A 60,948-nucleotide genomic window follows, 5' to 3' on the forward strand; every position below is an offset into this window, starting at 1 on the left:
GTCATTTAAACGCTTCATTTCCAATTTGGATTTGGACTGTAAAGTCTACGTGACCAACGCTTCCTGCGTCTACAGAGCACTCGTTTCTAGAGAAATCATGAAATTCAAGCTCAATTCTGCGTATCCCGATATCAGTAATTGCCTATATATTCTGAGCAGGCTATCAAATGCAATGTTGCCGGTGAAGTTGCGTTTATATTCGTGGAAGTACCGTTGATTTCTGTGAAACCCAGTTTGTTCCGAGAAAGCAACGCTTCGGAATGTCGATCTCCGTTGAACCAAATTTAATTCTGGAAATTAAGAGACAAAAATTACGTCCAAATAACTCGTACGGATGGTTTTCAGCACAGAAAAGAGCCAATGCGATATCAGTACATGATCTATCTCGGCGGAGCTGTGGAAAATTTCAGAGGATTCATGATATTAACTTGTTGGCCATTCGTACCAAATGATTAGTACAAAATTACTTATAAAAGAATAGACTTTCTGATATCATGTCCTCTGAATTAGGATCATTTTAGAATAATTAGATGTAAGGAAAATTCCAGTAGCGAATTCCACAGAAAATTAGTCTTAGCCCGTCATTTTGATAACGACGATCCCCTGCCTTCTGACGCCCAACACGAAGTAGAGAAAATCGCCGAAATATTGGACGAGCCACTCGATAATGTACTGTCGTTTTTTCAGCAAGCAGCCAAGATTAATTCAGACAAAGAATATAGGAAAGACACACAAGACTTTAGAGAATATATTAATCTTGTGACATTTGCTTGAATATAATTAAAAGTCATTTAAAAATTACATTGCATTACATGGCCAACTGAAAATCTCGCAATAAAATTGATTGGTAAGCAACTATCGAATCAATTACAATTTGTTGTTCCCCATTGGTTAGCAACAAAAGTTTTGTTCTTCTTTATCGCGTCTTTATTATTCTAAATAGTTTAGATAAGATATCATGCTTTAAGATTCGCAGATAAGACCAAGAACATAGGAAAGATACTCCAATCTTTAGGGAATATCTTAAACAAGTCGGCCCAGGCCGTAATATTAGTTCCACATCAGTGTATTCGAGTGGGCAAACCCCTACACCCTTAGTAGACACAGGTAGGCAAACTAATACAAAAACTGTTGAGGCCACGTGATTTCTTATCGTTTGATATATAAATTGCCGTCCTAAGTTAACGAATGGATGTCGCCACCATCAGGAGACCCGGGTGGGCAAACTAATAAAAAAGCTGTTGAGCCCATGTGATTTCCTATTGTTTGATATATAATTTACCATACTATGTCAAAGGGTGGGCACAACCCACCCTCAGGATACGCGGGTGGGCAAACCAATACAAAGCTGTTGAGGGTATGTGATTACCTATCGTTAGATATATAAAATACCATCCTAAGTTGAAGGATTAAAACTTGGGCGCCACCCTTCCTCAGGATACGCGACCGAATTAGACTTCAAATTGTACTCTGATGGTAAGGCACAATGTCTAAATAAAAATAAAAAAATTCAAGTGAGAAACATTCAATGCAAGAACGGCACCCAGACTCTAGATTGTGGTAATAACATAAAATTCCTACTTTTAAATGAAAACACTTTTTGAGTCGGAAGCTTCTCTAAATTCCAAACTCAACCAAAATTTTATAACTCTGGAAAAGGGGTTTTTATAAAATGTTTTAAAAATATTTTGTATTTCATAGGACTCGGAAATTTTCCGTTCATTTCTTTTATATCCATTATTATATCAAGAATGTATTTATTTATTCTCAGAGAGAATGAATATGTCAAGACTAACGAAGGACACGTTGAGGCCCTAACCCCGTCACGCTAAGGGGGGGGGGGAAGGAGGCGGTCTTATTTTTTGCGTCCTCGAGTATAAGTAAATACATTCTTGATTATATTATATCCAAATTATACGAATAAAAACTTATTTGTTGCATATTAAATGGTATAATAATAATAATAGACGTGAATAATATCCATAACGAATCATTCAATCGAATTTTTATGGTTAATTGATATTTTGGCGGTTGATTTATCCGTTTCCCCGAGCTCCAGTATTTGAAGAATTTATTATTAAAAAGTTTTCTTCAACACCATAGAAATCAAACGCACAAATCTTTCTGGAGAGAAGTAGGCAGGATCGAACCTTTCTTTAATGTTTATTGTTTATCAATGGCTTTGCGGTCTCTACATAAATATTTTATATACTTTTGTTATTTATATTCAAAACATTAATTAATGTCCAAGCAGTACACAGCTATCACGTGATAAGAAACGCATTCTGTTTACAGCTTACTAAGTTAATTATAGATCAGGGATCATTAGTTATTTCATTTCGGCACGTGTCTGACATTGTGTAATCTCATATAATAAGATGCTGTATATTCCGTTATAGTTACAATATGATAAATAGCGCTTGTACTAACGAATGAACATCTGGCTATTTTTTCGAGTGCTCGATTCATTAAAGCTTCTTCGGTTGGACCGCTTCAGTCAAACTCATTTCGCTGAGTAGTATATATTTATTGAACGTACGTTGATAAAGTTCACTAAAATAGGGGTAATTGTTTTAGTGAAACGCTAACTATTGAATTAAGGTAAAAGCCATTTCTTTTCTAAATAAAATAAGCGTTGACAACCCTTATAGGTCGGGATCACTTTTCTTTAAATGGCATTTTGTTGAGACCATAACCTTCTGCTTGGTTAGTACCCATGCCGGATTCGATCCCAGTTGGGGGCAGTGGCGGCGATCGAGTGGGGGCTCTGGGACTCGAGCCATCATAGGAAAAAAAAGTTCGTGGGCAGAGCCCACACAGAAATAAAATTGAAGATAAATAACAATCAGGGATCTATCTATTTGGTCCGAGTTTCGCGTTTTAATTTTATCCCCGAAGACCTATTGGTCAGAGTACTTTGTAAGACTTATCATTATTTTAAACCTTTTAGGGTTAAGATTTTTTGCTCACTTTTTACTATGGACGTTTCTATACCTTTTCGCGTATTTTCACGGGAAAAATTACCACCTCATTGCCTTTATTTTGGCCCTAATTTAATCTTTTTACAAAAGTTATTGATATTGAAGATGCAAGTAACATTAAGATAAAATAAGCGCAGCCTCGGCGTGCATTCTGTTTTACCCAATTATCTTAAGTTATGCTAGATAGCCTAAATAACTTCGTAATGTATGTAGCAAAAAAGACTAGCCATGTATACAGAGTTTTCTGAAGACATCGACTTAATTGTTATCAATTAATTCATTGACGGATGAGATATGGCTTTAAAAGTCGCTTGATGACTTAGGCCTAAGGTGGTGCCTTAGGTATTAGTCTAGCTGATTATTATTATTATATGATAAATAACACTTTTAAAAACATATATAATAATAATAAAGATATAGAGATTTACATTTTCTGGCTTAATTTTGAAGTATATGCATTTTTGGATAAAATATAGTGGCCCTGGCCCCCACAGGAATTTATTCCAATCGCCACCGCTGGCCTGGGGCACTGGCTGAAAACAAACTTCCTCCATAAGTGAAAATGATTTTTCTCTGAGTACGTCCAAAAGAACAGAGTTGTTGAGGTATTAGTTATTGTAGGGACGCCAGTGGTTCTCTGTGGTAGGGTTGGCCATAAACACGAGCTTTAATTTCAACTTAGCGCTGTCAAAATGCCCTCAAGTAGTCGTGTTTCTGGCTTATTTATTTGCCATTGTGAATTGTTAAGGTTAGCAGTGTATTAAAATTCGTCTGTAATAGTGCTATACTTGCTCACTACGTGTGTTTATTATTAAAAAATCTAGACAGACTAGATTATGAACTATGGAAAGTAAGACATAGTATTGCAGAAGTGAAATGCACTATACTAGAGCATTTGAAAAACACTTTCAGTTACGGTAACCAGTTGTTTACACTAATTTTATTTTTTCAGGAAATGAATAAATTAATGGAAGAATATGGTATGGATTGTATTCCACAACCGAATTGGTGGGGCAGTGCTGAAAAAGCACTTTCGTTAAATAACGAAGAGGAATTACAAAAACTGTACTCCGAAGTTTGCGGCATAATGGCTGAGCTGGAGGGCAACTTAAATATGCAAATGAGGGGAATCTGCCAGCTGTACGAGGATTACAAAAACCAAGACGAGCCATTTAAACGCTTCATTTCGAATTTTGATTTCGACTGTAACTACGTGACCAACGCTTCCTGCGTCTACAGAGCACTCGTTTCTAGAGAAATCCTGAAATTCAAGCTCAATTCTGCGTATCCCGATATCAGTAATTGCCTATATATTCTGAGCGCGGCATATTGTGATGAAGACTCCAAAGAAAACCAGAATCCGTTCCTTTATTGCTACGCCTTATTGCCACATTGCTTACCCGCTATCAAATGCAATGTTGCCGGTGAAGTTGCGTTTATATTCGTGGAAGTACCGTTGTTTACTGTTGAACCCATTTTGTTCAGAGAAACCAAGGTTTTCGAATGTAAAACTCCGTTTAACAGTGTTTCGTTCTGGAAATTAAAAGACGAAAATTACGTCCAAATAACTCGTCCGGATGGTTTTCAGCACAGAAAAGAGCCAATGCGATATCAGTACATGATCTATCTCGGCGGAGCGGTGGAAAATTTCAGAGGATTCATGAAATTGACTTGTTTTCCTTTCATACCAATTGATAAGTATAAAATTACTAATCAAAGAATAGACTTCCTAATATCTTGTACTCTGGATAAGGATCATTTTAAAATAATTAGACGTAAGGAAGATTCCAATAGCCAATTCCACAGGAAATTAGTCTTAGCCAGTCATTTTGTTAACGGCGATCCCCTTCCTCCTGTCGTCCAACTCGAAGTGGAGAAAATAGCCGAAATATTAGATGAGCCACTCGATAATGTACTGTCGTTTTTTCAGCAAGCAGCCAAGATTAATTTAGACAAAGAATATAGGAAAGACACGCAAGACTTTAGGGAATATCTTATAAAAATGCGACGTGCGATTGTTGATAAAAAATAATATTTTAAAAAGCCAAGAAATTATGTTTTGTTGTTCCCAATCTGTTAGCAAAAAATCGAAGAAATTATGTTTTATTGTTCCCAATCTGTTAGCAAGAAACGAATGTTTTGTTGTCCCCCATTTGTTAGCAAAGTTTTGTTGTTCTTTATCAAAATCCTGGTTTGAACATTTCGCCATTTGAGTCGGTGATAGGAAAGCTAAGAATTTATTATTGTCATGATCGCGCCCAATCTACCCTACAATTTCTGTGGCTTTAATCAATAGTTCCCACCTTGCTTATTATTTATTGAAATATTTTATAACTACGAAAATGTCTATGCAAACTTTATTACATTAACGAAGATACTTTTGAAAAGATATTTTTAGTTCAAATTTTAATTTGCATAGTGTAGCCGGAAAATGTTTGTAGGACAACTCTTTTTTATTTCTTATTTTTAATATAGTTCTATAACACTAATTCAGTCGCTTTCTTATCAACGTTTAAAGGTTTTTATTTGCCGTACGGAGGTACACTCTTTTGTAACAGATCGGCTCCTGTGGCAGCAATACATTATACTAAATATTACAGCCCATAAAGGACTTAATTATTACAAACGGATTAGGGAATAATATAAAATTCAAAACATAATAAATTTTAAAGTAAAACAAAGTTGAAACTGAAAAAAACGATTAAAAAATAAGCGAATCAATTAATTAATTACAATTATTTACACGGTTAATACTGACTGATAAATGTTAAATGGAACGACACAACAAGGTATTAAGTCGGGGTAAGTTAGGACTCTACGAATTACAGATTAATAATCAACTGTGGATACTACAAGTTGTTTTTCCTCAACCCTTGCTTCAACATATTCAATATGAGCAGAATAGAGGAAACCATAGCCTAAGGATTTGGGTACATTTGATCGAGTTCCAAACGATCGAGAGAGGGTCCTTTTGATCGAAGTGCATTTGATCGACAATCAAAAATCGTTTCCTATATGATTGAAATGTAAAATATCAAAGTTCAAAAGATCGACAAATCAATGCAATGCGTTTTTTTTTTCTTAAACCTAAACTTGTTAGTTGCTCAGAAAACCTATATAATTGGCGCCTAATGGCGCGCCATCACCGAACCCCATTCTCTATAATCTCCATGGGTGCATCTAAAAACAACACCTAATGACATCGTAACTAGTGAAATCGTACCTACTGACATCGAAACCATTAAATTTAAACCCAAACAAGTATATTTTTACAGAACCTAACTTGCAACCTTTGAATTTTACTCAAACATTTCATTCAAAAATGATGTTGATAAGAAAGGTCTACTACGTATGCTTTCACTTTTGCGTTATGAAATAAATTTGCATTGTATGTTAATTAAATGGGGGAATTATTTTATGTGAGATTGGTTTGCAAGGTATTAAAGTTTTGAGGCATTACAATTAAGATAAATAATTTAAAATGCGTTAAGCTTAGCTCTTTCCTTATTTAAAAATGAATTTAAAAATAAACGATATATTATTTCATAATATTAAACGACTCATTCTTTAGAGACAAATCTTATAAAAATGTAATCTAGAATAATTTTAAAGCTAACCCCTACGAGTGTTTGACAAAGGTTTCTGCCACCAGCAGACGAGATATCGCCTATCTTCCACTGCACTAACGTCGCTGTTTCTCTCACCGACGGGGAGGGGGAGGGGGGTCAAAATAATGTTAAAGGGAATTTGGTGTATACAGGGTGTTTCAAAGGGTTATGCAAAAATTTGAAAGAGTTGTAGCCCTGGCTAGTTGAGAAGTGTGTCTGTTTTTTTCCCATTTTCGTACGATGATTTAAAAGAGCGCCAGAGAGCTTCAAAGTGTGTGTGTGTGTCGTTATGCGCTTGTTGCAGCCTACTTCCAGGGGCTAGTAGGCCAATTTTTGAAGCTCTCTGGCACTCTTTTAACTCATCGTAGGTAAATGGGGAAAAACAGGCATACTTCTCAACTCACCCCCTACAACTCCTTAACATTTTTTAATAACCCTGTATACTGTCTATGAACTAACAGTTTATTAAAACTTGCACTTTTAATTAGTCGATACCTCAGCTACATAGTAAGTAAAAGAAATATTAAGTTTAAAATGGTTATTTAATTTATTTATTTATTATTTATTGGAATAAATAAATTATGAAAAAAATTATTAAGTTAAAATGAAACAAAAAATTGTTAAGGATCGGAAGTAAAATTGATCCACATATCAGTTTCTTAAACAATAAGTTCGGCAAATTTCGTATTAGATAACTACTAAACAAAATATTTCAGTCTTTTTTTCTACGCTCATACCTCAACAGTGGACCAGTTTCTTGACTGTCGTTCAGAATTAGCTTTAGCTTTTAAGGAGTTGCGTAATAGTGTAAGTAACGTATTGGAATGGCTTTGAACTATTTCGGTTAATGATGGTCTGTGGCGGGATGATTGCGTTATCAAAGTTTCTGGAAGAGGAAATTTGTCAAGCACTTTCCACTTTCCTCGTTGAAAAAATTACTGTTAAGCTAAGGTGATGGCGATAATTAAGAGCAAAAACACCTCAAAGTCTATGTTCCAATTCAATAATTTATCGGAGAGAGCCAGCGAAGCTCCCTTTGAGGATTTAAATTGGCGTTTGTTAGTCACCGCATCATGCAAAAACGGCTATCCCGTAAATTCTGAGTGTCTTTGTGGGCATCAAAATCACCATTGACCAAGCCTTAAGCGATAATAAAAAATTCGAAAATATGTATGTTAATCGGAAAACGAGATTTTGAAAAACTCGGGTTATGCGCCGAAAATTAGAAATTGCGTTTTGTTTGCATTGTGCATTTTATTATTAAACTTTTAATCTATTTTAATTGTTTAAAATTTGGTGTTCAACTAAAGATAAACAGGTCTAGATTATGTAAAATATATTTTGTCAAAATCTTTTGGAGAAATAGGCAAAATTTAAAAACAAAAACTTAGCTCAGCCTATGGCCGGAGGCTATGTGGAAAAAGTCTGAGGACAACGACGCTGCTCCATGGCGAACCATTAACCCGCACGCGTTATAATTCAATTCCATGAAAATATGTTTTAACGTAGAATATGCTAGTCTCAGTATTCAATTAAATATCGCTCCGATTAGTCATTCATCATAGTTATAATTTTGCCAAAGGAAACGTGATTTATTCTTTTAAGAGCGTTTCGATTTCCAATAATCTTTGACTGATCCGTCCAAAAGGCCGGCTACGAAGATTTTTCGGGTACCGTTACTTGGCAATTACAAAGAATATTAACAGCTCTAGTTCTCAGTCCTTGGTCAGGTAATAATTTTATGATCATTGGCATATGAGATTATTATTGAATAAAACGACGGTAGAATAGGAAGTCTTATATATATATAACTAAGCGTAAGCCAAAGATGGTGGAGTATAATGGCAGAATCTGCAGTAATGGGATTATATATCAAGTCGTTAATTTGTATTAGTCAGTCCTAACTGATTCAGCTCAGATTACAAGTTGTGTGTTGCAAATCGGGAGTCTATAATGCATATGCTGGTAGAATATCATCAGACCGAATATGACGAGATTTTAGCATCTGGAGCTAAAATGGGAGCATATCACTGGAATCACTGCTGCTCGTGATTGGGGAACGCTCAGACCAGATACCGTCTTTCTAGAAGGACGAGAAAGAAAGTGGGTGGGGCTGCTTTTCAACTTTCAACGTCCATTCATTTCTGCCCACATTTTTCGCGCATTCCGGTACAATGTAAACAAACCGTTGCATCATTTTAGTTAGCGTATTTTCGTATACTTTCACAAAGGCTTAGCAGTAAAGAGCGTATCAGTTTTCCTTTACACATCCCATGTACAAAAAGTGAATGGTAAAAGTGGATATTAAATGGATTAAATTTAAAATCTAATTTTCAATTAAGAACAGTTATTTCACCCTAAGACCATTTACACCTGGACTACAATGCCAACGTTATAACTCCGATTTCAGAGGGTCCGCTACAAAACACCACCAAGTGGAGAAAATCCGCGAAAGTAATCCACAAACATCCCCCTTCTTTGGAAGGCGAACGGTTCGCGCTCTCTTCCGCTGTTTTTCAACTTCAAGGACTCGGGGCTCCTCTTCATTCCTAGCAGGTGGACGAGTATCTAACACCATGATAAAAATGATTAAAAACATTTCCTTAAAAAAAATTAAAATTCATAACCTCAAGTCGTTATTAATGTTTTTTGTGCTTTTTTATGTAAGCAATTTTGGCGGGAAGTCACTAAAAGTGAATGGTAAAAGTGGATATCAAATGGATTAAATTTAAAATCTAATTTTCAATTAAGAACAGTTATTTCACCTGAGCTATTAAATACAAATAGTGTGATAAGTAACACATAAATACCTTGAACTCTTCACTTGTTCAGTGATTTACAATATCCGGACAATCTTTTGTTGGACCTTGGCCACCATCAAAGTGCAGTGGACAAACAAAAGTTGATAGGCTAATGCTATTAACAGTGAAAACATCAAGTCTTCAACATTTTGCCACCAATCCCCGCATTTTGTTAAGTTTGTTTTCGGAATGGTATGAAGCGTATACCTTTATTTTTTATACTTCTAGGATCATTTTTGCATTTTACAAATGCGCAGATCTTAATTTTCCTCATTTAAAATATTAAAAACTAGCACGAACCATAATAAACGTTTAGTTACACCAGATACCATCAATGTTACAGCTTACGAGAAAGATACTACCAAAGCGGCCATTTTATTTGTTTACATTTTACCGGATTAGTTTCCTTCTGTCATCTGCATTTTTTTTTATAAATTTTTTGGACATTCTAGGTGTAAAAATGTTACATGGGGTCCGCCATTAAAATTCTCGTCCTTCTAGATAGACAATCTCTACTTAGACCATGGTATTGTACTTTACAATCTAAGTTCAGAAGGGATAATCTTTGAACAAGTATATTTTTGAGATTTGTAAAATGTACCTATCCTTTGGTTGCTGAGCTCCGTAAGTAGCCATATTGACACAAACAATGTGGAATTCTATGGCAATAAAAATCTATAAGCCTGGTGATTTCCTCTTACCAAAGACTGGATATATACAAACAGGAATATATTCATTTCAACCATGATTATCGAATTGCATTGGCTAGTGCTCTCAGACGCTACGATGGAAGGATCTTCATTATTAAGACGTTAGTTGCTTAACGCCAATCGAAAATCTACTTGAAACTTAGCTATTTTCGTTGCTTGGTGAGAAATGTATTTTGCAAACTTTAAATAAGCATCTTTTCGATTAAACAAAAATAAGTAGAAATATCAACAGCCAATACCTTAAGGATTATCAACTGATTTTTTAGTAGCACAGGTATTTTTCAAGGAATTACTAGTAACTTTCTTAGCCAATTAAAATTTGTAATTAGCTATTAACAATTTAAATGATTTGGCAGCCATTTTCCAAGATGGTGGACTTTCCCTACCCTGCTACATCACGTAAAAGAGTGCCTTCAAGTCTAAAGTCATTGAAAATTTCTTAATTGTTATAATGCTGGTCCCCGTTAATCTACAGGTTTCTCCAATTTTTCAAAATTGGTCTTTGCTTCCGGGGCTGATTATAGACATCCGTTTTGATATACGATAAAACACCACAAATTGTCAGGTATCAGGTAAGCTCCGTTTGGAGTCACAAAATCTGTATCCGATAAATAGAAACAGAGTTACAAGCATTTGTGTTATTGTTTCGGGTCAAAACATAAAATGCCTGTACTATAAATATCTTAAAATTACTTGATGTTTTTTTTGGTACCATTAAGTCAAAATACTGTGGATTGAAACGGGTCGCCTTTTCCATATTATCACATTTATTTTAACTCGAAGAATCCGACCTGCATTAAGATATAAGATGAAATGAAATCAAAGTGTGTAAAATATTTATTTATATTATAGCAAATATCACAAAACAATCAATTGTATGGACACTTTCATTTTAAAATTTGGCGCACATTAATATTTTTTGGCGACTTTAATCTTTTTTAGATGGAATTTAATTTTGGTGTCATTTTCTGGCATCTTATCCATAACTTCGGTAGTCGGTATTTCGTATTAGCATACGTTGACGTCTTTAGGTGACAGTGTCGAAATTTCCTCGCGTTGTACATTGCAACAATAAAGTACGTATTTAGTTTCATAAATTATAGCTTAAAACCTTCCTTCGATAAATATAATAAATATGATTTCGCGTTGCAGGTTTTAAAAAAATTATATATGTATTTTAAATGCTAACAAGTTGGCAAGCCAAAATATACCTCTCCTCGCAAGAATTGTCCCTAGCGGTATTAATTTCTCGAGATGACCCTTAAAGATAGATCTCCGCAATTCAGAGTTATTTACTAAAAACGTAATCCAGGTTCTATCCCGCCCGGTATAAAATTTTAATTATAATTAAAATAATTGAGACGAAACAACCGAGTATATTTTATTCATAATATTATAAATTAAGTAGTTACAACAATGAGTTAGACGTACTAAAACAATGCACAATTGAATTTAACCCTATTTACGGTACACGTTTATCAGTTAAATATAATACGAAGCCAATTTTAATGAAAGAAATATCTACAGAGGGTATTTGTATTTTTCGCGCTTATGAAATACTTGCCGCATCTTTAATTTTCTCTCATTTTATTTCAAATTAAACATCTTAATCAGTCGAGAAAACGTTTAAAATAATTTACGAAGTAATGACGACCCAGTTAAAAACCAGACCAACATAAGTGTAAGCTCACGATGTATACAACTCGATAAAAATATATATATATATTATAACGCAGTAAAGCAATAAATTAGTTCAAATATTTAGAAATCAAGCAATAGAAAATATAATATCAAGAAGCGCAACACCTTACCAATCACAAATACGATTTTTCACGTTATTATAATGAAACCGGATAAGCTTTTGGGCATGACTTACGCTCTTAAAGGTTCCTCTAAGGCTGGACGATTTTGCGGGTAAAAGGAAATAAACTTAAAAAATAGTAGATACAAATATAAGACAGAAAAAACCAACAATACCAAAGATTAGACAAACAAGATTAAATCAACATAATTTCATTCGTAAAAAAACCAGATTAGGCCTTCATAAATTCATTCATAAAAAATTCAAGACTTTATTATCTATTATGCTTACGATGAGTGTCTTATTTTCAGTGAAGCTAAGCAGCTATCGGTGGTTCTGTGATAGAGCGCTCGACTGCCAAGCCGAATGGCCTGGGTTCGAAACCTGGGTGGCGCATTTGTTTTTAATCAATAGAGAAAGCGCTAAATTAGAATTTCTTCGATGCAATAATTTCAATTTCAATTCTATTTCAATTAAACCAAAATTTCGTACTCTATTAAATACGCTTCCGATAAAGCTGAAGGTCTAATTTTCAACGAAGCGTAACAAGTGTCGGTGGTTCTGTGGTAGAACGTCCGCTTGTCAAGCAGGAGGTCTCGAGTTCAAATCCCGCTCGATACGATCGCAAATTGACGCTCAGACGAATATCGTGAACAATTGGTGGAAACCCTGCTATTGGATGTTGAGAGGTTGCCATAACACTCAGCACTCGATCCGTCCCAAAAGTCAAGAATAAGAAGTTGGAGAAAAAACGCGCATACAAAACACAAACACAACCGTCATAACACAAACTCAACATTCCCACCCAACACATAAACATTAGAAAAAAGTTTCCAATCCAAACTGCCGCGACGGTGAGCTTTAACGCATAGCAACTACCAAACCCAACCCAACCCGCGAATTTATCCATTAACGCTCACCGTCACACGGTGGTTTTGCCAACCTTTCGACTTCGTTCCCTAATTCCAAGCAATTGCGAACGCGGATTTCGAGATAATGATTACACTTTGCTACACAAATGCGTACGCGTTCGCAGGACACACACACACACACTGACAGACACACACACACTGACAGACACACAGACACGGTGATTGTAAAACCCCTCCTAAGTTACATAGTACCCTCGGAGAGGTAAAAATCAGACACGAGCGTATAAGTTGTACTGAAATATTCCAAGTGTATTAAAATTTAAAATTAGCCTCATGTTATGAATAATTTATCAAATTATCCAATAAAAGAATGCTTATATTATTTAAAAACTTTCCTCCTTTTGTAATCTTCCAAACGTTTTGGGAATTACTTTTCGAAACATCCTATGTTTTAACCAGTTTTCTGGTTGTAGTTATATGAAACAAGTAATCCGGTTATGTTATTAATTTAAGTTAAAAGGAACCACCTATGGACTGCATTGCAAAGGATGATAATCTTATTTGTCTAAGACCTAACTGAAGACAAAAAAACGCGATTTCACTTTACAATCCATCAAAAAACCTTTCGGGGATTTTAGGTTATTTTAAGCACGTTTTCTCTATTAATATACAGGGTGCTAACTAAAAAACGATACAGAGCCAATTACTCAAAATGGGTTTAATATAATAATTTAAAATTTGCAGGTTACATAGAGGGTGAAGGGGGACAAATGAATATGGAAATTTCAATGACCTTGAACTAGTTCTTCAAGGTCATTCAAATTTTATCTCGAGAACCGTTATCTCGATTCCAATTAGAAATGTGTTCTACGTTTAATTTTAAGTCTTAACAGCTTGCGCCCGATCTAATTTGACCAATGGGAAGCCGAAAAATGGCTTTAGTCCCATTCGACCGAAGGCGGTTTTTGAGGTGTCCCATTCGACCGAATTCCGCCGAAACGTGCGGTTTTTATGTGTCCCATTCGACCGAACGCTGCAATCAAAAACTACTACAAAGACCGCGAGAATCCTTTGAAATCTCAAAATGAAGTAGCACTCTCCCTACTAGATGCAGTAGCTATGAATTTAGCAATGCCATTTTAATATCTTTGTACTATGCATTTATTTGAAAATAAAAGGGAATGAGCATGAATTATATTTTTATCTTCACCTAGTCAAGAAAAGTAACTGAACCAAAAGTGAAATAGTAAACTTAACCAACTCTAACCTAACCTAACCTAACCTAAGGGTCATTCCATGACAAAACGACCTAGTTTTTTTTTAATTTTAACACCCGACCCCTTTCGATTTCGCCAAAATTTTGTATACAAGGTTTTTTGGGCCTAGGAAAACGATTTTGACAGTTTCATAACGATCGGTTCAGCCGTTTACGAGATACAGCATACGCGTTTTTTCAAAAGTTCGCCTTGACCCCCTAAATGTTTTCTAGTATATCTTATGACATAATTATCGCAAAATCACATGTAATACCTCATTTTAAAGACAATGCGCACCCTAATATGAATATTTAATCAGAGTTGTCATTTGACGTAAATGTCATTAAAATCTGGGCCTTTAAATAATTTGACCTTTGACCTTGCCCAGACACCTCAGTCGTAGGTCAACGATTTTAGCATTTTTAAAATTCCCACTATCGAATACATAATAATCACTCAAAATCTCAAAGTAATATTTGTAGTTTTCGAGATATTAATTTTTGAAATTTACCCCACCACACACAAAATGAAATACCAAAACCATTTATTTTTACCTCTCCGAGGGGACAAAGTCCCCTAGGAGGGGTTATACAACGACCGTGTCTGTCTGTGGGTCTGTGGGTGGGTCTGTGGGTGGGTCTGTGGGTGTGTCTGTCTGTCAGGACTGCGAACGCGTTCGCATTTTCGGTGCAAAGTGTAATCACTGCGTACGCAGTTTCTCAAAGGGTTGGCAAAACCACCGTGTAACGGTGAGCGTTAACGGATGCATTTGCGGTTTGGTTTGGATGGTGTTTTTTCGCTCACCGTCGTGACGGTTTGGTGTATTACGGTTTTTGTAATGTTTATGCGTAGGTTGTGAGTGTTGAATTTGTTGTGTTTGTGTTCTGATGGATGTGCATGTTGAGTCTGTTGTGTTTATATGGGCGTTTTCTCTCCAACTTCTTCTTAATGACTTTGGGACGGACCGAGTGCCGAGTGTAATGCTACCTCTCAACGTCCAATGGCAGGGTTTCCACCAGTTGTACACGGTATTCGTCTTAGTATCAATTTGCGATCGCATCGGGCGGGATTTGAAACCGAGACCTCCTGATTGACAGGCGGACGTTCTACCACAGAACCACCGACACCTGTTACGCCTTATTGAAAATTAGACCTTCAGCTTTATCGGAAGCGTATTTAATAGAGTACGAAATTTTGGTTTAATTGAAATAGAATTGAAATTGAAATTATTGCATCGAAGAAATTCTAATTTAGCGTTTCTCTATTGATTAAAAACAAATGCGCCACCCAGGTTTCGAACCCAGACCATTCGGCTTGGCAGTCGAGCGCTCTACCACAGAACCACCGATAGCTCCTTAGATACACTGAAATTAAGACAAGCATCGTAAGCATAATAGGTAATAAAGTCTTTTTTTATTAATGAATTTATGAAGGCCTAATCTGGTATTTTTTAAAGGTTAAATCTTGTTTTAGCGCAGTCAGCCGAGATTAGAGGGTTAAAGGGTAGACCCTGTGGGTGGTCCACCTTGTTAGTTTTTTTGTTATTTATTTACGGGTATTTTTAACGACCTATATATAGTTCTGTTAATTCAAAGGAGATAATTTAACGTTAATTGCCTTAAAAGCTGGCGGTTAGTCAAGTGGCTCTCTGTGCTTTGTTGATGGTAAGGTTTTTGCTTCTTGTAAATACATTTGGTGTGGATATTTGGATATCTACGATTTCTAACGCAGTCAATGATTTCTTGGGTGTGCGAGTCATTATATGATATTGGAAATTGGACGGCATTGGTCTTTTTCATGTGGTATGCGTCACAACGTCAACAGGAAGTGAACGAGTCGTCCACTACCAGATATCTACGGTATCTTCATCAAGGGCGAGTGTTGAAATAAAATGAGCGTTAAAGATGCGGCAAGTATTTCGTAAGCGAGTAATTCCAAAAAGCCTCTGTAGATATTTCATTAAAATTTGCTTCGTATTATATTTAACTGATAAACTTGTTCTGTAAAAGGGTTTAATTCAATTGTGCATTGTTATAGTACGTCTAACTTACTGTTGTAACTACTTAACTTATGATATTCTGAATAAATTAAAATTGGTCGTTTCGTCTCAATTATTTTAATTATAATTAAAATTTTATACCGGGCGGGATAGAAATGGGTTAATATTTTTAACAAATAACTCTAAATTGCGGAGATATATCTTTAAGGGTTATCTCGAGAAATTAATACCACTAGGGACAATTCTTCCGAGGAGAGGTATATTTTGGCTTGCCAACTTGTTATAGTTTACACACCAATTAATTTTTTATTTACACAAAACAGCTTAAACTTCTTTATACATGGAAAAGGCTTTGGTAATTTTATTTTTATCGTGTTCTTTGATTTGATAGCCTTTCGAATTTGGTAAACCTACAAGAATTTCAATTGCACATAAAACATTTTCACTTGACACCCAACTGCTATCGATCCTTCTGGGCCATGTGTATTTGTCCGAAATACCAGGGGGACGCAAAAAGTTTACAAAGAAGTCTCCAAACTCTTCTGATACTTCCTCAATTAATCCAACGTAAAGTTGGCCTTTGTAGACGCTGGCTACCAAATTTCCCACTTTAAAGTTTTCAGCCTCTTGATTTCGAGTATCTGACAATTCTAAAGTCAAAACCTTAACTGTGGTTAGCGAATCGTCATTAGATAACGGAGAAACCATGATTTCATTTAACGATTTCGGAACGAATTTATGAAACCCTCGAGTTCCTTTTACTGTTATGGCTTTAGAAAACCTTTCTTTTAAAAGTTCCTTTTGTCGCTCAATTTCTTCGTTTTTAACATAGATGAACTTGATATTTTCGAAGTTTGATAGGCAGAAATTAAACATATCTGTTGGAGTCAAAATCTGTCCAGTCACTGGTCGCTGAAGACTGACTCTTGCTGTTTTACGCTTCACTGTTCCGCCAATTCCGTCACAAGGTCCCTTGCCATGAGATGTGGCAAAAAAATGCCATTCAGCGTCCAAACCAAAATCTTGTTTGTGGCAACAGAGATTAGAAAAGTTGTATTTGTTTTTATACTGTCCAGCACATCCATCCGTAAAATAAATTAGCTTTCTAACATTAGGAACATGTGTTTTTATATTTGGAATTAGATAAGTTAAAAAACTGTGAACAGTATTGGTTGTATGTGTTCTGGTATCACTGATAATATAAAAATTTAAGTGGTTAAATTCTCCGTTTTCGACTACCCTGAAGTAGATTACGAAGGGATGCACTGTCGCTTGAGAATTGTCCCAATGGAACCCTTGTGCTTCGTCTTGAATTACGAAGGAATAGTTCTCCGCAAAATCACCGAGAACAATTACGTCACCAGGTTTTAGAGTTTTTTTGAGGTTTTTAAGATAATTAGATTGCGACTTAGATGTGTAATGATGACGCGTTAGTTCAAGTAGTTTAATGGCCAAAGAGTCGAAAAAGTTTTCAACACTCTCGCTCAAGGTCATGAGCTTTGTGCTGTCAGTTGTCACCCATTGCATGAACTTTATATTTTCAAAATCTTCTAAAAGGTTCGTTAAATATTCATTTTCAAGTAGACCATTTTTCCCAGAACAGTCCTTGCACACCCTCATCATACAATTCCTGTTTTGAGTGTCACACGCGGTGAGCGCCATGAAATCGATATCACATTTTAAAGGACAAGGAGACGGTAGAGCTGATATCATTAGCTTGACATTTTGGTGATAGGTGCAGACACACACTGAATGTGTACCTGACGAACCTGCTAATACACACCAAGGTGGTCGTAGATAACAAAATGACGAAAATCCTAACGTCAAATCATGCTCTTCCTTGAATTTGTTATAGAGCTCTCTCAGGTTCAGCAGTACAAGCCTCTTTTGATGATGTTCTTTTTGACCTGTCTCGTGGTTTCTAACTGACACAAACTCCTTTTGTCCAGGTGTCATACGACTGTTATCGTCATTTTCGTAAAATTCAACGACCTTTGATTTAACGTCTTCGGTCAATATTAATCCCTTCGATTGTTTCTCTGGTAGCGAAAGAATTCCTTGACTAGATTTAAGATTCCTGCTTCGTTTGACCATGTATTCTGGTGCTCCAAATTCCTCCATTGTGCGTTGTATTCCAAATGGTGACAAGGTCAGGATCTGAAGCTTTTCGCCGTATGATGTCTTGGAGTTATTGAATTTCTCTCTCAGTTCGTTCAAAATATTCTCATATAATCGATGTTCTTCGAGCTTTCTAAAAACATCGTCCGTAACCATATTATCGTCTGTTTCATCAAGAGAAATTTCCATTGACTCTTCTAATTTGCGTTTCAATGAATTGTTCACAGCGTTTAACTTAGTCCTGCTTAGAATTGTTTTTTGGCGAGATGACAAACCTTCTGTACAAAAGTTAAAAAATATATGTATTTATATATGTATACATATATAAATTCTTTCAAATTGAATATATTTCTTACTTCTTTTAACAGGAGATTCTCCCAAGTTTATTAGAGTTTCGTTAACTGCCACTAAAGCTATAGCTTTGTCGTCTTGCGTCGCATCTCCCGATGAACAAGGTTGACTAAATGAAAAAGAATCGCTTTCTTGTGATTCTTGTGCAGTGTGAACTTCTGAAACGTCCAACTGTATTTGGAGTTCATCCTTTACTTTTTTTCCAGCAGACATAAAACACTGGATGCACAACTTATTTCCAGCGATAACTTCAATTCCTCGTAACTTTAATTTTTTGAAGAAATCCAATGAAATAGTTTTTAGTCCACTCTTTCTTTCAGCGTCGTGAGTCCCAAAAGGATTCATACACTTCTTTTGACTCGTTGAATACCTTTTCATAAAAAGTTCTTCATGGTGACGACATATGTTTCTTATTTTGGACATAGGTATAGCTGTTCGGCTGCTAAGAACTAATTTGTCATCCTCGGACAGATGGTTGTTGATACCAACTGTTTTCGAAAGTGTTTGCAAATGACATTTACTACTGTCTCTCCAAAACGAACAATTTCGATCCATTTCAGGGCTTTGTTCGAGAATATACAGTTAAATAAATTCTATTTCGCTACTCAATTATCGCTGTTAATATATTTAACTACTCAATTATAACTATTATATATTAAAAAGATATTAAAACATTTTTACGTTATTAAAAACGTAATCGATATGACTAAGAGCAATATTGGGTTTTCTTGAGATATCTAGCACATTTCCATTTTAGGGTGCAGTAAGATACGCTACAATAATATTGAACGCCAGACTATACTAAGGACAAGCAATTTAGTGATGTCTTCTGTCTACAGATAACATGCAAAACTAAAAATAATATGTAAATAACTCAACTTAATTTAAGAATTAGTGTATTTGATATTCTAAACTCAAAATTACCAAAATAATAATATTTTTAATTTATTTAGTAGGTCAACTAGTTTCGTGTATAAAATAGCATTTTCATTAATTTGAGGGGTAAATTTCAAAAATTAATATCTCGAAAACTACAAATATTACTTTGAGATTTTGAGTGATTATTATGTATTCGATAGTGGGAATTTTAAAAATGCTAAAATCGTTGACCTACGACTGAGGTGTCTGGGCAAGGTCAAAGGTCAAATTATTTAAAGGCCCAGATTTTAATGACATTTACGTCAAATGACAACTCTGATTAAATATTCATATTAGGGTGCGCATTGTCTTTAAAATGAGGTATTACATGTGATTTTGCGATAATTATGTCTTAAGATATAGTAGAAAACATTTAGGGGGTCAAGGCGTACTTTTGAAAAAACGCGTATGCTGTATCTCGTAAACGGCTGAACCGATCGTTATGAAACTGTCAAAATCGTTTTCCTAGGCCCAAAAAACCCTGTATACAAAATTTGGGCAAAATCGAAAGGGGTCGGGTGTTCTGTGGCAGGCGTTTTGTCATGGAATGACCCCTAACCTAAACATGGATCTTCGATAGTACATACCTTATAAATAAAATACCAAATCACCCCGCCAATTGGGCTACATTTTAAAATTCTTTCGGTCGAATGGGATTCGGTCGAATGGGATTCGGTCGAATGGGATTTCGGTCGAATGGGAATAAACGGAAAAATGTTAGACCAAAAACCATAAGGTCGTGTGTGGTATTCTAATCAAGACACGACATTTAAGGGCTTATAAATCGAAAACTACCAGATCTAATGGATCAAAATTGTCGTGACACTCTAAACTAAGCGGGGGAGTTTGAAATTTGTAACTTATGATGACCTTGAGACATTAGTTAAAGGCCATTTAAAATTTATCTCGAGAACCACTAGGATTAGGAGAATGGTTTCAATTAGAATAATACCCACCAAGGTTTTTTAAGTCAAATTACACTTTACCCGAGGCAAATAAACCAATAAAACTCCAAAATAAACGTTAATTAATTGATTTAAGACGTCCCAAGTATTTTTAATAACTTTTTTAGTTTAAATGTTTGAAACACAAAAGAAACTAAATAAGTAATTGAACTAAATAAGCAACTAATAAACGTAAGAATTATTTTAAAATAATTTAAATAAATAAATAATGAAAAAACTGAAGATTAACTTTAAAAATAATAATGAACATAATAATGATAATGTAGTGTTTCAAGCTCCCTTAAATTCTAGACTTATTTTATGAAGTGTTCAAAAATACCGTTATTGGCTACTACGCATGCTTGCGCTCGTGTATTAGTTGCTTATTTATTTCCATTACTTATTTAGTTTCTTTTGTGTTTAAAACATTTTAACTAGAAAAAGTTAATGAAAATACTTGGTACGTCTTAAATCAATTAATTAACGTTTATTTTGGAGTTTTATTGGTTTATTTACCTCGGGTAAAAGGTAATTTGACTTAAAAAACCTTGGCTTGCATTTTTCTAATTGGAATCATTCTCCTAATCCTAATGGTTCTCGAGATAAATTTTGAATGACCTTGAAATAATGTTTCAAGGTCATCATAAGTTACAGATTACTAACTCCCCCGCTCAGTTTAGAGTGTCACGACAATTTTGATCCATTAGATCTGGTAGTTTTCGATATATAAGCCTTTAAATGTCATGTCTTGATTAGAATAACACACACGACCTTATGGTTTTGGTCTAACATTTCTCGGCTTCCCATTAGTCAAATTAGATCGGGTCAAAGCTGTTTAGACCTAAAATTAAACGTAGAAAACATTTCTAACTGGAACCATTCTTCTAATCATAATGGTTCTCGTGATAAAATTTGAATGACCTTGCGTAGTGCTTGATGGAGTGTCGCTCGGTTAGGTTGATAAAGGTGACTGTTTGATGAATTGACGAGACTGTTAAAGAGAACAGAACACTGTATAGTTATAATGAATGGAACAAATTATAGAACCGAACTCATGGTTAAAACGCGTTACAGGTTTATATATACATAGTTAAAAAAACCACAGATTATAAAAGATAAACCATACGAAGCTTTGGGCGAAAACCATGGTAACGTGCATGGTTTTTAATATATACATAAAAAAGTATTTTATAGTAATCTTGAAACTTCAACAATTTTTTTTTAATTTTAAATTCTAATGCAAAAAGCCATTCATTGTACAGTCTGTTACAAAAGTCTTCGACAAAGGGAGTTTTTGCATTTATCTTAAATTTTCTCAAAACGTGTAAACGATAGAAAAATGATACCATAAGCAATTTTTAATACTTTTTTATTTCCTTACACGTTTAGTTTTTCTCAAATAGAATCGAAAATTGCAACCGGCTATAGCTCCTCAACCGTTGGTGGTAGAACAATGACAGTGACACTTTCTAAATATGCATCGACCACCCTGAATCCGAAAATGTTGGTTTCAGGGGCGTAAATCCATTATTTGAAAAGTTGTCAAAAACGACATATGCCGTTTCCGCCGTAACTATTATCACTTTGAAAAATACGTCAGCTGTGATACACATCTAGGCACGGTAAAACGATTTCGAAAAGAGTCTTGGATAATTTCTGGAGTGGCATGATGACATGCTTCTACAATTCTCTGATGAAACTCTTGAACCGTGGCCACAGGTGTACGGTATAGGTGGTCTTTTAATCAAAAAAATCCAGAACTGTTAAGTCAGGAATCTAGGAGGCCAATGAACGTGTCCATTCCTTCCCATCCATCGATTTGGGAATTCGTATTTGAAGTACTACACGACATCACGGTGCTGAAACCAAAGACGACTAAAATCGTGCAGGGGAAGATCTAATGCACCCGCTACCTCATTTTGAAGAAAGGCCAAGTAATTCTGTCCATTAAGACGAGCTGATAAAAAAAATGAACCATTAACTCTGTCGTCTACCAGACCAGGCCACACACTGACGTGAAACTGCTGCTGATGGTGGTGAGGGTATCCCCAGTGAGGATTCCCGTTGCACTACATGTGATTGTGATTGTTCTGGTGGTTAAATGGGCCATCCCTTGTGGAAGTGCGTGCACACATCCGACATTAGCTACAGGCGCTGAAAATCACGGTTTTCGTACCCCATGATCTTAAGCCAGTTGCAGAATACATATCGGTGCTTGATGTCTGCATTGCGTAGTGCTTGATGGAGTGTCGCTCGGTTAGGTTGATAAAGGTGACTGTTTAGCACGCTCCAGACGTAGCTATTCGTCTCACCCATGTCATTACTCGCCACTCTTATGCTTGTTTTCCACTGGCGCACTCAACGACGCGTTTCTCAGCTTTAAAACGGTCAAACGGTTTACGCGCGTAAAGATAATAACAATATGACGCACGCTAGTGGAAAACAAGCTTAACGCTCGATCGAGGATAACGAAGTACGCACGGACAAGTCAAGTTGTTTTGGCCTTTTCCACGGAACGTCGGATTGATGTTTCCGAAATTGTTTCAGTCCGGTATGACCCTGAGAACAGTTGTGCGACTAGCGCTACAGTTGGGAATACGATTTCTAAATAACTGGCTTACTATACGGGCATTCAGATTACCTACAGTCCTACACCGAGAAATAGCTCAAGCAAATGGGTGCGCTGCTCCAAATTACAACGAGACATACTTATCTGGAATTGATAATTTCAAATAATGTTTTTTTTCAATAGTGGTACAGCTTTTAATACTAAATGGCAACATTTTTAAAAGTATACGTAAAAAAAACGAAAACTTCATTTCATTTAAAAATGTCAAATGTTATTTTTTTGGAAATTTTAAGTGGTTAATTCCAACATAGAATCCATTTTGCCAATTTTCGATAAAAAAATGAAATAAAGTTATTGCCTCCTACGAACAACTTGTTTTTTCGTGACCTCATATTTCAGTGAAAAATAGGCGGATTTAAACCAAACCAAGTTTAATCTAACCTTTTAGAGTCTGCCCTTTCACTTTCTCATTTAAACTTTGTGTCTCCAACATACCGGTGAACAATATTTTTTTTTCCAAAAACCATGACAAATACACCAATTTTGTTAAAAAATTAAAATTTAAAACGATTACTAGTCATCGAATACCCTCTAAAAATTTCGTACTTTTACAATACAGTTTTTGCAAAAAACGCTTGTATCAATCAATTTAAAACACCCTGTATAACTCATGATTTAGATATTAGGGGCTCTGTGCTGGATAAACCTTCATTGCATAATAATTTCCCAAATTTATTCGCATTTACCCAAATATATTTGCATTTACCAAAATTTATTCGCATTTACCCAAATTTAATCCGATTGGCCCAAATTTATTCACATTTACCCAAGTATATTCGCATTTACCCCAATATATACGCATTGACCAAAATTTATAACAATTGGCCCCAATTTATTCGCATTTACCTAGATATATTAGCATTTACAAAAATGTATTACCATTGGTCCAAATTTATTCGCATTTACCTAGATATATTCGCATCTACCCAAATGTATTACCATTGGTCCAAATTTATTCGCATTTACCCCAATTTATACTTATTTACCCAAATATATTCTCATTTACCCAAATTTATTCGCATTTACCCCAATTTATACGCATTTACCCAAATATATTCGCATTTACCCTAATATATTCGCATTTACCCAAATTAATTACCATTGACCCAAATTTATTTGCATTTTCAAAAATGTATACGTTTTTACCCAAATTTATCTATATTTACCCAACTTATTCGCATTAATCCAATTTATTCACACTAACCCAATTTATTCGCATTAACCCAAATTATTCGTATTAACCCAAATATATTCGCATTTACCCAAATTTAATCCGATTGGCCCAAATTTATTCACATTTACCCAAGTATATTCGCATTTACCCCAATATATACGCATTGACCAAAATTTATTACAATTGGCCCCAATTTATTCGCATTTACCTAGATATATTAGCATTTACAAAAATGTATTACCATTGGTCCAAATTTATTCGCATTTACCTAGATATATTCGCATCTACCCAAATGTATTACCATTGGTCCAAATTTATTCGCATTTACCCCAATTTATACTTATTTACCCAAATTTATTCGCATTTACCCCAATTTATACGCATTTACACAAATTTATTCCCATTTACCCAAATATATTCGCATTTACCCTAATATATTCGCATTTACCCAAATTAATTACCATTGACCCAAATTTATTTGCATTTTCAAAAATGTATACGTTTTTATATTACCCAACTTATTCGCATTAATCCAATTTATTCACACTAACCCAATTTATTCGCATTAACCCAAATTATTCGTATTAACCCAAATATATTCGCATTTACCTAAATTTATTCGCATTTTCAAAAATGTGTACAAAGGACCCCGCACACCGTCTATGTGAAAATGGCTTTCGGCCAATTTTTTTTAAATTTTGATATGTTATTCAGATGGATAATTGAGGCCAGTAATGGTCATATCAAAAGTAAGTTTAAACTGTTTTCCGGTACAATACCGATGGCGCACGCGCTAAATATAGGCGATTTTTATCGTATTTCTAATAAATACCACCCACTCATAGAAATGCAGGACGCGACCGTTGAGAGAGCGCGATTTATTATTGATAAGGCCGACAGGGTTAATATTGTTCAATTTCTTTAATTTATTCGCTTTTACTCAATGTTAGTCGCATTTACCCAAAATTACTTGCATTCACCGAAAATGACCCGATTTCGACCATTAATTCTTAAATTCGTTCATTTGAGTATAGTGAAAACCCAATTTTGAAATTATACAAAAACAATTTCGGTTGCGATAGAATATTCCTCAAGGAAAATTTTCAAGTTACATGAAAGTCTACTGGATACCCGAGTTTGAACGAAATCCGTGAGAACCACCTCTGGTCGTTTCCTAGTAAGAGCAGTCCACTATTTGAGGACGAATTTTGGCCATCATTCTCAAACTTCTGACCGTAGTAAAAAAAAACCAATCGTAGCAGAATCAACCTTAAGTCAATACGAAGGCTATCAAGCCTAATAATTCACCCAATAATTTAGGAAGTACTGTCAAGTCCAGTGCATAGGTCGGCCACACTTTTAGTCTCCAGTCTCTGATCCTCCAGTCTTCACTGAAAGGTTGGGCCTCCAGTCTCTGATCCTCCAGTCTTCACTGAAAGGTTGGGCCTCCAGTCTCTGATCCTCCAGTCTTCACTGGAAGGTTGGGCCTCCAGTCTCTGATCCTCCAGTCTTCACTGGAAGGTTGGGCCTCCAGTCTCTGATCCTCCAGTATTCACTGGAAGGTGGGGCGTCCAGTCTCTGATCCTCCAGTCTTCACTGGAAGGTTGGGCCTCCAGTCTCTGATCCTCCAGTAGTCACTGGAAGGTGGGGCGTCCAGTCTCTGATCCTCCAGTCTTCACTGGAAGGTTGGGGCTCCAGTTTCCGATCCTACAGACTGCACTGGAAGGTTGGGCCAGGGCCTCCAGTCTCTGATCCTCCAGTCTCCATTCCGTTGTAGTTTTTTCAATGGTGTGTCCCCCCCCCCCCCCGAACCAAAATCCTAGCTACGCCACTGGTCAAGTCGAGGTTGAAAATATGTTGATGTCGTGCTAACATACAAAGGAGTATCAGAGTCAAACAAAACAACTAAAAATACTTTAAATAATGTTTAACGGAACCGATATTTTAAGTACTATTGAGTTTTAATAGTACATTAAATTATTTACGGTTCAGTTGAATGGTTCTTGAAGAGTATTTCAAGTTTTTTAGGTCGATCATATTAAAAAAAATAACATTTACTCGAAATTTGGTTATTTCTTAGAAATTCGGATGATAAACTTAAAATTTACTATCACAATTATTTATGCCGTAATAAAAAAATTAGTACCTATCATTTGAGGCCTCTCTCAGCCTTATCAAAAAATTATTATTATTTTTTGGTGGTTTTAGATCGGTTTTTAACCAAAAAACAATTTAAAGCTACAAGTTTGTAAGTCCTCGATGTTTTTATCGATTTTTTAAGACCATTCGCCGTTCTTAAATCGAAAGCGAAAGCATCAGCCTAGGGAACTGATTAATTGAATAATAATGCGCGTATTTCTTGCAAAATCCTTGCCTTAAATAAACTACACGCTAAAAAACACAGTATTGTGTTAGGTCAGCCGTACCCAGTGACGGAAACTGGTTTCGAACGACCTTCGCGAAATTGTTATTACAGAAATTTATCCCGGCTTTCATTGTGTAATCCGACTGCGACTACTACGCTTCATTTTTATCTATAGAAAATAATATAATCATGAATGTGTTTCTTTACAAACATTTAATATTGGCGTCCATCGTATTTGCGGTTCTCAGCTACGTTATCCGTCGAATCTTTCAATACTGGATATTTGTAAAGAAAATTAAAAAGTTACCGAATTCGAAGATACACCCGTTTTTTGGTGACACTCCTGGACCGCACGTTAAGCCTTACACAAGTAAGTTTCGATTTCCTGTAAGGATTTCGCGATAACGGAAAATTACGTCATAGTTATCATATTAGGGCTAGAAAAAAGAAACTGGGTTTTAAAAAATTTGGAAGACGATCCCCTCGTGATTGTTTTTACGTTACAATTTTCGGAATCCACCTTCGGGTTAGTGATTTCGAATATGACATTGAATTTTGCGCTCATTTTTCGATTTAAATGTTAATTTTCCAAATAAGTATATCTATAAAGCTTCTATTGACATAGAATTATTATTAAAAATGTATTCCCTTACTCGTAAAATATCTTTTAATTGTCAAAGATTGGGAGTCGTAGTACGATACTTTTGTATAATACGAATAAATTATTGTATGTATTAAAAAAACGCATTGATCACGCAAAATGGAAGAACTTCGCCTGAAGCTACACCAGCGGGTAAAATTTCTCGGCGACATAGTTTCCCTATTCGTAGCTTGCTCGTGAGTGTGGCTGGCGTTCGTTTCCATTAGTAGCGGCTCCAGCAATAGGCCGGGGTAGGCCAGGGCCTACTTGAAATTTTGGTAGGGGCCTCCAAAAGTCGTCTTAAGGGGCCTCCAAATTATGTAATATAAAAAAATTCTGTAATTTGTTTGAAAAATAATTTATTTATTTATTAATTTTCCAATATTCAATGCGAGTGATTGGCTTAACGACACTGCTGTTTTTATTCCTTTCAAAGGTACGAGTAACTTTTCTATATCGAAATTGTATCTTTAATTTTATCTTTACAAGTTAATGGTTCTTAAACTTACTTTACTTAATGTACCTACGTACATTCATTTTCGTAAAGTTGTAAGTTCTAATGTAAGGGATGTACATGCGAAGTACCGAAGGAATGAATGTAAATTGATAGACTGGAATTCAGTGGTTGAAATAAGTAAATAACCACTCATTTGTTTAGTGTTATCGGTACACAAAAAAGGATCAACACACACTCAGTTTTTAGTAATGTTTAAATTCATAATTAACTCTACTTTTTTCGTCGTGTACCCATTTTACCCAAAAATATCACCACTTGCTTCAAAATAAATAAATAAATAAATAAATAAATAATCCACGTGGACGGATTTGAAAAAATTGTGGTGGAGGGGGTTCCATAATTTTGGTGGGGCCTCCAAATGGTTGGCCTACCTCCCCAAAAATCCTGGCGCCGCTACTGGTTTCCATAGTAACGCGTATAGGTCGGCCATGACATTAAGACGCAAATGGTGGTCATGTGGTTATTTCGCAAGATCGTGTGACGTTTTGCCCTCGTGATCTGTGACATCAAATTAATGTCATGGCGGCCGTTTCAAGCTATGACGTATACCACGGCCAACTTTGATATCTCGCGCTACAGCGGCCATCTCATTCGTTGACGTTTCTGTGTTAAACTATGAGCAAAAGATGTGTATGACGTGAGCGCCCCAAGCGGATTATTATTTTTAGAATAGTTTTTACATTGAAGTCAATATAAAAACCGAGCGTGGCGCTGAACTCCTACACGTTATAGTACAGTTTATAGGGGGAAAATCCTTGCTCGCGGAATTTCGACGAATGTGTTGACCGCTGTAGCGCGAACAGCGCGTGATCATAGTTGGCCGTGCGTATACCTACGACGCTACAAGCAAGCACCCAATTAAAAGAAATTAGTAAACATAACTATGTTGAAACGCTGCCAAAATAATACTGTTTTGGTGTTAATTCAATAAACAGTAAAAATATACTAAACAATGGCTATGTGACCCCGTTCGTCGAAACACATGCTAATACAAGGCGCGCCATATCGATTAATGGAACAGTTACATTTCTTTCCCAAACGACTATGGGTAAATAAAATGCCCAATTTTCTGGAGCTCTGATTGCCCAAATTGATATATTTTGATAGTTTTCTGGGCGCTCGATCGTTCCGATTGGTCAAGCAATAAGTGAGCTGAGACTTCGAATGCGATACTATATTATTTCTGCTATTTTTAGTTTAGCATTTCTGGTTATGACGTCTTCAAGTTGGCAGATGGTACCCGAATTAAACTAATCGTCGGAAAATCATGTTATAGACATTATTTGAGAGCCTTTGATCTTTTTCCTTTTATAAACGTATTAAATTGACAATATCTGCCCTAAGGGGTGCTGGTATTAATTTTAAAGCATTTCGCGAACTGTTGGACATCGTAATACTATGAACTTATAGTAGCATAGCAATTCTTGCTACATAAATCGATATATAGTTGGACTCAGCAACGTGTTTCTAAGCAATTTTTATTTTTTCCTCACTCCAGCTTTTTAAGTAGTCTCAGTTCAGGCTCTTTTTTTCCAGAATGACTCTCTGCGGATAGCTTTTAGCTTAACCTGTCTATTATTTAACTCCACATCTCGGCCGCTAGAGACCCGCAAAACGTATAATTTACTCCCGAAAACTATTGACCTTATGTAATTTTTCAAGAATATTTTATTGCCCTTCCTGTTTATAAAGCGTCGTTCGTAAGACATTTTGCGTTCGTTTTTCTTTTCTGCTCCGTTGTTCTGTCAAATGATATCGTCCCCCTCATCCGTTGCCGTAGTCGGCTATTTGCGGTCCATTGTTCTTATGCAAAGCTCTTTGTCCAGCATCTTGTGTTGATCATAGTAGATCGTTCCATGGGTACATGATATTGTCGCGTTAAGTGACGGAAACAGCAAAACCAGTAACCCTCCCGAAATACTTGGTCCAACCGAAGCTACCGCTAGGTGGGAAGAGAGGCGCTCCGGTCGTTTTCGCCGCCCTTAAAAGGGGCCCTCGCGTCCAGTTATGGGATCTTCGTTCGTGACCTTCTCTGGTGGACAAACGCTGAAAAAGCGAAGCCCCAGAGAAGAATCGACAAGGTCGCCAGCTGAAAAAGCGAAGCCCCAGAGAAGAATCGACAAGGTCGCCAGCTGAAAAAGCTAGCCCGAGCCGCAACCTCCGCGTTTTATTCCGCGACCATCCGTTCCTTTCGCGACCGAGATCTGTATTTCTTTGCATAGAGTTTTTAATAAAAGTATTTTAACCCAAACTCCTGAGTGGTCCTTCTACCTACGTAACAATATTATTTTCATGGCGCGCGTCATTTATTAGTACAAGGAAAAGCTCGGTGAACACTGGTAGGGAAACGGAATACGTCAGAAAATCTTTCATTAATGGCTTTGAATTGAGATACGCCTTCTAAATCATTTTATACCAAAGCTACTATTGATAAAAAGCATTAAAAACAGTAAAAGTATTTTATAGTTTGATATCTCGAATAAGAAACGGATCATAAATTCGGTTAAAGAAAACGAATTAATTTATCTGTTCATTCAGATTACCGTGAACCAGCTATCTGTTTTCTGCAGGTGGTTACAAAAATGGATTTATCTGATTGCGATACAATGGACGCTTCAATAAAAGATACTCGGTTTTTACTCCCCTCTCCAAATTCATCTGGGAAGGAGCTATTTCCGGTCGGTCGGTTAAAACTTAAACGGTTAGAATGGCTAGCCAAAAAGTCTTATTTAAGCCAATTGGAGACGCGTTTTTGCCCACATGAGAATTTTGCGTCAGATAAGAAACGCGTCGGCTCACGTGTATAAGGAACATACTAATGTTAATTTTCGATAATATATTTTAAGGTAAAATATATAATGTTACTAAAACTAAGTATAAGAAGATATAATTATTATTATTATCATCCTCTTATGGTATAAATAATTAAAATTATATGTAATATTTTTATAATACCGGGCAATTTAATAGCTTGTCATGGAGGCAGAGTTAATTCATTTCGTATAAAATTATCTTTTGGAAAAAGATGAAAACTCATTCCTTTAGAATTAAACATATTACTTTTGCAGTACGGTATGCAACAAGTGTTTCCTTTTAACCAGGTAACTTTTTTGGCATGTTAAGGCTTAGCAAAAAACCGATGTTACGTTCGAGAAAGTTTCCAGCTTTCTAATATTTCAACAAGCACTATATAAATAGTATCTTATGAGTCCTGGCGGTCGGAAATATTACTTCTTGGCAATTTCTGGGAAGTTGTTTTATTTAAGCGCCTATTGAAAAATCTTTGGAGTTGTCGGATAACCTATTGCGATTTGCGAACTACTACTCTTGGCAGAATTGTACATCGATTACATATTTAACAATCTTTGAAATTTAATTAGTTTTTCTTTTCACCACAGTCTTACTCGATAGCTTTGTTATCGATGTTTAATCTCATCGTTTTTTATGGCCGTCTCAAATGTTAACGGAGTTTGACGGAAATACAGCTCGAAGCTGAGTGAGATCTTACCTCTAGTGCGAGGGGCAGGTCATGATTTAATGATTAAATCTGACTTAATCATGATTTAATGATTAAATCTGACTTAATCATGATTTAATGATTAAATCTGACTTAATCATGATTTAATGATTAAATCTGACTTAATCATGATTTAATGATTAAATCTGACTTAATCATGATTTAATGATTAAATCTGACTTAATCATGATTTAATGATTAAATCTGACTTAATCATGATTTAATGATTAAATCTGACTTAATCATGATTTAATGATTAAATCTGACTTAATCATGATTTAATGATTAAATCTGACTTAATCATGATTTAATGATTAAATCTGACTTAATCATGATTTAATGATTAAATCTGACTTAATCATGATTTAATGATTAAATCTGACTTAATCATGATTTAATGATTAAATCTGACTTAATCATGATTTAATGATTAAATCTGACTTAATCATGATTTAATGATTAAATCTGACTTAATCATGATTTAATGATTAAATCTGACTTAATCATGATTTAATGATTAAATCTGACTTAATCATGATTTAATGATTAAATCGCGATTAGAAATTAGAACGGGAATTAGAATGATTATATTGGTAATTGGAATGATTATAATTGTGCGTGATTAGAACGAGCGGATAAGAATAATTTAATTTGAAAAAAAAGTATTTAATAATAATCAGCTAGGCTAATACCCAAGGCACCACCTTAGGCCTAAGTCATCATGCGACTTTTGAAGCCCTTAATTCAGGTGGCCGGGTTACAATGCGTAGGAGGGTGGCGGCAAGCCCAGCATGCCACGCGCTCGAGCCAACAGCTCCCTACACTAACTATTACCGTTAACCTACACAAGTTTTTATGGAAGGGGAAACCGATGAACTCGGGGGAAAACACCTTAAACCAGTGGGGAGAGAACTTGCAAACTCAATGCAGAAGGAGTTGTTCCGAGTTTTCACCCAGTGCCACAAGCTGGGATCGAACCCGGCTCCTCTTGCTGCGAGGCGAAAGTGCTAACCACTCCGCCACCCCACCTTTCCATTACAAACCTGTGTAGTTTTCGGATGTTTTGAATAAAATGTGATGTTATTTTTTGAATCATTTCAATCAAACTCAATTGCGATATAACCATCAATCAAGAATTTATTTATTTATACTCAGGGAGAATGAATATGTCGAGACTATCGACGGACACGTTGAGGCCCTAACCCCGTCACGCTAGGCGGGGGGAGTCAAAAAGGAGGCGGTCTAATTTTTTGCGTCCTCGCAGCAGCGTTAATCGCGTCGAAAAACGTAATTTTTAAGAACCAATGAGATTGCAGTATTATTTGATTTTATTAAAGCGGAGGAGCATACCAGGGGTCCCAACGGGTGGAATTGGAGAAACGCTAAAAATAATCTCGACATATTCATTCTCCCTGAATATAAATAAATACATTCTTGCATCAATATTAAAAATTAATATTAAATCTGATTAAGATGAATAAATCCTGAATAAAAAGATTATATCACGATTAGAATGATAAAATCTCGTTTAAATGGTGATTAGATTGATTAAATGGTGATTAGATTGATTAAATGGTGATTAGATTGATTAAATGGTGATTAGATTGATTAAATTTTGATAAGATTGATTAAATGGTGATTAGATTGATTAAATGGTGATTAGATTGATTAAATTTTGATTAGATTGATTAAATTTTGTTTAGATTGATTAAATTTTGTTTAGATTGATTAAATTTTGTTTAGATTGATTAAATTTTGTTTAGATTGATTAAATCGCGATTAGATGGATTAAATCGCGATTAGATGGATTACGTCGCGATTAGATGGATTACGTCGCGATTAGATGGATTACGTCGCGATTAGATGGATTACGTCGCGATTAGATGGATTACGTCGCGATTAGATGGATTACGTCGCGATTAGATGGATTACGTCGCGATTAGATGGATTACGTCGCGATTAGATGGATTACGTCGCGATTAGATGGATTACGTCGCGATTAGATGGATTACGTCGCGATTAGATGGATTACGTCGCGATTAGATGGATTACGTCGCGATTAGATGGATTACGTCGCGATTAGATGGATTACGTCGCGATTAGATGGATTACGTCGCGATTAGATGGATTACGTCGCGATTAGATGGATTACGTCGCGATTAGATGGATTACGTCGCGATTAGATGGATTACGTCGCGATTAGATGGATTACGTCGCGATTAGATGGATTACGTCGCGATTAGATGGATTACGTCGCGATTAGATGGATTACGTCGCGATTAGATGGATTACGTCGCGATTAGATGGATTACGTCGCGATTAGATGGATTACGTCGCGATTAGATGGATTACGTCGCGATTAGATGGATTACGTCGCGATTAGATGGATTACGTCGCGATTAGATGGATTACGTCGCGATTAGATGGATTACGTCGCGATTAGATGGATTACGTCGCGATTAGATGGATTACGTCGCGATTAGATGGATTACGTCGCGATTAGATGGATTACGTCGCGATTAGATGGATTAAATCATTTTACCATGATTAAGACGCACCCAAAATGGAAGTGACCTGCCCCTCGCTCTAGTGTCAGACTCCCGCACTAAACGTTGGCTGGGTTCCGCCTTAAAGGGAGTGTAACCCCTCTTGTTTGGTAGGGTGCGCTTCGACTGTATTGAGTAGCTTCCACAAGCATACCTACCGAGGGGCGGCAAGGAGTTAGTTTGATCGGCTTAAGAGTAATTGTTTTGTAAATTGTTGGGCCAATCATTGTAAATGCTACATCAATCAATATCCTGCATCTAATTCTCACCACGTTATTAACGAGATAGTGCAAATCGGAAGAACTCATTTAGGGGGGGGCACTGCAGCGGCCCAATGTTGTTTATGAGAATGGGGGCCGGGGTCTCCCCGGCGGGAGTTGAAGGGGGAGCCTTGCAACAGAAATCAGCTATCGAAAGATAAACTGAATTTTCAGTGTTAAATGTCACAGGCGTCTAAAAGTATGTGTCCAAATGTCAAAATACCGAGTGCAAATAGCTAAGTAAATTCGATGTGAAACTTATACTACGATGTTATTCAATTGGTAGAATGTGTATTAGCTGATTTTTAAGTTAAGAAATCTCTGAAGGAATATACTGACGTTGGCTTCGTAATGTTTATTTGTTTTACGCAGTGTTTGTACAAATTTATGACGGTTTATGCCATCTTTATCGAAAAGAAGGAATGGTAGTTGTTTGGATATTATTTCAACCGATCGTCATTCTTTTTGACTTCAAATCCGTTAACGTAAGTTTATTTTCTTATGTTTTGCGCATTTTTCGTCCTAAGACTAAAACATTTCTATGATCAAATTATACAGGTTAAGCCCTATAGAGCGTGTGAAACTTGTAGAAGTGAAGACGTTATTTTATTGTGTTACACTTAACCCCTCTATAATCGCTTATTTTCCAATTTTCCTCTACAATTGATTGTTTTTAGGGGAACCAATGCAAGTAGAAGCTTTTTTTCTGAAATTTTGCTTTATTATCAAGGGCGTTCCAAAACAATATTCGTTTGAATCATCAAATTGTATGATAGGTAAATAGTGGCCAGGGGCACTGTTTACTTAATTATCGAAATTATTTTTCACCCAAGGTGCCCTAACAATTTTGCCAATGAGAGCGTCACCGCGAACTTAAACATTTTCGTTGGTTCGATAGAAACATTATTATCCTTCAAAAATATTTCGAACTTTTTTTGCATTTTTCTTAAACAAAGACCAATTGATATTTGAATTTCAAACGTCGTATAACACCTTAGTTGAAGAATTGCTTAAATACTTAATTTGTTTGATTACGTTAGAGCATTTTATTTACAAATCATTTAATTATCTACCAATTAGCTGAAATATATTATTTATTAATAGGAGAGAACCCCACTTTCTATAATTAAGTGTTACGTTAACGTCATTCTCGAATTTCAATCAGATCGCAATTTTGTCTTCCTGCGAATCCGCAAATAATACATCATACGTACCGGAGCGTTATTTTTTTCCTTGGTAGAGCAATTGTTTATTATGCAAGTCACTTCTAATAAAAGTTAACTTAACAAAATTGTGGATAATATGAAATGCTGCTGTTCATAAAATCGGGAAATCTGATAATGTTTTACAAAATAATATTAAACTACCTTTTAATTGATATATGAAAAGAGATTCTTTGAATGCATACTGATAAGTGAAAGCGGTTTCCATAGTAACTGAATGAAAAGAATCTCCTGTGTTCAACATAATCTTCAGAGAGGACTGAATGTTAATTTTAGCTTGACCAATTTGTTAATTTTTCAAGAGGTGCGTTTCTGTGGAACGTGGCTCTGTTTTCATCGAACCAAGGATATTTTTTATTTTCGATGTCGTACAAAATTTATCGTTGACAAAACTAATCTAACACCTAGGAGTGAAAATATCCATTCGCTGCTCTTCGTTACCTGTACAAAATGCTGGACACGGTAGACATCCCAGATGACCCCTTTTTTACTAAATGTCTTGCAAGTGCCACAAAGGTGGGAAGGCGGGGTGGTTAGCGTTTCCGTTTCGCAGCGAGAAGAGCTGGGTTCGAATCAAGCTTGTGGTGAAAAGTCGGAATAGCTCCTGCGTAGTTTGCAAGCTCTCCCCATACTCTCTAAAGGCGTTTTCTCCTGAGTTCTTTGGTTTCCCCTTTCCATAAAAACTTTTAGAGGTTAACGCAATTAAACCCGGCCACCTTAATTTAGGACATTAAAAGTTGCTAGATCATTTGGCGTAACGTGCCTTGGTATTAGTTTACCTGATTATTATTATTATTATTATTATTATTATTATTATTATTATTATTATTATTATTATTATTAACTACCTTTCTGATTTGATCACTGCGCCTCGCAGAGTACCTTGATTTAAAGGACCTCTAAGAAAGCGTTTGTAGTGTCCTTTGTCTTAAAACAAATTACTCGTGTACGAGCTTTTGCATCTACCTCTCCACAATGCAATGCGTCGTAATCGCTAGTTAACCCGACTATAGAGATATTTCACGTCGTCTGCTTTCCCTAGCTTTGGCAGTGTAATGGTTGCCATTTTGTGCGGGTTTCTCAATACGAAAAAGCACTGGTGACGTAGACCCCTATACAATTGAAATATCTCTATTATCGAAAGATAAATTATATCCGCTTGCAGAGCTGCTAGCTCTATCTACGTAAACATGTCATAATTTAATTTAAGGTGACTTGCCGGTAGTGTTCGTAACCTGTGGGTCAACTCTACCTTGTATGTTTTATCTACAGTGTGTTTCAAAAGGTTATGTAAAAATTTTAAGGAGTTGTAGCGGGTGAGTTGAGAAGTATGCCTGTTTTTTCCCATTTTCCTACGATGAGTTGAAAGAGCGCCAGAGAGCTTCCAAGTGTGGCCTACTAGCCCCTGGAAGTAGGCTGCAACAAGCGAAAAACCAATCAGCAGGGACTTAAAATACTGTTAACGTTACCTTTTTACGCTGGTTACCTCGATTTGTTTACAAAGTCCTTTTTAAACAAACCTTAATATTCGCCTTCCCCTGCTGCTTGGTTTTGTGCTTGTTGGCCACACTTTGAAGCTCTCTGGCGCTCTTTTAATTCATCGTAGGAAAATGGGAAAAAAACCGGCATACTTCTCAACTCACCCCCCTACAACTCCTTAAAATTTTTGCATAACTTTTTGAAACGCCCTGTAGACCTCGAGGCAAAAATAAATATTGATATAAGATAACTTGGGGCTAGATCGCTAACATACTTTTAAAATGTGTTAAAACTATTTTTTTGCAAAAATAATAAAATTATACTTTGCGTATTCGCGTAGGCCCTTATGAACCATCCGAGGATGTTGAATAAATCGGATGACTACAAATTCTTAAGCGATTGGTTGAGAGAAGGGCTGTTGTCGAGGTAGTTAAATGTTTATTACAATTTGCTTCTTCGTTTTCAAGTGGCGCATGGTTAAAAGTGATGGGCTCATTTTCTTTTTCGCAGTTGGGGCAAAAAGTGGAAAAGCAGAAGAAAATTTCTTACGCCTTCGTTCAATTTTCGAACATTAGCGCACTTTCAACCGATTATAGATCACCGCTGTTCGGAACATTTAAACAAATGGGAAAATGAGCTTCGACAAACAAATACCCTGGAAATAAAACGTTTAGTCAACGAATTAACGATTGATATTATTACTGGTGAGTACTAGGGAATATCCACGCTGCATGTTATGGAAAAACAATATGATTATCGAAACGTCCCATTGAAAATAAATCTTATTTCAGAATCAGTAATGGGTCAGAAACTAGGTACCCAAGAAAGCGACGTTATTAAATTTAAATCGGCTTTATCCGAGTAAGTAAGTAAGTAAGCAAACACGCAAAAATTGAATGGGTGCATTGTAAGTTAAGGGCTCATCACGATAAGAGTAAGCAACTTTGAACGGCGGCTATCGGATACGTGTACGTCATACGTTTTCCCGAGATAATTTATTTTCGCTATTGCGTGAAAGTTACTGTAATAAATTGCTTTAGAACGCTGTAATTTAGCTGACGTAGGACAATTGACCCTTTCAATTTACACGAGAAGTACAGAAAATACTGTATTTTGCTAAGCAGACGATTTATTATTATTAAAAAGTCTGTTGAGCATACCAAAAAACAACGGTCTATAAGCTTATCGCGTTGCCCACTATGAGACTTCGTGTAAATTGAAAAGGCTCATTGAACGCTAATATCTGAATAAACTCACGACTTAAGCTAAATTAGATGGTTTTCTATTACATTTCGAGATTTTGAATCGATGATACAAAATTTAAAAGCTGTAGCTAGTTTAAGTGTTTTACTCTTAAATAGTTCGTGGTCAATTATTCCACAATAAATAGTTCGTATCTTCGCATCAAGAAATACTAGGATATGAATAAATATCTTTCTTGACGCGTTATTATTGGCTATAACTGTTCGATTTCAATATTTCCACAGCGCAGCCAAAGCATTTCTGGTCCGTGTTCAGAAGCCGTGGCTATGGCCTGAATTCGTCTTTAAGCGAACTTCGACGGGGAAAACATACAAAGAGTCTGTTGACTTTCTTAACGCCTACGGAATGAAGGTATGTGCTGAACACTAGTCGCGTGATTCGTAACGAACACTATAGCCGCGTGATTCGTAACGTTTTTGTTCTAAAATAAACCAATGTGAGAAGTTCATTAACTGCTGAATTTTCATCAACAAAACCTTTTTACGACACTAAGCGTCGTAAAGCAGGTGAAAATACAATAGCTAAGTGAGCTTCTCGCGTTGGTCGCTAGGTGGATCTCTGGTAACTGAACTGAGAAATTCTTGTACATAGGTAATTTCCAAAAAGAAACAACTTATTATGAACAAGGGACTCGATGAGGTAGAAAAAGGACCGCTGTTGGACATCCTTATACGCCAGCATATTCAAGATCCAACTTTAACTGAAACCGATGTCCTCGAAGAAGTGAACACCTTCATGTTTGCTGTAAGACGCTCTCAATAGTTATTTTTATAAAGTAACGTGGCTTTCTTGATTTTGTCGCTCTTACGTCACAGTATCTTACTTTCGTAAGTCGACGAGCGCGCTCTATACAGTCGCGAGTAATATATGTTACTAGCGCACGTGCAAATCGCTTGTGGGAAGAATATACTAATAAAACTGAGTCTTGTGACGTAAGAATAACATTTTAATAAGTTTAGCAAGACCACTTTTTATTTTATAAAATAAACTATTTTTCTCATTTCATAATTGATTCAGTGATAACGTTTGCATTTTTCCATGTTGTAGTGGGGTGGCGGAGTGGATAGCACTTTCGCCTCTCAGCAAGAGGATCCGGGTTCGATCCTAGCTTTTGACACTCGGAACAACTCCTTCCGCGTTCTCTCCCCACTTGTTTAAGGGGTTTTCCCCTCGAGTCCTTCAGTTTACCCTTCCACAAAAACTTGTTGAGGTTAACGGTATTAGCCTAGCTGATTATTATTAATAGTTAGTGTTGGCTCGCGTGGCATGAAGGGCTAGCCACCACCCTCCTACGCATTGTAACCCGGCCACCTGAATTAATGGCTTTAAAAGTCGCTGATTATTATTAGCCTATCTGATTATTGTTATTAGCCTAGCTGATTAATTTTTATTAGCCTAGCTGATTAATTTTTATTAGCCTAGCTGATTATTATTATTATTAGCCTAGCTGATTATTATTATTATTAGCCTAGCTGATTATTATTATTATTAGCCTAGCTGATTATTATTATTATTAGCCTAGCTGATTATTATTATTATTAGCCTAGCTGATTATTATTATTATTAGCCTAGCTGATTATTATTATTATTAGCCTAGCTGATTATTATTATTATTAGCCTAGCTGAATTTTATTATTATTAGCCTAGCTGATTATTATTATTATTAGCCTAGCTGATTATTATTATTATTATTAGCCTAGCTGATTATTATTATTATTATTAGCCTAGCTGATTATTATTATTATTATTATTAGCCTAGCTGATTATTATTATTATTATTAGCCTAGCTGATTATTATTATTATTATTAGCCTAGCTGATTATTATTATTATTAGCCTAGCTGATTATTATTATTATTATTATTAGCCTAGCTGATTATTATTATTATTATTAGCCTAGCTGATTATTATTATTATTATTAGCCTAGCTGATTATTATTATTATTATTAGCCTAGCTGATTATTATTATTATTATTAGCCTAGCTGATTATTATTATTATTATTAGCCTAGCTGATTATTATTATTATTATTAGCCTAGCTGATTATTATTATTATTAGCCTAGCTGATTATTATTATTATTAGCCTAGCTGATTATTATTATTATTAGCCTAGCTGATTATTATTATTATTAGCCTAGTTGATTATTATTATTATTAGCCTAGTTGATTATTATTATTATTAGCCTAGCTGATTATTATTATTAGCCTAGCTGATTGTTATTATTATTAGCCTAGCTGATTGTTATTATTATTAGCCTAGCTGATTGTTATTATTATTAGCCTAGCTGATTATTATTATTATTAGCCTAGCTAATCATTATAATTATTAGCCTAGCTGATTATTATAATTATTAGCCTAGCTGATTATTATAATTATTAGCCTAGCTGATTATTATTATTAGCCTAGCTGATTATTATTATTATTATTAGCCTAGCTGATTATTATTATTATTATTATTAGCCTAGCTGATTATTATTATTATTATTAGCCTAGCTGATTATTATTATTATTATTAGCCTAGCTGATTATTATTATTATTATTAGCCTAGCTGATTATTATTATTATTATTAGCCTAGCTGATTATTATTATTATTATTAGCCTAGCTGATTATTATTATTATTATTAGCCTAGCTGATTATTATTATTATTATTAGCCTAGCTGATTATTATTATAATTATTAGCCTAGCTGATTATTATTATTATTATTAGCCTAGCTGATTATTATTATTATTATTAGCCTAGCTGATTATTATTATTATTATTAGCCTAGCTGATTATTATTATTATTATTAGCCTAGCTGATTATTATTAAGGATGATAAAATTCGCGAATAAGTAGATTAGTCCATCATGAAAAGGGAGAAAAAAGCTTAATCCTAAACAAATTTGAAGAAATTTAAAGCAATTTAAAAACTTACAAATAGCTCGTACCGATAGGTCTTCGAGCAAACCAAAAGACGCGAAACTCGGACCAAATAGATCTTCGAGTGAAAAACTAAATTAAATTAAATAAATTAGCCAGAAATTCCAACGGTAGACCGGTTTCGTCCTATTTGGGACTCCATCAGTACCGTGCGGGAAATGTGGCTGGCGACTATTAAACCTTAAAGAGAAACTAAGCCTAAACATTAAAAATTTCAAAACGAGTATTATTAGCCTAGCTGATTATTATTATTTATTATTATTATGTATTTATACTTAAGGAGAATAACTATAAGTTGAGTGGGCATCAAGGTCTAGCTCCCCTCGAAACGAGAGGGGGAAGGGAAAACGTCACCGGTGTGTGCTTCAATGACGTTGAACGACGTCAGTTTTAGGGAACCAATGACATAACGGGCTGATTAGATTTTTTATAGGGGGAAGGAGCTTACTCTTCGAGCATTAAGATGCTGGAAATCGTTTCAACATATTTATTATCCCGACATTATCAATAAATGCATTACGCACAAGCTGGCTTAGTATCCATTAAATATCAAAGATCACGTCAATTTTTCAATTTAATTCGGTAGAAATTCAGATAACTATAGAACCATAGAGGAACAGAACTTATACTTCTGGCTGTTCAAATCCTTTTAAGATTGCAATCTAGAATTCGTTTTTCTCTACACCACTGTCTGCTGAACTGTTTTTTGTATGAGATCACATTATGAAACAAAACACTAACCCAGCAGTTCTTAAAAGTTGGTGTCAAGAGTCTTTTAAGATTAGTAAAACAATGAGTTGCGGTTCCGCCAAAATTAGGTGGTTAATTTAGGGTTTCATAGAAAAACAAATGGGAACCGCTACACAAATTGACTTAATATTGTTAGAAAAATTACCAGATTCAAAATATTTTAAACTTGCGCACCTTTGGGTATCGTTAATGGAGATCGATTGTTAAAACGTATTGGTAGTTATAAAACTGTGTTTAAGAAAGTACCTTTAAGTCGTCTTTGCTGTTTCAGGGGGCCGACACGACGAGTGCGAATATAGCATTTGTACTATACCTGCTGGGGTTGCACTCTGTCGTGCAGGAAAAGGTTCACGATGAAATCGCACACATTCTTGGTGACAATCCCAACAAAGAAATAACAATGGACGATATCAAAGAAATGAGATATTTGGATCAAGTAATTAAAGTAAGCCTTTTATAACTTTATACAAAGCGTTTTTTAAACGGGTACGTTTAAAAAAAAATAATTAAATATCAATAAATAGCAGAAAATAAACCTTTGCTAACTAACCTATTGCACGCTTTAATAAATTATCAGTTAAAGATTAATAACGAGTTAGCAAAAACATACGAGAGGATTAGAAACTTCAGATCTTTATCTCTAAACTATCTCAAAGGCTGAAAGCTTTCTATTTTGTATTATACATTACCGTTTAATTGTATTTTATAGACAATTCTTAAGTCTTAACATTCCTTTCCTAAATTTTTGGTTCCATCCCGCAAAGGGGGACCAAACCGTCAGTCGAAAATGCCTGCAAACTAAGCTCGTAAAACTGGGTAAATTTTGTATGGAACACTGTATTTTATTCTAGAGAACTATAAAATTGTCAACTAGAATTTTTTTTGGCCTTGCTAAATTTTCTTTCCTTAGGAAACGCAACGGCTCTTTCCACCAGCCCTTATTACTGGCAGGAAAATTACGGAGGACTTACAAATTGGTAAGTACTTGTTGAAACGCTTATATAGACTATATAACTGCATTAAGTACAACATTTCTGATATTTCATTATGAACTCCTCGATGGGCAGTTCACTATCATGATTACTAGGCTACCCTCAAAAGACTAAATAAAATTAAATCGTGATTAAATGATTAACGATAAAAAAATGTGACGGAAATTATTCAATCGAGATTGAGTTCGATTCCAGCACTTGCACCTCTACATTCGTATTTGAAACTAGAACAAATATTGTGAAATTCAGAGACCACCCAAATAAAATAAAACCTTTAAAGGAGATGAAGCTTTTAAATCGCAGCGTTTTAAATATATTAATTTTTTAGAATAAAAAGTAGTTTTTTAATATGGAAAGTTTAAATTTTAAATGGTTGATATTTTTATTTAACATGTTTACTTTAGTACAATTATACCCTAAAAGTTTGAACAGGATTTGAGCCGTTTCAACAATCTTAAATTAATTCAATTAGATTTTTTCTTAAGGAACATACAACTTGCAACAATATTCAGCAAAGATTCACCATAACGCTTACGAACATTGTTCAAACCAGTAGCCCCGCCAGGATTTTTTTCCAAGTAGTCACCGATGAATTTAGAGGCCCCCCTCTACGCAATAATTTCAATCGATAATTTCACGTTTTTTCCTTATAACTAAACTCTCCGTTTTGAAGGAGTTCACCGTGTTTCTTATTGCAAAATTATGTGAAGCTAAAATTAAATTATTTTTTCACTTGTCCCCCAGTTTAACCAACATTTAGATATCCAATATCCCCAATTCCAATAATCCCTTATTTTAAATATTAAAGTCGTTTTACTCAATGAATGACACTCTGCGATTAGAGCTCTTCCCAAATTCATCAACCACTAACATCGGATGTTCTTTTAAATGATTCGATAAATCTCGATTAATGGATAATGTGGCCAGGTTGGAAAGTCTATCCTCTCGCATTGTTGTCCGTAGACACGTTTCAATTCTATTCAAGGAACTGAAACTCCTTTCAGAAATAGTATTGGCCAGGGGAATACATAGAACAACTTTATAGTACTTAAAACTAAGTCGGGAAAGCCACCTTACATCGTCATTACGCTTTTCAAATTTATCGATTTTATTAAATTTCTAGCTATTTTGATTAGACCTTTCAATGAATCTAGGTCGAAATTAAAGCGAGTGTATATTTGGCAGTGGGCTAGGACGTCATTTTCTACGAGAAAGTTTTCCGAGTCTGGGTCAGACGCAGTTATTCCTTTAATTAGGCTATTATTTTCATTTCTGATATAAATTTATCGATTATTTGGTAGTAAGTTGATCTCAACTGTTCATTTAAGGTCTTTGCTTCGGTGTCTCGGTTTCCTGTTGTACACGTTAATACACTATGCTTTAGTCTTTGATTAGAGATAAAAACGGATTCTGCTAACTTAGAAGCTTCGTCCCAAATTAAGTCGAATTTTTCGGGGTTCCTTACTTCCTCTAAGGTAGTTATGGTAGCTTTGAAAATAGCGATAGCTTCAGTTAGAACGACTCTCGAACTTTGTAAATATTCCGACAAGGAGTTGGTAATACCTAATATTTCATCTAAAGCCGTAATCAAAATCAAGTTAGTGAATTTTTGTAATTGCAATATGTACCCTCGACACTCGGCAGCTTCTTCGGGCTTACAATTTTCTACCAAGTTCTCCAATGCTAATAGAACAGAGTCAAATCTACTTCTGAAGTAATGAAGACCTTTTTTGTTTGCTCCACCACCTAGTGTCGCAGCTTTGCGGCATTTTAAGAACTATTTCGTAGCCCAGCTCTTTTTGAGAATTATCAAAACATTCACTCCTAATAACTGAATTTCTTTGGAAATTATAGATCGCTTGAACTAGTCCGAGTAATTCAACCAAAACTAAATTTAAACGATGGGCATAGCAATGGACGTACGGACAATTTCCACCTACCAAGGGCGTATCCAGGATTTTATTTCAGGGGTGGTTTTGAGGGAAAATTTGTGCTGACGGAAGTTTCACTGATTTTTATTAGGCACCCCCCCCCCTCCCTTAAATACGCCCTTGCCACCTACTGTCTTCTCTATTTGAACCCTCACCTCTTTTACGTGCCCACTCATTATACTGGCCCCATCATGAGTCAGAGCAACGCAGTTTTAAATTTTCAGTACATTCTCCGTCAAAAGGGTAATTATAGCCGAGCTGATGCTTTCAGATTCGAACTTATGCAAATCTGTGTATTCTAAAAATCGCTCCACTACACCAATTTCCTTCCTAGTATACCGAATGCAAACACTCAGCTGTTCTACTCTCGCATTATTCCTAGTCTCATCGGCAATTACGGAAAAGAAACCACCTGATTCATTAACCTCCTTTACCATTATTCGCCTAACATAATTTCCACTAAGGTTAATCAGCTCATTTTGGACATTGCTATGTATGTATTTAGCATTATTTGGCATACTTTCGCACTTGGCTTTTAAGTCGGGACAATTTCTCTTTAATAAATCTAAAAAATTTTACAAAATTGCCCCTGTTCCCATTTTCATCGTCCGACCTATGCCCCCGAAGAGCGAGATCTTGTTGGGCGCACAGTACTATTATCTGCACCTGAAATAATAAGACATCGCTATTTCTAGCAACGTCTGTTTTATGATGCTGATCAACCTGACATACTATTGGGCCTCGAGATTTCAATTCCAAATAGTCTGAATATTTTTTATAAGACTGTTGGTGTAAAGATTTAGTCGAAGTAAAGTGTTCTTTGAACTTTTTGGCCATATTTTTCCAGTCCAAAAACCCCTCATTAAATTCCGTATTTCTGCCACCTAAAAAATTCCGACAAAAAAAACAATAAACTTTATCGTATGCTACCGAATATTCGAGCATTTGGTATTTGGTGTACCAAGAAGAATTGAAAACTCGGTTTTTACCACCCATAAGGGTTTTGGGAAAAGACGCGAGGTTAGGTTGAACTAATCTAAAGCAATTAATCGTCTCACTTTTGGATTGTCTATCTTTGCACTCGAGGCTCTATTAGAGGATTCAACCAAAATTTCCGATAACTCAGAATTTAGAACTACCTCCTTAGCCGGACTGACATCGACCTTGGGTAAAACGTCAACAAAATTTTTTTTACGACTTTCAGTTTCGGTAAAACCTAGACTCTCCCCTGAATTCAGTTTATTTATTTTAGCTATGACGGTTGAAGAAATCGTTCCATTGCGTCTTACTGACTACTAACTATGCTCGCATCTCTTACATTTTTGGCGTTTTTGGGCCTCCGACATAATTTTTCGGGAACTCATTCTCGTTTTAGTTTTTAAAGTAAAAACTCCAGATATTACGCCTTTTAAAAATGGTACCACTATATAGTCTTAAAAAAATAGTTTTAAGAATGGTACCACCATCGGCACCACCAATAGTTTGGTTCCAAATATCTAGCTAAAGGCTTGAAAAAAGCCAACTAACTATATAAACTAGCTCGAAATGTTTTCATTTTAAACAAGAGCAGTACGGCTTCTTTAAACTTCTAAGACAGCGGTTCCCAAGTTTATTTTGCTATGGAACCCTAAATTATCCACCTAATTCTGGCGGAACCCCAACTATTTTTTTTACTCATCTTAAACTCTTGACACAAACAAAGATGGCCACGCTGCGAATTCTCGGAACCCCTGTGACCCTTTTACGGAACCCCAGGGTTCCGCGGACCACCTTTTGGGAACCGCTGCTCTAGGAGGTAGAAGTCGGCTCTTGCCAAAAATATTTAAACAAAAAGGACACTACATTAACTGACTAACAAGGAGACTACCCTACTATAGGCCTACTTGGGACCTCCAATTTAAGAAAAAGGTGCCTTCTTGGGGCCTAAAATTCATTGAAAAGATGACTAGTTGACTACCAGCTTTTTTATTCCTGAACGGCCGGTAATCTTGGCTTTCCACTTTAGAAAACAAGCCCCCTTAGGGGCCCCCTGCAGCCTAAAAAGGGTAGGTTAAGCGGTGTTATCATTCTGAGTTTATTTGTAAAGGGGGATCATTATAATTCGGGGGAAAAACAGCTGCTTCCATAAGCCGCACAAGTTATCGTAAAACGTAAAAATGACCTCGGACCTTAGCTCCCCTCCACCTCGTGGCCAGTTCAAAGGGTGAAATGTCTCCCCAGCTTATTTGAGGTTTTGTGATTCGCCCACTGGGTCACGTGTTCTAAAGGCCGGGGGTCACTCTTAAGACCAGAGAGAATTTATAATAGGGAGTGGAAGGCCCTGCCTTCTACAACACAAAAAGCGATGTCGCTCAAACACGCGGTCCCGCCGAGCTGATATGGCCAGGCTGGCTTCCGGTCACATGACCACTCAAAAAATAAAATTAACCCCTTGTTTCTTATTGGTTGTTTACTGTGAGGATTATTTTTCAATCAAGTCAGAGTCTCAGAGAGAACTTACGATCAAGTCAATTTACATTAAGGAATATAAAATTAAAATTTTAAAGAAAGGTAAATATTTTATGGCTATTTAATGTTATTAATAGTTTTTTTGTGTAATAGTATTTCTAATCATGTTTTTCCTAATAAATAGTAAAGCTTTTTGTGGAAGTACAAGGCTTAAGTATGCCTCAACGAATTGCTTGCAAGTATGGCTCATGCACTTCAAAACAAAATTCATCAAACAGACAAGTAAATGGAGCTCCTGGAGTGTATTTCGTTAAGTTTCCCTCAGCTAAAAAAGAAACTGAAAAATGTCAGCGGTGGATTGAGGCCTGTGCTAGAAAGGACTTAAATTTAGAATGCGTTACTCGGGGTACCTACATCTGCTCCCGACATTTCCTTGGCTTTAAAGGCCCAACTGATCAACACCCAGATCCAATACCTTTAAAACGTCTATTGGACCCTAATTTTGTTTATCAAGATGCATTAAATCAGGTAATATATTTTAAATCTTTCCTTGGGTAATTGTGACGTAAATAGATACATTATTATACCTTTGCAGATAGAAATCAGCCATACTGAACCGCAGAAAGTACAGGAAAAAATGGATGAAGATGATTCAAATCTGTGTATATCTGATAAAAACAATTCGCAAATCAACTTCAAAGGCTTGTCACCACCAACAGGATGGTCAATGGAAATTAAGACTAACAGTGTTATATTTACTAAACATTCCAACAGACAGATTATTTTATCATGTGAATTCTTCAAAAACGAACCTATTTCTCTTGATAATCCCACATTTTTGGTTTCTGTTAACGCTTTGGGTAAAACTATATCAAAGGAAAAGATTGAGAAGGATCTAAAAATTGAGAATAATATGGATATTTACAACTTCCTAGCGCGAATGAATCATTTCAAAACGTGCCCTGGCAATCAAGATGAAGATCTTGTTAGACTTTACACTGAGAGGCGCCCAAATAATCATAAAACAATGAGCAGTTACTCTGAACATTTTGGAGCTGTGTATAGTAACAGATGCGAAACACTCATTGAAGTTTATAAGAAGCGTTGCTTCGTTTGCCAGCAATATAGGTCCAGCTTACGAACCTTACGTTTGCGATCCAAAGCTCTAGCTAAAAAAGCTGAAGAAATGAAAGGAAAATCGAAGCCAAAGAAACCCAACAGAAAGATGAAAACCAAGCATGTTTTATCTAAGAAGGGCAAGAAAGAAGTTAACAATTTAAAACAGCTTTTTAATGAAAAAATTAAGAAAGAAAAACCTGGATCTTTCATGTCAGTATTCATTAAACAACAATTAAGAGCTTTAGAAAGATCTAAGTATGGCATGAGGTGGGACAGTTTTTTTCTGAAGTGGTGCTCCTACATTAAAAATAAATCAAAATCAACCTACGAAGCTTTACAAAAATCTGGAATTGTTATACTTCCCTCAACAAGAACATTGTATAGTCATGACCATACCTTAAAAAACAAATCTGGTTTTGATGAAGATTCGATTAATGAAATGGTTGAAATGACGGACATTGATAATCTTCCTGACCATAAGAAATACTTTGTTCTCCTGTTAGATGAAATGTCAGTCAAGCCTGATGTAATATGTCACAAAGATACAGGGTATATGACTGGATTTATTGACATAGATGACCATCATAATGACCTTGATGACATGGAGCGTGAAGAAATGGGCAGAACTGCACCGCCACTAGCAACCAATATTCTCCAATTTATGCTTCGTGGAATTACCAGCAATGTTAAAATACCATTCGCGCATTTTCCAACAAATGGTGCTACTAGTGGAGAGCTCTATTCACTTATTTGGGAGGCCATTAGTTTGTTGGAAAACAATGGTTTCAGAATTTTAGCTGTAGTTGGAGATGGAGCTTCGACTAATCGAAAGTTTTTTCGTATGTGTGCCAGTAATGAAACAAACAAGACTGTTCCATTTGTCACTACTAATATTCATGCAGCTGATGAAGAAAGGGAGATATATTTTCTATCAGACGCTCCACATTTGATTAAAACTGTTCGCAACTGCTTTAGTAACAGTGGTGCTCATTCAAAGTCTCGGAGTATGTGGAAAAATGGTGAGGAGATTTCATGGAAAGTTATTTTGCGCCTTTATTACTCGCAATTAAAAATGAAAGGTCAATTTAAAAACGCATCGAAGCTAACATAAGGACACGTTTTTTTAAATGAATACTCTAAGATGAAAGTTAATTTGGCAACCCAAGTTATGAGCACAACTGTGGCTTCTGCTATAGAAACACTATTTGGGGAAGAGAAATACCCTGAAACAGTGAAGTTCATACGGACATTTGATAATTTTTTTGACTTGTGTAATGTTAAGAACTGCAATGAAAGTTTTAGGAAAAGAAAGGCCAACAAAAGAGTGTATGACGATGTTAATGACGAGCGTTTGAAGGTAATGACACCAATATTGGATTGATGGATGACTCAATAATTAATATTTGTATTAAATTTAGTGGCTCGAAACAGACTTCATAAAATATTTAGATGACTGGGAGAAAGACGTTGCAGTACGCCCAGGTGATTTTTCAAAAAAGGAAAGGAGCGCAATGCTTTTAAGTGCTCCAACTATTGAAGGTCTACGTATGACTGGTACAGCTATTATAATTACAAAGATAAGAGCTTTACATTTTCATATATTCTAAGTTGTTTTTCAATTACAGCTCTTTCAACAGTGGGAATAGTAAAATTGCTTCTTAAAAAGGGAGCCAAGTTTGTCTTGACTCAACACCTAAATCAAGACCCGCTAGAACAGTATTTTGGAAGACAGAGATGTTCTGGTGGTAGAAATTGTAATCCCTCCGTTTCTCTCTTTGAAGCCAATATGGATAAATTAAAAGCTTTATCAGGACTTGTTTTAGAAGCCGTTAATGGCAATACAATGATATCAGAAAAGATGGTTAAGTAAATATTGTTTTAATCATTTAAAAACAGTATCACAGTTTAATAAAAATTTTGGTGATAAATTGAAATTCATTGTGACTTACTTCTAAACTAAACTTTCTTTTGAACTATTTCAGTAGTAATTATGAGGTAAAACCCCTAAAATTGGCCATCAAACTGCCCCATGTTTTAAATAGGAACATTTTGAAATATCACGTTGCTTGGTTTTTTTTCAGGTACATTGAGGTAGGAATTGTTCAAAAAGGTCAAGATCTGGATCCCCTTTTAAAAAGTCATAATCGGAATTGTCTTGAAAGTTATTGAAACTTTGCATTGAAGTTGATGCGGTAGCTTGCGTTGAGGGACATTCAATAGATTCTCTTATATGTAAAGTTGGAATTTTATCTGGTTTTTGGGCTTTTTTCCTTATGCTTTTCTTTATTGGTGCTTTGACATTTTCCCTGCCAGGACTCTTCTGACTAGTTTTAGATTTTATCTTTTTTGGAGAGGTTCGGTTTTCACATTCTTTGCTTTTCTCCATAAGGCTCTTTCTCAATGCTTTCTTCGTTCTGAGGGCTTCTCTTGTTTCAAATTGGTATTGCTCAAGAATGTCCCGCACTAAACATTTTCCTCTCGTGTTTAAAAAAACATCTAAAAGTTTCAAAAGCTATTTCTTGTTATCATCTTGATTGTAGATTAGCTTCCATGCCTGCCCAATTTCATCATTTTGTGTAATGTGTTTGATAGCTCTGGTTTTTAAATTTTGATGCCTGATCTTTTTAACATTAGTGACGTAAATTACATCAGATATAGTTCTAATCATTTTCACCAACTGAAAGAATTGATCTGTGACAGAAGTTAATCCACCCCTGGTTAATTTATTGGTCCAAGACTCCGTTACATCTTCTAGCTCTACATGGCTTGGATCTTTTTCTTTCATAATCTTTTGAATCAGTTCTGAAGGGCATTTTTTTTTTATTAACGAGTAGGCTGAACATCCAGCAACATACCTAGTAACTGGGAGATTTTCAGCAATTTTGTTTGTGATTACCCCCAGAGGCTTTGGTTTGTCAGAAACTGATCCAATAAGCTGTTTTTTCTTATTTTCCCTCAATATCTTGGAGCTTTCTTTTACGACTGCACTGTCAACCCCCACTTTCATTTGCACCATTAATTCGTGCAAAAGTAAATGTAGCATTCTGCTAGCTAGATTTTTCTGTGTTGGTGGTTGCAAATTTTTAAAACTAGGTGTAATTCTAAGTAAAAGGTGTCCAAGCCCTTGATCTTTCCTCTCTTTTTTCAAAATAGTGTGTGTGGCTTTTAGGTACTCTTCTCTTGTTGTGTCATTAAATTTCAATTGCTGAACTTCAGTCGAAATGTATGATATTAGCGCTTCTCTGTCACTATTTATGCACAGCATTTGATTTAAATTCGTCATAAAAGTGCCAACAAGATCCTTCTCCAAACGAAAAACAAATTTCTGGGTATTCATCTTTTTGATGGTCCATTTCAAACAATGGTTTACAGCAACTAAATAAATAAGAATTTAATAATAATTATAATTTAAAGTAAGATGCAAAATAATAAATAAATAACCTTTTTTTCCGAAGGACATCGCTCACACACCGCAGCTCGGTCCTCTGCCTATTTCTTCTGCTTTCAAATTTTCAAATTTTTTTCCTCAACGGCTCACTATAGACCCGCCCCCTGGAAAACGTCATACCGGAAACCCGCCTGGCCAGATATTGCGATCGCGGGGGTTTAGTAGCTACAATTCATCCCCCACCTTCTCTCTGTTAAGACATTATTTTTACCAGAGTTTCATACTTTCATTTCATTTTGTGCGCTTCTTCAAAGCAGTTCTCTACAATTCCAGTCTTTCTCACAAGGAGACTACCCGAGGTGTTACACACCGATTTTGTTCAAACTCTGGGGATTGGTAGACCTTCATGTAACTTGAAAAATCCTAAAGGGATTTTATTCAATGAGCAACGGTTTTGCCATGGCAACGAAAAATGTTTTTGACAACATAAAATGGAAATTTTCCCATTGAAAATAGCATAGGATTTTGAAAAAATTTTAAAAATTGAAAAAAATTAAAATACTAAAATTATAAAAAAAAATTAAAAATTGACAAAAAAAATCAAAATTGATCACATTTTGATCAATTAGAACGAAATGGGTAAAAATGAACCGATATGGCTAGAATTGGAAAAAATGTCAATTTGACCAAAATTCGAAAATAATAGATCTAAATTAGCCCAATTTTAAAGTTTTGTAAAAATTATATAGAAATAATTTAAATTCGACAAACTATCTCAAAATTGTTTGAAATATTTTTTTTCCAAAATTGAAAAATGTTAATAACGTAAAATAAATTATCAAAATCAATAGTTTCGATTCAAAACGATCAAAATTGATAAGAATTGATGGAAATTTATTTATATAGATAAATTGTTTTTTTTTAATTATTTTAGAAATTTAGAAAATAATAGATCAAAATTAGCAAAATTTTTAAATTTTGGAAAAAAAAGTATAATTTTTTTTAAACAATCTGTAGTTTCGATTAAAAACCGCATTAATTTCCCATCTATATCCGTATAGTTGTTTTAGTTCCAAAAGTTCTAAATTATTACTTACTTGATAAATAATAAATAAAAAAATAAATGAAATTCATTAAAAATTATTTATATTTATTTATTTAACGAAACTATATTTTTTAATCATAAGGTATTATAATGTTTGGTTTTTAAAATAAATGTTAACTATAGCGAAATAAATTTTGTTCAGTTCGTATATTTGGTCGTCAATATTGGTTTCTTCGTGTATACGGTAATTTCTAACAAACAGCAGGAAAAATGGCTACCAGTAATCTAGTGGAAGAAGAACTAGTTGGTATGATTTAATATTAAACAGGTGTAGTAGAAACACGTAAAATAAAAAAAATAGAGAATATACCAGGAGACATGACTCCTGATAATACTAAAAATGTTTAATTTTGTTTTTGGTAGAAATTACTTCGTAATTTCGATTTACATCTTTTTAATGTAATAATTACTAAATTACGTAGTAAACTAATTGTTATTGTAATATTAAATAAATTATGTAGTATAATAATTTTAGTGTAATAATTACGTAGTAGGCCTATAACAATTTATTTCATTTAAAATAATTATTATTTTTTAAAATTTATGATAAACTGATTCTAATTCCAGAAATTGCTTTAAACATTGCACATTAACGGATTAATATCCATCGTGGATTACTGGTAGGCAAGATTTTAGCATACGCGCCATTTTTCCTGCTGTTTGTTAGGTATTACCGTATACACGAAGAAACTAATATTGACGACAAAATTTACTTCGCTAAAGTTAACATTTATTTTAAAGCCAAACATTATTATTTATTATTTATCAAGTAAATAATATTTTAGAACTTTTAGAACAAAAACAACTACGGATATGGATTGGAAATTAATCCGGTTTTTGATCGAAACGCGTACAAAATCGAATTCGATTTTGTACGCGTTTGAAAACGGCGGCGTAATTCGCCAATGCCGAAACATGTCACGCGCCTCTTTTAAGGCAAATTAAAGAGTTTTATAGTGTACGAAAAAACGTTGTTTTTGAGTGATTTTTATTAATATCATATACACTAGTTTGGAGTATCAAGTTATATTATATTCCAAATTTGGAAAATAATTTAAAAAAAAATTATCTATATAAATAAATTTCCATCAATTCCTATCAATTTTGATCGTTTTGGATCGAAACTATTGATTTTGATTTCCTAATTTACTAATAGTTTTTCATATAAGCTCATCTTTATCCTATCTCAGATAACTGTGGGTTTCTACGTAACTTTCATCTGACACACTCTTACGTATTCTCAATTGAAAATGGGTTCGTCCTCCAAATGTTTGCTTTAAAAACTGGCATAATCTGGAAATCCGCGATAGTTTTAGTTTTATTTTCTTCAGTCGGAAAACTCGACACAATTTCACAAATGTAGCAAAGGCCACAACAAATATTTGTCGTCTACTGCTACTAGTGTGCCTTCCGAGGGGCCCCCAAATTGCCTATGGGACTGTGTACAGTCCAACCGCGCGAGGCCTCGTCTAGTTTTTCTCTTGTCAGCTCAAGTTAATGTTTTACTTGCTTTAAATATTTCTTTATGCCCAAAACTTTATAAATACAACCACAATAACCGTCGCATAAATATCCAAACAACGTACATAATGAAAGTAACATTCTGAAGTTTGAAAAGTATCGAGACACGTGTTTTATAGCAGATCGTTAAACCTTGTAAATTAATAACTAAGTTGTGTTTCTGAATTTAAAGTTTTTTAGGTAAGGCTAATTCGTTTGCATAATATAATCGCTGGCCTGGGTAGTTTTTGACTAGAAAATCTAAAGTTTCAACCTGTGCATTTGCTTACATTTCACAAATGACAATGCTTACTGAACGAAATAATATGGACTCCATTTAGAACGATATACTCAACTGAAATCAAATCGAGTCTTAGAAATCCCATCTTTATATTTTTCAATGAGGCAGGGGCGTAGGAACCAGGGGGGCAATGAACCTCCCTAGAATTTTGCTGGGAAGGGCAACTAATGTTATTGCCCCTTCAACTTTTTGGTCAGTTGAAATCTTCGAAAGCTTAAATTCTCAATTTAAAAGCATATAAAGCTTATAGAAGCTCAACTGCGTCTTTTCCCACCAATTTGCATAGTAGTCAAACAGTAACACATGCATTCGGTGAAGCTACACTCCTTTAAAAATTCAAAACCATTCTCATTTTATTATTGTGGATTCGTGTATCTTAAATTCATAAACGTCTCTAAAGACTAAAATACACTTCGTATGATAACTGTTGTTACTGTTAATGCCTTAATGACATTCACGACCGATTTCTCACTCTACATCTACCTTTCTTTTTAATGCTCCAGACGCTGATTGCCGTGATTTATCTTAATCGTTTCACTTAGGGCTTAAAACCATTTTTAAGCGTTTTATATATTTAACATGCAAGTACGTGTGAAATCTAATTGTAGAAGGCGATACATGTTAGCCATAACTCTAGATGGCGATCATCGCGACTCGGCCTTAATGATTATAAGGGACCCCAAAAACAGTTTCGCTGGAGCTTTCCAGTTTTACCCCCATGGTGGAGGCCCACCCCTTCTAGGACGATATTGCGCTTATCGACAAACGACATTCTTGACAACACGGTAGGTCTCGGACGAACAGGTGTCAAGTGCGGGGGTCCTTTGAACTTGCCACGAGGTGGAGGGGAGCTAAGGCCCGAGGTCATTTTTACGTTTTACGATAACGTGTGCGGCTTATGGAAGCAGCTGTTTTTTCCCCGAATTATAATGATCCCCCTTTACAAATAAACTCAGAATGATAACACCGCTTAACCTACCCTTTTTAGGCTGCAGGGGGCCCCTGAGGGGGCTTGTTTTCTAAAGTGGAAAGCAAAGATTACCGGCCGTTCAGGAATAAAAAAACTGGTAGTCAACTAGTCATCTTTTCAATGAATTTTAGGCCCCAAGAAGGCACCTTTTTCGTAAATTGGAGGCCTAAAGTAGGCACCTTTTCTTAAATTGGAGGCCTAAAGTAGGCACCTTTTCTTAAATTGGAGGCCTAAAGTAGGCACCTTTTCTTAAATTGGAGGCCTAAAGTAGGCACCTTTTCTTAAATTTGAGGCCTAAAGTAGGCACCTTTTCTTAAATTTGAGGCCTAAAGTAGGCACCTTTTCTTAAATTGGAGGCCCCAAGTAGGCCTATAGTTTTTAAAATGGAGGCCCCCTTACTAGGCCCAAAAATTTTCAACGTAGACACGTGCCTACTTGTGCCTAGCGCTGGCGGCGCTACTTCAAACCCTGACTTAAAACCGTGTGGTATTTTTCAAAGTCTTATTATAAATTATTATTTACAAAGAGTTAATATTTATACTTATCACATTTTATTTTGTACGTAGCTTAATCTTAATATCAGTTATAGACATTTTTGTTAAACAGCTGCTCGTGTTCATGCATTTTCAAACAGTGAAATTTCCGCTCCTCTTTTCGTTCTTTCTAAGGGGTGAATATCCGTTTTATATGCTCTTGTTTGAGCGTTGAAAATTTCATGCCCGATTTTGGTTTGCGCTCTATTAAAAGATATTTTACCGCTTAATTTGGATTAAGATGACAAGAGTGTACCCGTCACAGGTTAATATTAGGTCCCTTCCGCTTAGGTTCGGAACAGATAGGTGATAAATACGGTTAAATTTCAGAAACGCCATTTAATACAGTCATTGCGAACTACCTGACTCAAATACTAAATTATGTTTTAAATCAGCTAGACTACCAAAGTAGAAATACTAGATGGCACGGATTAAGATGATGGGATTGGTCTATTGATAATTTTTGAAATTCTTAGGTGAGTATAGAATACCTGAAGGGACAACAGCGTGGGTGAACTACAAGGCGCTTCACAGCGATCCGAACATGTTTCCAGAGCCGGAACATTTCGATCCCGATCGTTTTTCACTCGAAAATTCTCAAGGAAGACACCCCATGGCTTTCATACCATTTTCCGCTGGGCCAAGGAACTGTATTGGTAAACTAATTTGCTTTAAATAAAAGTCCCTAAAGGGTCACACCGGTCACCAGTGTTGGAATTTTACTAATTTCCGACGCTTACTCCGCTTACAATGTTAGTGTAGAGAGCTGTTTTCTCGCGTCGTATGTAGGGCTTGCCACCACCCTCCTACGCATTGTAGCCCGGCCACATGGATTAATGGCTTTAAAAGTCGCTAGAAGACTTGGGCCTAAGGTTGTGCCTTGGGTATTAGCCTAGCTGATTATTATTATTATTAAATAAATAAATAGGGCTGGGAAAATCCTCGGCCAGATCTACAATCACGAGGGAACTCGATTTTTACCCTGATTTTTCGAAAACCGGTGTGACCCTTTACGCGTTAACGAAAGCTGTTAATGGAAAGGAATTGCTTACAACGCTTTAAATAATAATTAAACTAGTTAACTCTATGGTTCCAAATTAGAGAGGTTAAACCTAAATAAAAAGTGTGTGGAGAACGTGTACTACGGGTAAACTGTCTACGTCCTGTCTTGGAACACTTATACATTTTGTGCTTAATATCTTTTGTTATTAAATATTATCGCGATAGGATAGCTAAGTTAGTTATTCTGACTTCCACCTTTACCCTCGGGGTAGTACAAATTAACCTCAAAAACCCGTAATACCCTAAGAGTTTAAAAAAATCAAATGACACATGGTCTTAAAAAGCCCCGTTTCGGAGTGAAGAGCTTTCAAAAATCGATCTAAAAACATCGAAATCACGCAAATGTGAAATCTTTATTCGTCGTTGACTCCAATGGTTTTCATAAATTTATCGCTGGTTTTTTAGCGACAAAATGATAAACAGAGGGTTGAATATCAAAAGATCATTAAGAGATCGTTCTGAAGTATGCACCGCCAGATTTTTACGTACTAAATTTAAGGAGGAAAGAATAAACATCAGCAAAACCCTAGTAGTGAGTGATACGCTAAAACCAAGGACACATAATAAATAAAAAAAAATGATTTACAACAATTGTTCAAAATGCCAACCTTGGGCTCTAATAAACAAACGACAACGTCGTAAAAATGATTGACGAACGTTTTCAAAGATTTCTGGTGTATTACGAATAGCCTCACATCCATCAATTATGCGCTGCCGTAAATCTTCGACATCTCAGACTTCGGATTTTTAAACCAAGTCTTTGAGATTTCCCCAAAGATAAAAATCGTATGGGTTCAAATCGGGAGATCATGCCGGCCTGGAATGGCCCCTCTTCGCCCTACCCACCTCAAAGGAATGGCCAAGATGATCTCCGTGAGGGCTGTTTTGGCTCCACTGGTGGTTATGGTTCAAATTGAGAATACCATCTTGGGAGAAATTGACCTTATCGCATGCTAGGATGATACTTGGGAACTGGGGATCGTCCTGTGCACTGTCACAAGCCACTGGCAGAAGTTGATACGGCGAGGATAGTCGGCTTCGTTTAACGATCTGACTTTTGGAGGGTAGGATGATAACGATGCCCATGTAGAATTCTCAACACTATGACATGATGTAAGCCCAGCTGCCTTCCAACTGGACGAGTGCTTGTACTTGGCTCATCGCCGAAAATTGTCAGACCTTGAAACTTTCCAGACCAACTGTTTTCTATAGCCGAAAATTTAAACGAAGTTTGAAATTGAAGTAATTACCTGTTCTTCTACATCAATAGGAACGTTTCGCACTCGCGAGGGTTGGAGTTGGCCATTTTCTCGTTAGCGCCGGTCCACACCTTTAAATGTTCGTTTATTCGGTATTCTTCTTTTAGGAAAGGTTTCTTGGTACAATCTACGGGCTTCATCTCCTCTTCCTTCGGCTCGTCCGTGCATCAAGTGCATGTCAGAGTTGGTAATCACTATCGCAAGTGTGATTACAAAGTGATTTTTTATTAACAAGATGTTTTATACCCAAAATTACATCATCATTACCTAGGTGATGATGTAATTTTAGAAAACATCTTGTTAATTTAAGAATTTAATCACTTTGTTATCACACTTGCTTGGTCTATCGGTTGTCCAAAACGATTATTTCGGTGGTTTTTCTATAAAATATTAATTGGATAAATAATAATAACCATATTAATAATAATGATTATTAATTTCATTTTCTGTCACGTAAGTGGACAAGTAAATGGAATTGTTTATTATGAAAGAGTGACAAAATAGGGTTGGCTGATTTAAATCAATTTTGAAATCAAAATCATTTGATTGAAATAAATCAAAATATTTTAGAAAAGGAAAAAATGGCCAAAGTTGTTGGCAATACAATCCCAATAATAAAAAATAAATCTGAGATAACTAAAATATTAATAAAAAAGTTAATTTTCAGCGATTTTTATCTTTGGGGACATCTCAAGGACTTAGTTTACAAAACCGAAGTCCGAGATGTCGACGGCGATTTACGGCAGCGCATAATTGATGGATGTGAGACTATTCGTAATTACACACCAGAAATCTTTGAAAACGTTCGTCAATCATTGTCGTTTGTGTATTAAAGCCCAAAGTGGGCATTTTGAACAGTTTTATATTTTTTTTATTTATTAAAAAAGAACAATTTCATTATGTATCCTTGGTTTTTGCGTATCACTTACTACTAGGGTTTATCTGATGTTATCATTAACTTGAAAGATTTATTAATTACTAAATTTAAGCTGGAAAGATTGGCTAAGTTCAAAATCTGGCGACGATCTCTTGGTGATCTTTGGATATTCAACAATGTTTATCATTTTATCGTTAAAAACAACCGATAAATTTATGAAAACAATTGGGGTCAAGGAAGAATTAAGATTTCACATTTGCGTTGATTTCGATGTTTTTAGGTGGATTTTAAAGTTTTGTCTTTTATATTTTAGGGCAGAAAATGGCGAGCATGGTTTTGAAAACGACGTTGGTACACTGCGTCCGAGCTTTTGAGCTACTGTCCGTGGACCCTCGGGATAAAGTTATGCTCGTCAATGAAATTGTTCTCAAGCCAGCGGAAGAACTTAAAATTCTAATAAAACATCGCATAACAGATCGTAAATAAGAAGTAGCTTGTTTTATATACGATCAAAGATTGCTCAATGAAATAAACCGTCAACACTTTCATCTCAATTGCGCAATTATTTAACAGAAAATGGGAAAATGGCTAGGAAACCAATAGTTTTAAACTTGCAGAGATGTTAAGTTTCTAATGATATTTTTTTCTTGGGTCATTGGTACCCGGAGTCCAAGTGAGGCCTCATAATTTAAGAACATATTTTGAGGGAAACGTGGAAGGATTCCAATCCAGGTCTCACTCTCGACGACCTAAGGACCAGCATGCGAATATTTTATAAATCCTATTCATGAGGCGAATCGTGACGAACCTTGATCGTTCTCGCAGACAATGATATATGTATACACTTGGAGTTTCCAATGTGAGTTTGGATTCGCCGGGTACATGTTGCTACCAAAGTTATTACACAACTTCGTACCCTAGACTCGAATTCTGATAGCTTTCTGATTGGCGGTTTTGTATCGAAGCTTTTACCACTTCCGGCACGTGACCTCCGAAAAATCTGTCTCCATCGGTCGCTGAATTGTCTAATCACGAATTCACGACCAGCTTTGATGACGAGCTATTGCGCGAACAGCACGTCATCAAAGTTGGCCATGGTGTTATCTATAGTTGGTTACTAAGAAGCTAAAATTTCGGAGTTCCGACCGTAAGTGGGTAAACACTATTGACTATGTGCGAGGCAGTTATTTAGAAACTATGGTACGAGGTTTACATTATCTTCGTTGCTACGTATAATTAACTGCCTAAAGCTTAACGATAAATGTCCTTATTTGCCAACTCGTTCTTTTCTATTGATTGATCTTTGATATATCAAATAAACGCTTCAATAACACATCTTCAAGGAAATGGCCAAAAAGTAATATTTCAGAGAGCCACGTCCTGCAAGTTACTGTTTGTATAGAGCTTGTTGAAATAATTGAAACTTTTCACTTCCAATAAGTGTTTCCTTTAACCCAGGTAGCTTTTTTTGACATATTAACGCTTAGCAAAAACACAACGTTCTGTTTACACTTTACAGGAGAAAAGTTTAAATTACTTTAACAAGCACTATATAAACAGTGACTCTAGGAAATATTAATTCTTGGCAATTTCCTAGGTGTTTATTGAAGCGCCCCTGTCCATCAGCGTTTACGCTGGCTTTGCCTTATCAATACCAAATCTTTCTAAAATGCTTGAAATACTGCTATACTGGTACACATGGAAAATACTATCACATAATCACAACCAACTTCTAAATAAAGCTGGATTTACGTACAAGTTCCATCTCATATTTCTGTGAGCGGTATTAATAATATTCCTATAGTTGACCTTGA

At 35.5% G+C, this 60,948-nt stretch overlaps 1 protein-coding gene across 2 annotated transcripts; it reads left to right on the forward strand.

Annotated features, from left to right (window-relative positions):
* The first annotated feature begins 26,654 nt into the window (after positions 1–26,654).
* LOC149940521 (cytochrome P450 4c3-like) lies at positions 26,655–59,669 on the forward strand. 2 transcript variants are annotated; one of them, XM_090177439.1, is made up of 11 exons: positions 26,655–26,897; positions 34,380–34,492; positions 37,050–37,135; positions 37,220–37,413; positions 37,501–37,570; positions 38,197–38,323; positions 38,564–38,716; positions 41,921–42,094; positions 42,560–42,626; positions 56,413–56,592; positions 59,448–59,669. In XM_090177439.1, the coding sequence occupies exons 1-11, from the start codon at positions 26,717–26,719 to the stop codon at positions 59,618–59,620; spliced, it is 1,518 nt and encodes a 505-aa protein (XP_090033565.1). In that variant the 5' UTR covers positions 26,655–26,716; the 3' UTR covers positions 59,621–59,669. The 2 variants fall into 2 exon arrangements, with proteins under 2 accessions (XP_090033565.1, XP_090033566.1); XM_090177440.1 differs by lacking the exons at positions 37,220–37,413; positions 37,501–37,570.
* The last annotated feature ends 1,279 nt before the right edge of the window (positions 59,670–60,948 follow it).

Source organism: Leiobunum rupestre, chromosome 6 (assembly GCF_980474605.1).
Source record: "Leiobunum rupestre chromosome 6, qqLeiRupe1.1.hap1, whole genome shotgun sequence".
NCBI lineage: Eukaryota > Metazoa > Arthropoda > Arachnida > Opiliones > Sclerosomatidae > Leiobunum > Leiobunum rupestre.

Coding starts and splice junctions, on each gene's coding strand:
- LOC149940521 (XM_090177439.1), top strand. CDS start 26,717: ATGAATGTGTTTCTTTACAAACATTTAATATTGGCGTCCATCGTATTT. Junction 34,493..37,049: donor TTGACTTCAAATCCGTTAAC/GTAAGTTTATTT, acceptor GTATTCGCGTAG/GCCCTTATGAACCATCCGAG. Junction 37,571..38,196: donor TTTAAATCGGCTTTATCCGA/GTAAGTAAGTAA, acceptor ATATTTCCACAG/CGCAGCCAAAGCATTTCTGG.